Consider the following 72,089-nt stretch of genomic DNA (forward strand, 5'->3'; position numbering starts at 1 on the left):
ACTGTTTCCCACCTCCCAGTATTCACACCCTTGCACAGTTCTATCCCACAGTGTACTAGGGTTAGCCTGTATGACCTGGAGAATACAGCAGAAATGATGTCACTCTCCAGATTAGGTTATAAAAGACTGCAACTTCTGTCTTGCTCTCTATCTCTTTCTTACTCAGAACTCACTTCGGGAGGCCAGCTTCCATGCCCTGTCAGTAGCTTTATGAAGAGGCCTACCCGGTGAGAAACTAAAGCCTCTTTGCCAATAGCCACATGAATGTGGTTGGAAGCCAGTGGGTTCTCCAGCCCTGTAAATGACTACAACCCCAGCTGACACCAGACTATACAATTTCATAAGAGATTCTGATCCAAAACCATTCAGCTAAGATTCCTGTGAGATAGTGTTTATTGTTTTAAGCAGCTAAGTTTCAGGGTAATTTGCTACACACAACAGATAGTTAATATTGCTAAATGAAAAACAAAAATATATGATAGGGAATTTGCCAAAATGGTAATAGTAATTATCAGTGACTGATTAGTCATGAGTAATTTTCATTTTTTTATTAGGTTTCCTGTATCTTTTCTGATTTTCTGTATTTATTATATATCACTTTTTTAAAAAGGGGGGAAAGGTTTTTGTTTTAACAGAAAGTACAATTTAAAATGGATTTTCTTGGGGCACCTGGGTGGCTCAGTCGGTTAAACATCTGCCTTTGGCTCAGGTCACGATCTCAGGAGTCCTGGGATTGAGCCCTGCATTGGGCTCCCTGCTCAGCGGGGAGCATGCTTCTCCCTCTCCCTCTGTTCTGTCTCTCTCTCAAATAAATAAATAAAATCTTTTAAAAAATAAATAAAATAAAATAAAATGGATTTTCTTTCATTTTATTACCATGTGTTTGCCACAGTGTTTTGCAGAGATGATGATTAGCACAGCTACAGAAAGAGGGACTGCAATTCCAAACGGTATAACTTGGCCAAGCATTTGAATCAAATACTAATCTGAGATTACCAACCCAGATAATTCTGGCCAGTAAAGGTATATACTACCACACCAATTAGTGCCCTGAAAAAGCCTTTTTAATTTGAACAGAATTTCATACTTAGAGAAAAGTTGTAGAAATAGTACAAAATTTTCTGTATACCATCATTCCTATATACCGACATGATCTAATTATGAACATTTTTACCTCATTTGCTTTCATCATTATCAGTAGATAGATAATGTGCATATCTCTTCATAGTACTTATCACTGTTGTAATCTTACATTTATTTGTATAATTATTTGATTAATTTTTATCATTCCAAATAGAATGAAATTTCTGTGACTTTTTTGTTTGCTACTTATCCTGGTGGTTAAAACTGGCTCATAGCAAATGTTCAATATTTTGTTTTATGAATGAAGAAATGAATAAATGATAGGAATGGAAGATGAAGAAAGAGTACATGCCTCAACTATTAAGGTTGTAAGAAAGTTATATGTGTTTTATTTGTGCCCATCAGCTGGGCAAGTCAGTAAAATTCAAGATTGAATGCTGATGTAAAAGCCAAAAGCTGTTTGTTGGAGGATCATAAGAAACAGAGCAAAGAACTGGGAATAAAAGAGTTGGGCTCAGAAACAGAATTTAAAGCAAGAGATTAAGTACATTTTCCCTTTGGAGTAGGTTATTTAAGTTCTGAGTATTGGTCAGATGGGCCAGATTATGCTGCCCTAACAAACTACTCCAATGCACAGGGTCTTAAACAAGAAATTTATTTCTAATTCACAATTCATGGTCAATACATGATCAATGATTCTTGGTACTCAGCTAAGAACTCTTTATCACCCTCCCTCCAGGACCCAGGCTAATGGAGTAACAACTATCAGGACCCCTGCTAGTAATCATGCCAGAAGAAAAGGGAGTTCTAGAAGGTCTCACCTCACTAATGAAATGCTCTGACTTAACAATGACATTTGTCATTGTCATTTCTGCTTTGAACTCATTGTCCACAAGTAGTCTCAAAGCCCACACAATCACAAGAGCACCAGGAGATATGATTCTACCACATGCCTGGCAGACAGAGAACTGGTAATATTTGGTGAATAGCACTCATGATTACTAGCTTTGATGTAGCTATTACATTTCCTGCTCAGCATTCTCTACAACAAATTGGTTTTATAGAGTAACAACAAATCATGAGAATTTTACAGAAATTCAACATAAAGTCATTGTTCATATTTATCCAAGCACAAGCATTTTCCCCTCTTCCCATCCTGCTCAACTTTCTTCCTTCTACTTCTTCAGTGAGACCCCTAATCATCCCAGAAAGATTTAATAACAAAAAGGAAGAATAGCTAATCATTTGTTCGAATCCTTTTTAGTATTTATTTATATTTATACATTCAACATAGTTAGAGTACACCTACTATTTACCAGTAGAACTTTCTCATTGTAAAACATTACTCAAAACAGCTTATAATTTCAACTCAGTTTCAATTTAAACAAGATAACGATGTGGTAAACCAAAAACACTAGTGTGAGGAATCCAAATTTCTAGTCATAACCCCTTGTTCCAGATACAATAGCTGAAAAAAATGGCTTTAATATTAATATTAGATTTCTGAGAGTAACTTCCATTGCCAAAGTCTAATTATGTTGGTCAAACCAAATCATACTAAACTAAATCTCTAACAAACAGATCAGTTTACAATATAATCCCGATATCTGTTGAATCATAGTTGCAAGACACAAAAGCATCATTCAGTACTCTTTGGCTGTTACTAGGCAGTAAACAGAAGTAAGAACCGGATCATATTTCATATAATTTAAATAATGTGAAACAGAGAACAGGAGTTTTACCATATACTCCAGAGCTTTTGTGAACTCTACTAAATCATCTGAATAATTCAGTTCTCCCCTATACTAGAGTTTCTTTAACTTCATTCTGTGTGCATGTATTTGCCCTCTTGCAAGTATGTGAGAGTGTGTATGTACACATGCGCACATGTGTAGTTACTTTACTTCTCACCAAAAGCTTTGAAGTAGACCAGAATAATGATGGCAGCTTTAGGAGTTTGGAAAATTAAACAGAGGAAAGAAGACTGATTACATGGAAAATCTCTTGGAAAATCCTAGAAAGAGGAAAATCAGCTTCTGTTATTTCATATTTCATATTTTATTCATATGTTATTTCATATTTTTCTCTGTCATTCATCCAGCACTTCCCCTGTGTGAGGCACTATTACGGGAACCAAACATACACAGTAAATGAAATAAGAAAGGTCTCTGTTCTCATGGAGTTTATATTCTGGCTGGTGGACACAGAGGGCAATTGGCACATATAAATAAATACAGGAATATCAGACCATGACAAACACTATGAAGAAAATAAAATAGAACAATAAATATGACCAAGAAGGACCATGATTAGGTGATGTTTTAGATATAGTGATCAGTGAAGGATTTGAGGGGTTTGAATTGAGGCCTAATGATGGGAGGGAGGCAGCTTTGCAATGTCTGAAGATCACTCTGACAGGAAGGAAGAGCTGGTGTAAACCTTGAAAGCAAGGATGAGCTGGGCATATTAAAGGAAATTCTGATGGAATCATATCCTGATGAAAAATGTGAATTCAAAGGATAAACAGAAAATCTTATAAGCTTCAGAATAAACGGGTATCTCATAGGAAAGATACTGGGGCTGACACAGAAGTTCTCATTTCCTACACAAATGTTAAGAGATAGTGGAGTGACACTGACGGCATTCTGAGGTAAAAGGATCACTCCTCTGTGAAGACAAAGGAAAGTCAGTTTCAGCACAGGAAGACCCAGAAAGCTTCTCTTCTATACCTTCTTTATTTAAAAAAAAAATTACTCAAAGAAGTAGACTGGTCAAATAATAATGAATCAGAACAAAAGCCTCAAGAAATAGAAAGATGTGGTATAAAAGGAAAAGCAGTGAGCCGTGAACCCAGTAAAACTTACTGTTGAGTATAAGTGATAAAGTACTTGTAATATTTAAAGCAATTGTTAAGGAAAGATTCTTAACTAGAACAGACCATGTTTAAACATTTTAATTTCAAACTGGAATTAAAAATACAGATTATTTCAACCAAACCTAGACATTGGGAAAAACAGAAAAGAAGAAATAAGTAAGGAAAGTTTTCCTTTACATCTTTACAGTTATGGGGAAGGTTTCAGATATGGTTTAAATTTTTATTTTGCTTGAGAAACATAGTTACAAAATGATTACTAAAATGTTGGCATATCCACTACTAGAATAGATTCAGGATATATAATTTTCAGACATCTAGAGAGGGGAAAGAAGGAATAAAGAAAGCATAATAAAAAGGGGAGGCTATGCATGTGTGGGAGCAGGGGTATATGGGAAATCTCTGTATCTTCCCTTTAATTTCACTGTAAACCTAAAATTGCTCTAAAAATATATAGTCTTAACTTTTTAATGGAAGAAAAAATAAATCTTTAAAAAAGAAAGCATAATATATGATTCCAAGTATATGACAATGTGGAAAAGGCAAACTATAGAGACAATAAAAAGATCAGTAGTTGTCGGGGGCTTGAGGTTGGCAGGGGGAGGAGCATGGAGAAGGGGGAGGGAAGAACAGATGGAGCATAGTAGATTTTTAGGTCAGCAAAACCATTCTGTAGGGTACTATAATGGAGAATACATGACATCATGCATTGGCCAAAACCTATAGAACTATACAAAACAGAGTGAACTCTAATGCAAACTATAGGCTTTAGTTAAAATAATGTATTGATATTCACTCATGAATTATAACAAATGTGCCACACTTGTATAAGGTGTTAAAACTGGGGAAACTATGGGGAGTGGAGAAGTGGAGGAGAATGGGTAAATGAGCTCTCTGTGCTTTCTGCTCAATTTTCCTATAAACCTAAGAATGCTCTAAAAAAGTAAAGTCTACTAATAAAGAAAGAAAGAAAGTGTGATAAATACAGGAAGAGTCGAGAGAAAAAATCAAGAAAGCACAAAACAAAAACACAAAACAAAAAGACTAAAATGCGATGGCAGAAACAAGACCAATCATACCAGCATTCAAGACAAATATGGATCAGTTAAAGGCCTGTATAATAGAAGCAACAAAGTCCAGCTATATGTTTATAAGAGACACCTAAGTCAAATGAGATAAATCCATTAACATAAGGGAATAAATTAGAATCTAACCAAACTAATGCAAGGAGAAAGAAAACAGAAGTGACTTCAAGAGAAAAAAAAATAACTGGATTGAAAGGACAGTTATTAATAAGAGTTACAACCCACCAAAGTAGCATAACAATCAAAAACATTTTTGCACCAAGTGACATTGCATTAAATTGAAAAGCTGGAAGAATGATGAAGTGTGATATATCCACCATCATATTTGGAGATTTTAACATACCTCTCCAGAATTTGAATAAGTTTAGAAAAAAAAAAAAGACACAAATAAGAATACAGATGACAGAAACAGTCCAGTTATCATTCTTGACCTCAAAGCTATATATGAAAATTTTCATCAGCAAACATACTTTTTTTAACTACTTATGTAACATTTATAAAAATGTACTATGTTTTAAGCCACAAAGATAATCACAGTAATTATGAAAGAAAAATAGTATAAAATCATAATGAAATGAAGTAGAAATAAACATAATAATAAAATCAGGATCATAAACCAGTAGAAAATATAGATATTCAAATGTATTATAAATCTAGAGAAATTAAAAGTGTTTGATACTGGCAATGACAAGACAGATCAATAGAAGAGACCAGAAAGTCAACACATAGATCAAAATAAAAATGGGAATAAAAAGCAGTATTTCAAATCAGTTGAGATAAAAGATTCATTAAATCATGTTTTACAATTTTTTATAGCCATCTCAGGGATATAACTGGATTATTTCCTCACCCTTTACTTCAAAATAAATTCTATAATCAGACCATCAGTTTAAACATCAAAAAATGAAATGACAAAAGAGGAAAAATATGGCAATTTAAAAAAATATTCTTAGGGTAGGGAGGGAGGTAAGATGGTGGAGTAGTAGGGACCCTATGCTTGCCTTGTCCCTTGAACACAGGTAGATAAATATCAAATTATTCTGAATACCCAAGAAATCAATCTGAGGACTGAGAGAACAAACTATACAACTAGAGGTAGAAAAATGGCCACATCATGGAAGGTAGGAGGTACCTTCCTTCCTCTGAAGGTAGGAATCAGTGGCATGATTTGAGGGAGAAAAGAATCATGGGTGCTTGGAGGGGAAGGAGTCCTGATCATGGAGACAGGAGAGAGAGAGAGAGCAGCGCATAAGGGATTGCACAAGAAAAACACTTCCCCAAAACCACTGACTGGGAAAATGAGAGGGGCTGATTATCCTGAGTTTTTTCAAGCAGAAGAGCTCAAAGATTGAAGTTTTAGAAGTCTACGCTGTGGCTGGCATGGAGCCTAGCAGGTGTAAAAGTGCTCTTGTGGAGGAGGCAGAGGCCTGGGAGTGGAGAGTGTGCTCTGAGGATGCCCTGGGTCATGCTGGGAGAAACAGTTCCCCTTCTTGAAGTGCACTTGGGAGAGCTGGTGGGCACTTATTGCAGAGACCCCTGCTGAGGGCAGCTAACCTAGACACTGGCTTTTTGCTGTGCTTTACTATGAACTCCAGCAGCAGCACATGTTTGTATGACTACCCTTCTGGGACAAACCAGAACCAGCCCCAGCATGGGGAGACCCTCCTCCAGAGGATCAGCCCAGTCCAAGCTGTGCCAGGTCCCCAAAATTTGGAGTTTTGAAACCCAGCCACATGCCTAAAATAAAACACAGGTGTGCTGCACTGCTGGTTGGGCAGATGGCCCAGACACAGACAGGGTGAAGGCAGGGATCTGAGGGACATCTGGGACACATGAGGGGAGACTGTTCACTCTTCTGTGAGGGCTTCTTGAATAGTGGCAGGCATGAATTCCCCTCTCTGGGGGAGAGAGCTGGCTGACGTTATTCTTACTCCCACCCATCAGCATGGTCAGACTTCAGTGAGCAGCAAGGCACCCCACACAGGAGGCTGGAGCACCAAGCCCTGCCCCCCTGCGCCCTGCAGGTCCTTCTATACTAGGGTGAGTGTGCCTGAGAGTCAGAGCAGCAGTGGGTCCCTCCCCCCAGAAGACCAGCACACACTCCCTCACTTGCACCAAGTCGAATGACCATGGAGTGCTGCGAAGCTTCAGCTCAAGTGGAAATAGGATCAGGCCTATTTTAACAAGCAGACCAGAGCACAACTATTTAAAATTCACCACACACTGGACAAGGTCCAAACACTCCCCACTGTAGGCAAGAAGAAACTCTGCAAAAGACTGACCTGAGGAAAAAAGCAACCAAAACACAACAGCAGGGTGCACACAGCATACACCAGAAACACTTCCTGAAGCACCAGGCTCTGGACAGTATATGACCTCTTCTTAATAAAACCATTTACTCTCAGGAGCAGGAAACATAACAGGCTTTCCTAACACAAAGAAGAAGACAGAGGCCTAGATAAAATGCCAAGACAGAGGCTTTCTTTCATCCCAAAAGAAAGAATAAGAAAAGGTCATGGCCAGGGATCTAATTGAAACAGATATAAGTAAATGCCTGATCCAGAATTTAAAACAACAATCACAAAGATACTAGCAGGGCTTGAGAAAAGCATAGAAAGCACGAGGGAGCCCCTTACCACAGAGATAAAAGACCTAAAAACTAGTCAGATCAAAATAAAAAATGCTATAATGAAGATGTGAAACTAACTGGATGTAATGACCACAAGGATAGAATAATCAGAGGAATGAGTAAGTGATATAGAAGATAAAATCAAGGAAAATAATGAAGCTGAAAAGAAGAGGGAAAGAAAATTATTGGATAGCAAATGTCGACTTAGGGAACTCAGCAACTCCATAAAGCATAATAACATTCATATCATAGGAGTCCCAGAAGAAGAAGAGAGGGAACTGGGGCAGAAGGTTTATTTGAGCAAATCATAGCTGAAAACTTCTCTAATCTGGAGAAGGAAAAAGACATCCAAGTCCAGGAGGCACAGAGAACTCCCATTAAAATCAACAAAAGCAGGCCAATGCCAAGACATATCTATAGTAAAATTTGCAAAATATAGAGATAAGGAAAAAATCCTAAAAGCAGCAGGGGAAAAGAAATACCTAACTTACAAGAGAAGACCAATAAGGTTAACAACAGACTTCTTCACAGAAACTTGGCAGACCAGAAGGGAGTGTCATGATATGCTCAACATGCTGAATGGGAAAAATATGCAACCAAGAACATTCTATTGAGCAAGGCTGTCATTCAGAATAGGAGAGATAGTGTTTCCCAGACAAACAAAAACTAAAGGAGTTCACAAACAGTAAACCAACCCTGCAAGAAATATTAAAGGGAACTGTTTAAGTGGAAAAGAAAGACCAAAAGTGACAAAGACTAGAAAGGAACAGAGAAAATCTTCAGAAGCAATGACTTAATAGGTATTACAATGGCACTAAATTCATATCTATCAATAATTATTCTGAATGTAAATGGACTAAAGGCTCCAATCAAAAGACATAGGTTATCAGAAAGGATAAAAAAAAAAAAAAAAAAAAAGACCAACCTATGCTCCTTACAAAAGATTCATTTTAGACCTAAAGATACTTCCAGATTAAAAGTGAGGGGGTGGAGAACCACTTATCATGCTAATGGACATCAAAAGAAAGCTGGAGTAGCCATTCTTATATCAGACACATTAGATTTTAAACCAAAGACTAACAAGAGATGAAGAAGGGCACTATCCAACAAGATCTAACAATTATAAATATTTATGCCCCCAACTTGGGAGCACCCAAATATATAAGTGAATTAATAAAAAACATAAGGAAACTCATTGATAATAACACAATAATAGTAGGGAACTTTAACATCCCATTTACAGAAATGGATTGATCATCTAAGCAGATCAACATGGATGGACCGGATGGACTTAACAGATATATTCAGAACATTTTATCTTAAAACAGCAAAATACACATTCTTTTCGAGTGCACATGGAACATTCTTCAGAATAGATCACATACTCGTCACAAATCAGGCCTCAACAAGTACAAAAAGATTGAGATCATACCATGCATATTTTCAGGCCACAACAGTATGAAACTTGAAGTCAACCACAAGAAAAAATTTGGAAAGACCACAAATACATGGAGGTTAAAGAATATCCTACTCAAGAATGAATGGGTTAACCAGGAACTTAAAGAATAAATTTAAAAAAAAATAGATGGAAGCAAATGAAAATGAGAACACAGTGATCCAAAACCTTTGGGATGCAGCAGAAGTAGTCATAAGAGGGAAGCATACAGCAATACAGGCCTACCCCAAGAAGCGAGAAAAATCTAAAATACACAACCTAACTTTACACCTAAAGGAACTAGTAAAGAAACAGCAAATAAAGCCTAAAGCCAGCAGAAGAAGGGAAATAATAAAAATTAGAGCAGAAATAAGTGATATAGAAACAAACCAACAAAAACAAAACCCAGTAGAACAAATCAATGAAACTAGGAGCTAGTTTTTTGAAAAAATTAATAAAATTGATAAACCCCTAGCCAGATTTATTGAAAAGAAAAGTGAAAGGACCCAAATAAATAAAATCATGAATGAGAAAGAAGAGATCACAACCAACACCCCAGAAATACAATTATAAGACAATATTATGAAAAATTATATGCCAACAACTTGGGCAATCTGGAAGAAATGGATAAATTCCTAGAAACATACAAACTACCAGAAGTGAAACAGGAAGAAATAGAAAATTTGAACAGACCCATAACCAGCAAAAAAAATTGAATCAGTAATCAAAAATCTCCCAACAAACAAAAGTCCAGGGCCAGATGTCTTCATAGGGGAATTCTACCAAACATTTAAAGAAGAGTTAATACCTATTCTTCTCTAACTATTCCAAAAATTAGAACAGGAAGGAAAACTTCCAAACTCATTCTATGAGGCCAGCATTACCTTGATTCTAAAACCAAAGACCCCACTAAAAAGAGGAATTATAGGCCAATATCCCTGATGAACATAGATGCAAAAATTCTAAACAAGATACTAGCAAATTGAATCCAACACTATATAAAAAGAATTATTCACCACAATCAAATGGGATTTATTCCTGGGCTGCAAGAGTAGTTCGATATTTGCAAATCAATCAACATGACATACCACATTAACAAAAGAAAGGATAAAAACCATATGATCCTCTTAATAGATGCAGAAAAAACATTTGACAAAGTACAGCATCCATTCTTGATAAAAACCCCCAACAAAGTAGGGATAGAGGGGAACATACCTCAACATCATAACAGCCATATAGGAAGACCCACAGAGAATATCATCCTCAATGGGGGAAAACTGAGAGCTTTTCTCCTAAGGTTAGGAGCAAGACAGGGGGGTCCATTCACACCAATGTTGTTCAACATACTACTAGAAGTCCTAGCCTCAGCAATCAGACAACAAAAAGAAATAAAAGGCATCCAAATCAGCAAGGGAGAAGTGAAACTTTCACTATCGGCAGAATACATGATACTCTATGTAGAAAACCTGAAAGACTCCACCAAAAAATTATTAGAACTGATACATGAATTTAGTAAAGTTGCAGGATACAAAACCAAGGTACAGAAATCTGTTGCACTTCTATACACCAATAATGAAGCAGCAAAAAAGAGAAATCAAGGAATCAATCCCATTTACAATTGCACAAAAAAACGTAAGATACCTAGGAATAAACCTAACCAAAGAGGGAAAAAAAATCTGTACTCTGAAAACTATAAGAACACTTATGAAAGAAATTGAAAAAGACACAAAGAAATTGAAAAACATCCCATGTTCATGGATTGGAAGAACAAATATTATTAAAATGGCTATGCTACCCAAAGCAATCTGCACATTCAGTGCAATCCCTACCAAAATACCATCAGCATTTTTCATAGAACTGGAACAAACAATCTTAAAATTTGTGTGGAACCAGAAAAGACCCCAAGTAGCCAAAGTAATGTTGAAAAAGAAAACCAAAGCTGGAGGCCTCACAATCCCGGACTTCAAGCTGTATTACAAAGCTGTAATCATCAAGATAGTATGGTACTGGAACAAAAACAGACATATAGATCAATGGAACAGAATAGAGAATCCAAGAGTGGACCCTCAACTCTATGGTAAACTAATCTTCAACAATGCAGTAAAGAATATCCAATAGAAAAAAGTCTCTTCAACAAATGGTGTTGGGAAAACTGGACAGCCACATGCAGAAGAATGAAACTGGACCACTTTCTTACACCATACACAAAAATAAATTCAAATGGATGAAAGACCTAAACATGAGACAAGAAACCATCAAAATCCTGGAGAACACAGGCAGCAACCTCTTTGTCCTCAGTCAGAGCAACTTCCTACTAGACACATCACCAGAAGAAAGGGAAACAGAAGCAAAAATGAACTATTGGCACTTCATCAAGATAAAAAGCTTCTGCACAGTGAAGGTAACAGTCAACAAAAGTAAAAGGTAACCTACGGAATGGGAGAAGGTATTTGCAAATGGCACACTTATAAAGGGTTAGTATCCAAAATCTATAAAGAACTTACCAAACACCCAAAAAAACAAATAATCCAATTAAGAAATAGGCAGAAGACATGAAGAGACATTTTTCCAAAGGAGACATCCAGATGGCTAACAGATACATTTAAAGATGCTCAACATCACTCATCATCAGGGAAATACAAATCAAAACTACAGTGAGATACCACCTCACAGCTGTCAGAATGGCTAAAATTAACACCTCAGGAAACAACAGATGTTGGTGAGAATGTGGAAAAAGGGGAACCCTCTTACACTGTTGGTGGAAGTGCAGCTACTCTGGAAAACAGTATGGATGTTCCTCAAAAAGTTAAAAATAGAACCACCCTATGACCCAGCAATTTCAGTACTAGGTATTTACCCAAAGGATACAAAATATCTGATTCAAAGGGACACATGCACCCCAGTGTATACAGCAGCATTATCAACAATAGCCAAAATATGGGAAAAGCCCATATGTCCATCAACTCATAAATGGATAAAGAAGTTTTGAGATATATATACACACACACATATAATGTAATAATATATAATATATAATATATATAATATATAATGTGATGTGGTATGTGTATATATATACATATATAATGTAATGTAACATATATAATATAAGGTAGTATTACTCAGCCATTAAAAAAGAATGAAATCTTGCCATCTGCAACAATGTCGATTGAGCTAGAGTGTATTATGCTAAGCAAAATAAGTCAGTCAGAGAAAAACAAATACTATATAATTTCACTCATTTGGAATTTAAGAAATGAAACAGATAAACATAGGGGAAAAAAGAGGGAGGTAAAACATAAAACAGAGTCTTAACTATTAGAGAACAAACTGAGGGTTGCTGGAGAGTAGGTGGGTGGAGGGAATGTTAATGGGTGATGGGTATTGAGGAGGGCACTAGTTGTGATAAGCACTGGGTGTGATATGCAAGTGATGAATCACTGAATTCTACTCCTGAAACCAACATGACACTCTAAGTTAACTAACTAGAATTTAAGTAAAAACTTGAAATATGAAAAAGAAATAATCTTAGAATGAGAAAGATCTTCCTAAGCAAAACATAAAACACAGAAGAGATAAAATTAATTGATAAAATTGATTTAAAACTATAAATTTCTATAGAAAAAATGCAATAAACAAATTAAACTAAAATTTTTAAATTGGAGGAAATATTTGTAACACTTATAATGGGAAGGAGTTAATATCCTTAATATGTGGAATGCTCTTAAAAATCTATGAGCATGGGGCGCCTGGGTGGCTCAGTCGTTAAGCGTCTGCCTTCAGCTCAGGTCATGATCCCAGGATCCTGGGATCGAGTCCCGCATCGGGCTCCCTGCTCCGCAGGAGGTCTGCTTCTCCCTCTGCCTCTCTCTCTCTCTCTCTCTCTCTGTCTCTCATGAATGAATAAATAAAATCTTTAAAAAAAAGAAAAAATGATGTATCCTCTGAAATTTGGTCAGATTTCAAATGATGACTAATATTTTAAAGCACATTAACATCAATTAGAATTTATTTTAGAAATGCAATAATGGGGCGCCTGGGTGGCTCAGTTGGTTAAGCGACTGCTTTCGGCTCAGGTCATGATCCTGGAGTCCCGAGATCGAGTCCTGCATTGGGCTCCCTGCTCAGCGGGGAGTCTGCTTCTCCCTCTGACCCTCCTCCCTCTCATGCTCTGTCTCTCATTCTCTCTCTTGCAAATAAATAAAATCTTAAAAAAAAAAGAAAAGAAATGCAATAATGGTTTCATGTTAGGAAATCCACAAATTTTATGACAAAAGTCACAATCAAACCATATATACTGAAAAAAGATTTTATGATTTAATATGCGTTACTGATTTCCTAAAATCTCAATAAATTAATGGGCACAAAGTAGTCTATCTTTGTGAGTGGCATTTATAGGAAACCAGGAAGAAATGTTATAATTAATAGAGAGACACAAAAATAATTTTCTTCCAAAGCACGAAAAAAACAAGGAGTTTCTCTATCACTCTGTGCCTGATAATTTAATTATCTGGAGTCTTTATAAATTTGTTTCTGTGTTGGTTATTATCTCTTACTCGTAGAGTCTTACCACTTGTGGGTCTCCTCCTGGTTATTTTACTTGAAAAAGTATTTGTACAAATAATTTGAGACTAAAATGATGTACTCTTCCTCCAAAGACAATTTTTAAAGCATTGCTTGTTCCAAGTACCTGGGGCACTAGCAATCTGGGTCACCTGAACCCAAGAAAGGGCTTGGAATTTTACTGGCCACTAAGAATGTTAAATCTGGGTCGAAATCTATGCAAGGACTAGATTCTGATTCTCTTTACTCCCAACAGGCCAATGTTCGAGAAGCCAGCCCCAACTGAAGAATGAGTTACAGGCATCTACCCCTGGTAGGCCCCATGGGGCTCCTGAAAACACAGCTGTCTCATCCTGATCAGGAAACACTCTCTGGGCAAGAGTGGACTTGAACACTTGGCTCAAATTCTGGGTTCTTTTCCTCTAATTCCTTACCATCTTCTTAGCTGTTTGAAGCTTTTAAGATGTTTTTTACATTTTACACAAATTTTGTTATTTGGCTCCCAAAAACAGGATTGATCTAAATGACTTAGTCTGAAATTCCTAGAAGCAGAAGTCTTTTTTTTTTTTTTTAATTCTATGGTCAGAGCTTTTTATTGACTTTAAGGATTCATTCTATTAGGTTCTCTTGGTTCATTCTATTAGGAACAGCAGTCACTAGTCATTTTTCTTCTTTTCCCTAGTATTATTGATACATACAGACCTTTCCTGGCTTATGATGGAGTTACATCCCAATAAACCCCTTGTAAATTGAAAACAATCTTAAATCAAAATGCATTTAATACACCTAACCTACTGAACATCATAGTTTAACCTAGCCTACCTTAGTAGCTTAGAACACTTACATTAGCCTACAGTGGGGCAAAATCATCGGACACAAAGCCTATTTTATAATAAAGTGTTGAATATGTCATGTAATATATTGAATTCTGCACTGAAAGTGAAAACAGAACGGTTGTGAGTCTATCAGGTGTTTACCCTCGTGATCCCTGACTGACTGGGAGCTGCGGCTCGCTGCCACTGCCCAGCATCATGATATCGTACTACACATTGCTAGACCAGGGAAAAGATCAAAATTCTAAATTTGAAGTACAGTTTCTACTAAATGCATATTGCCTTTGCACCATGGCAAAGTAGAAAAATCATAGGTCAGACCCTTGGTCTATAATTGACATATGCCATAAGTTTAAGGTAAACAGCATAATGACTTGACTTACACATATTATGAAATGATTATTGCAAGAAGTTTAGTTAACATCCATTGTCTCATATAGATACAAAAAAAAAAAGCTTTTTTCCTTGTACTGAGAACTCTCAGATCTGCTTTCAATTATACCATACAGCAATGTTAACTATAGTTATCATGTTGTACACTGCATCACCAGGACTTATAACTGGAATTTTGTACCTTTGACTACCTTCACCCAGTTCCCCCATGCCCCAGCCCCCACCTCTGATAACCACAAATCTGACCTCTTTTTCTATGAGTTTGGCTTTGTTTGTTTTTTAGATTCCACATATAAGTGAGAACATAGAGTTATTTGTCTTTCTCTGCCCAATTATTCCACTTAGTATAACACCTTCAAGGTCCACAGAAGCAGAAGTCTTATTATTTTATTCTTCAAGATTTTTATCAAAGTTCTGACCAATAAAATAAAGCAAGAAAAAGATTGTAAAAATAAAAAATATTGCAAGTGAAAATATTATTATTTTTGTCTGAAAACAAAAAAAACTATTAAACACAAAATCATATAGGTACAAGGTACAAGAAAATTATATTTTTTTAAGATTTTATTTATTTATTTGATAGAGAGAGACACAGCAAGAGAGGGAACACAAGCAGGGTGAGTGGGAGAGGGAGAAGCAGGCTTCCCGCTGAGCAGGGAGCCCGATGCAGGGCTCGATCCCAGGACCCTGGGATCATGACCTGAGCCGAAGGCAGATGCTTAATGACTGAGCCACCCAGGCGCCCCAAGAAAAATATTTTTGGATCACTTGTTCTTCTGTTGAAAATGAACAGAAAATATAAGGATAAACCTAAAATGAGAAAACACAAAATATAAATGTTAATGGTGTTTTTTATGTGTCAGCTTGACTACATTAATATCCCTAGTATTGAATCAAACACTAATCTAGGTGTTACTTTGGAGGCATTTGTAAGCATGACTAAAAGTCCATATTCAGTTGACTTTTAAATAAAGGAGATTATTTTAGGTAATCTGAATGGGCCTCTTTCGATCCTTTTAAGGCCTTAAAAGCAGAACTGAGTCTTCCCAGAAGAAGGCACTCTAACTGCGGACAGCCGTTTCAGCCCAGAACCCAGAGTTCCAGCCTGCCCTTCTTGATGGCCTGACAGATTTGGACTGGACTAGCTAGGCTTCACAATTGTATAAGCCAATTTTTTGCAACAAATCTTTTAATATATACTCCCTACTGGTTCTACTACTCTGGTTGAACCCTGACTGATAAAATAGGTAATAAATGTAACAAGAATTTGTGTGGGGCCTTTATGAAGAAAAATTTTAAATGTTGCTAAAGAACATAAAAGTAGATAAAGTAGATAAGAGACTTCACAGACTTCACTGCAATTCAAAATATTCCAAAAAATTAATGCAATTAAAAATAAAATCCTAACAAGACCTTTTTTGGAGAATTTGACACATTTCCTCTAAATAAAAAAGAATAATCACAGTGGTGGGAGAGAAATGAACCTACCAAATAGTAAAACATGCCATAAAGCTATAATGATCTTTAAAGTGTGAAGTTACCAGAGAAAGAAGCAAATAGATGAAAGAAACAGAATAGGAGCCCAGAAATAAACATATATATAAATAGGAATTTAGTACACAAAAAGTATGATATTCAAATCAGTATAGGAAAGATGGTTATACCAGTTACCTTTTACTGAGAAACAAACCACCCAAAAATGCAATAGATTAAAATAAGAACCATTTACTTAATTCACAGTTTGGTGGTTTGGCAGTTTGTGCTAGAATAAGCTGGGTAGTTCTTTAGGTCTAGGCCAGGCTTGGCTGATCTTGGCTGAGCTTGCTCTTGGGTCTATGGTCAGCTGACGGGCCAGTGAAGATGACTGGTTTTGAAAGGTCTCATTCATGTATCTTATGATTCACTGAGAGTAACAGGGGAGACCAGGCCACATGTCTCTTATCATCCAGCAAGCTAAACTGGGCTGCTTTATATAACATCAGAGTTCTGAGACTAGCAAACAAGTAAGCCTCAATACACAAGCATATTTCAAGTCTCTGCTTGCATTATGTTTACCACTGTCTCATTGGCCAAAGCTAGTCATATGTCTAAGCTCAGAGTCAGCAGAGAAGGGCACTACCAAAGGGCTTAGATATGAGGAGGAGTGAGCCAATTGGGGCCATTACTTCATTCACTATAATGAAATATTCAATAAATGATGCTGGGAAATTGAATCATTTGGGGAGAAAATAGGTTAGATTCTTTTATTGCATCCAAATAAATTCCAGATACATTAAAAATTAAATGTAAAAACTGCCATATTTTAATAACAAAGGTTGGCAAATGACAATATAGAGAATACATAGAGAATATATTTGCAACATATATGGCAATAATTAGCAAAGAGATTTTAGAAAAAAATAAGAAAAAGATAAACACTTCTGTTAAAGCAGTGGGGGGGAATGTAGATATACAATTCACAAAAGAAATATAAATGGACTTCAATTGAAAGAAATATGCCTAACATCAGTAATAATCAAATATAAATGAAAACAAAACTGAGGTATCAATTTTTGCCAATGATTTTGACAAAATTTAATGTCAAAATTTAATGTCAAGTGCTAAAGACTGTTTGGAAATAGATACACTCACATAATGTTCGTTAGAACATAAATTGGCAGGAAATCCAAAAAAATAAGCATAATCTAACTTCACCTTAAACAATGAATAAATAAATTTGGTATTATGTGTGTAGATGTATATAAACACCTAAGCAAGTATATAGAAAGGGCTGGAACAATAAATACCTTACTGCTTTCAGTGGTTACATCTGAAATAGGTATAAAACCTAGTTCAATGATGATAAATGGAGACTTTCATATTTTACTCCAAATGTCTCCTATTACCTCAATTCTTTACATTGAGAATGTATGATAAATCATTTAATGGATACCTTTTTTAAATTATTACAGGACTGTAGGGTGAAATGAGCCAATATTTTAGTCAGTGGTTATATATAACTACATTTTTATATTGTAACTACCCAAATAGGATTATACAAGCCAAATAAACATCAACCTGTCCTTTTGGCACAATCAAAACCAAAAATTGTCCCTCCTCTCCAGATTCTGAAAGTCAGTCAACAAGGCTTTGTGAGATAAGTTGAATAGACTTGAAATTAGGTGGGAAATATCTCCTATACGGCTTATTCAGATAAAAGTATGGGTTTTATGTAGTATAATTCTTACAACCTGTCTTGACTGACATGATGTTAAGGTAAACAGAGACCCAACCTCAAAAAATTCTAAGAGATTAAAATAAGAGAGCATCGTAGAGCAGTGCAAAGAACTGGCTTTGGTGTTGGATAGTTCTAGGTTCAAATCCAGACTCCTCTACTTTTTTTGAGCCTCAAGTTACCTCATCTGTAAAATAAGGTTATTTAAGACCTAACTGAAACCTATTGACTAATATGTCTCAAAATTTACACTTAACATTTTCCCCTACAACTTCCTATATGGCTTTAGGGAGAAGGCTAGAAGTCTGAGAAAAATTAGAGCTCCATCAGAAATGAAACCAAAAGAGGGGCTTGGAATTCAAGAAAAGCCATTTCGGTTTCCTTATAAACAGGTATTAATACTAACAACTCACTGTTTACTACTGAGCATGAGTGGAAGAGATCCTGACAGAGGGACTCACGGCTGTGCTCTGTGGTCCTGGTTTGTAACCACTAGGCAACTGAGGTGTTTTGGCCTCAGAAATACTAATCCCAGTTCAAGTGAAATTAGGGCCAAAGACTTCAGATCCACAGCAGCTACACCATGTGTTAAAGGATTCTTAATAGGTACATAACATCTTTCACAGGCCTTTAGGAACATAATGAGGTGAGTCACTAAACGAGAGAGATGAGAGAGAATCTAAGAGGAGAAAGGAACTGAAGTTTATGAAGGACCTATGGCAAGGGGGCAGTAAGAAGTAGTTAAAGTGGTCACAGATTTGTGACTTAAAGGAGTACAAGCCAAAAATCATGAAGAAAAAAATAAGATTTCAGGAAAGTGAGTAAGAATAAACTTTTTAAATTAATAAATTTTAGAAAGCAATGGATTCACCTCATTTAGCATCCAACTAAAAGGGCAATGTATTAAAGAGAGACAGTTTGACTTTTTTGTGATTTTTATTAGCCCCTGGAATCCTACTGTAAACTCCTTAAAAATGTAACCTTGGGAATAAAGAAGAGTATCACTTCAAGGTATTTCAGTAAATTGCACATAATTTCTCCTCATAAGGACAAGGGACCTGGGAAACTTGTGTTCTGAGCTCTGGAGGTAGAGTGTGTTGCCAAGGAGACAAAGTGTCATCAGGGATAAGTCCTTCATAATCAGCCTCCATACATGTTTCTTGGGATGAGGAGCTGCACTGCCAGCACCATCAATTTTAGGGAGGCAATCGGGGATATAAATCACTCCTGTTGAGGATTCTCCATAGCAAATTTGTAAGCTGTCTAGTCCCTCTTATATACACGTCATCCACAGCAGCACTGCTGAGGGGAAATATTTTGCCATCTCCTGGTCTCCACCTGGAGGGATTTTTCCCAAGCCTCTCTCTAGCATTTCTTTTCTCTGCCATTGGTAAATTTGTTAAATATATCTGATCTACAGCTGAGCTCCACTCTTTTCCTTCTCTCAGATGTAGACTACTCTTCTGATCTTCCCTGACTTTCTACTTATCAGTACTTCCCTGCCTTAGTACTTACCCTAAGTACTTGGTATTTAATACTTCTCCAGGCAGAGACATCAGCCCTGTCCAGACTTCCAGGATCCAGGTGGGTAAATCAGGCTAATCTTCATGTTCAGTTAGGAGAAATATTTGGCTCCCTATTATTCATATCCTCGAACCTGACTTTTATTCGAAGTAGGATTTTTTTAGATTTTACACATTTTTTTAAAATTTATGATATTATTGGGAAACTGGGTGGAGAAGATGGATGCCCTCAATGGAAGCCCTTCAGAAACTCTAAGAAAGGTGCTCAAATATGATGAATTTATTTTAACTGTAGCCCAAACACCATATGATTCAAAGAGTCTTAACCTGATGTCTTTGGGTAGGCCCCAAGAGGTCCATTGACTCCTTGAAAATTTATAGAAATCTTTGCATGTAAGTGCACTTTTCTGTCCCTAAGAAAGGTTAAGAAACATCCACCTAATTAAAGGAAGGATAATAACAGCTAACAATTAGTGCTTGATTTGTAAAAATATAATTGTTTAAGCAGCTTGGATAGATTTGAAGAAACACTAGAATCAGCAGAGAAAAATGAAATTATAAAAAGTATAAAAAGAGTTTAATAATTGCAGACTATAGAATTGAAATATATATATATAAAGAGAGACAGGGAGAGAGACTTTTTACCTTTGAGTTTCAGAAGAAAAGGAGTTAGGATTGAAGAAAGACATACATCCTCAGATTTAAATGGCTCTCTGAGTACAGAATAGGATAAATAAAAGTAAACCCACACTTAGAAAAATGGTAGTGAAACTGCAGTACATCATAGATAGAGAAAACCTTAAAAGTAATAAAAACAAATAATGAAAGACAGATTACCTGCAAAGCTATGACATTTAGTTCCCAACAAAAACATTACTAATATCTTCGAAGTCCTAAAATTCTAGATCCAGCTAAGCTCTCATTGAAGAATTATAGTGCAATAATAAAAATTTTCAGAAAAACAAAGTTGAAAAAATTTATCATTTACAGATCTTTATGGAAAGAATTGAAAGATGAAGAAAATTGGGCCAAGAAGGAAGGAATAAGCTGAAGGAAAAGTGAGCCACGTCATTGGTAAACATAAGGTAAATGTACTAAGTATATTCTTTAAAAAATAAATAAATAAATAAACAAAAACAACATTAAGGGAGGGTTACAAATGAGGTAGACCTAAAATACTGGGGGAAAAAACTATTAAAAAATGGAATGGGGAAAGCAGAATTAAAACATTATAACTTTTCAAGAAATGTAAAGATATCACTTTGGTCTTTGTTAAGTCAATCATGCATGTTAAAATTTTAAAGGTTACCACAAAAATAGAAATAAAATGTATAATATCAAAACTGTATTAGGGAGAAGAAGGAATAAAGAGAAGTAAGGAAGGAGAAATAAAAAGCAGCCAGAAAAAGGGAATGGTAAAATAAAGACACACAGGAGGTAGAACAAATAAAATCAGACGCATTAATAATCATAATAAGTATGAATGGGTAAGTTTGATAGTTCAAAGTAGGATACTTTTTTTATCAAATTTTTCAAATCAGCTATGAGCTAAAAGAGACACATTGATAACATATGATACAGAAAGGTGAAAATAAATTAAGGAAAAGGTACACTATGGCTTCTCTAAGAAATCACCAAGGGCTAAAGACTGCAGATGATTCTGGTGCTTAGGACATGCAGAGAGGACAAGGATATGGACAGGAACTGGTCTTGGACACCAAGCTGGGCCATCTGGTCAAAGACATGATGAAGTTCCTGGAGCAGATCTCTTTCTTTTCCTTCCTTGACTTCCTTCTTGGGCCATTTATTGAGAATGAGATATTAAAGATGGCAGTCTTTCAGAGACATAAAAGGGGTCATTGGGAACCATAATGACTCATTGATCTAGATGTCAAATGCTCCAAGGAAGTAGTAACTGCCATTCATGGTGTCATCAGCTAGACAAAGCATCCATTATCTGAGGGAAGACTACTGGGGAAACAAATCAGCAAACCCTATTCTCTCCTTGCAAGGTGGTTGGACACGGTGACTCTGTGTTTGTGCATCTGATCCCTTCTTTTCATAGTGGCAATGTTTCTGTTCCTCCACCCAACAGGTTGCTGCTGATCAATGGTATTTTGCTGCCACCCTGGGTAACTTGGCTAAAGCCACCTTTAATGCCATCTCTCACTCTGACCTCTGGAAGATTAGTCTTCTGACCAGGAGTTCCCTGATTATCTTAAAGAAGAACACTTAGTGGGGCACCTGGGTGGCTCAGTCGGTTAAGTATCTGCCTTCGGCTTAGGTCATGATCCCAGGGTCCTGGGATCGAGCCCCACATCAGGCTCCCTGCTCAGCGGGAAGCCTCCTTCTCCCTCTCCCTCTGTCTGCCGCTCTGCCTACTTGTGTTCTCTCTACCTCTGTTAAATAAATAAATAAAAATCTTTAAAAAAAAAAAAAGAACACTTAGTGTCATTGCAGAGAACTCAGAATTCTGCTGCGACCAAGCCCATGGTTTTTATACCAGCAAAATAAAGTGAATTAAATCTAAGGGGGAAAAACTAGATATACCAGGCAAGTGTTAAACAACATAGACTTTTGGACAAAAAAAGTCTATGTTTCCTTTCCTTCGTAGGAAAGGAAAGATCAATAAAAAGGAGAATTGCACCAGGAGATATAACAATCCCAAACCTGTGTTAATCTAAGTTTTAGCTTCAATTTTTTCAAAGCAAAAATTGACAGAATTACGAAGAGAAATTGACAAATCTATGCTCTCATAGAAATGAGCTCAGCAACAGATAATATAAGAGGCCAATAAAGTCTATGATATATTAAGAACTGAAAAACATTAAACTAGCAACTCCCAAATAATCCCTTACACACTAATAATAATACACTAAATTCTCTCCCTGCCATATGAAGAATTGTCCTGAGAGAGAACTGAAAACCCACCAGACTTCACAAGGACTAGCCAAATGAGGCCAGTTTCCCCTTGTGCCTAAGAAAAACTCAGGACCAGAAACACTGTTGGGGGTTAAGGAAACAACCCTAAAAGGAAAGCTGAGAGCCCAGCTCGACACCAGAGAGAAAGAACAGTGACCACAGCACTTAAGAAGGGGGTTTTCAAGCTACGTTTCCACAGACTCCAGGGAATTCAGCTTCTAAACTCACTGGAGCAGGCTGCTCACAGGTAAAGGTCACCGGTCTCAGGTTGACCAGTTGTATGTGGTAGAAGTTGGACTAGGCCATAGTGCGTGATTTGGACACTCAAGCCAAACTGACTGGTCATCTGAATAGAACAGACACTTCTGGGAATGGAGAGTTTAGAAGTTCTATAGTTCAGAGTGAAGGTAGCCTTCCCATTTCTTTTCCCTAACCAGGCTTACAGGGAACAGCAGCCTTTCACAAGGTGAAGAGTTTAGTTCTTAACACACCATGGCCTCCCTCTTTCCTGGTTCAGCCCCAACCAACCTCCTAAAATACCTCACTTTATAGCCAGGAAGAGGCCAACAGGCTTTTAGAACAGTTTCTAAACAGATACTGAAATTAATAACTCAACTGGGTTCATTCTGCTGTCAAAGATCCCAAGGATATGGGGAGGTACAATAGGTTTTCAGACAGAAGGTAGGTAGGAATAAAGTTTGGAGGCCCTACTCCCACACACACAAGCTGTGTGTCTCCAAACACAGGTTACAGGAAATGAGGGCAGAGAGAGATTAAATGTCTGGTTTAGTCAGTGAGCTGCATAGCCAAGATTAGAACTCCAGGCTCCCTGAGCCACTTCCTCTGTGTCACACTGTTGCCTTATTTCCTGTTTTCCACCCTGGTTAATCATTACATGAAATTTGAAAACCAGTCATCAGGCTAAAGAATGTAAAGTCTTTAGATGATTAAGGATGTTGTTGATAAAGAGCCAAGAGAATGCTATCTCCATGTAAAATATTTTCCCATATGTAAAGTAAATAGATGTGAACTCCAGCTATTAGGGTTAATATCCTGCTTCACTTTGCACTTGGCTATTGGTTTCATCAAAATTAGACATGTTAAGAGTGAGGCATGCTGAAGTTTCTCTTGTTCATTTTTGGTTTTAGTTTTTCAACAAAACTTAACTTGAAATAGCAAGAAATGAGTCGATCCAATTAATAAACCAATCTAGAACCCATATAATTTTGCCAGAGTCTTAAAATACATATTTATTGATCATTTTGATTACAAGTAATAGAAATAATATACCTTTTGTAAGAACTAAGTAAGGCATTTAATTCTTCCTGTAAAGGGATAAACTAAAGACATTTGTGAAAGCAGATGGCTTGTTCTGCTATATTCATTCGTTATGTGTTCATTACTGCTATTTGTTCATTTTTATACTTTACACCAGAGATTGGTAAACTTTTTCTATAAAGGGAGAGATAGTAAATATTTTCAGCTTTATGAGCCATACAACCTTGGTTGCAATTATTCACCTCTGCCACTGTAACAAGAAAGCAGCCATGGATGGTATGTAAACAAATGAGCATGACTAGATTCGGCCCCAGGCTGTAGTCTGCCAGTTCTCTACTCTCTAATACAAACCATATTGTGTGGCAGGACAGGGTAGCTTGCCAAGTGAAGTATATCGTCTAAACCGGTTGACTGACATTTTTTTTTCTTTTTTTTTTTTAAAGATTCATTTATTTGACAGAGAGAGACAGCGAGAGAGGGAACACAAGCAGGCAGAATGGGAGAGGGAGAAGCAGGCTTCCTGCCGAGCAGGGAGCCCGATGCGGGGCTCGATCCCAGGACCCTGGGACCATGACCAGAGCTGAAGGCAGATGCTTAACGACTGAGCCACCCAGGCGCCCCTTGACTGACATTTTTGTATGCAATTAAACTTACTTAATCTCTTTATAACTTATTTATACATCTTATTTCACCGAGGGAATAAGCTTTTTTGATGATGGAGACAATAATTTATTAATTTACTCTTCTCCCTGAACCTCACACAGATGACGTTTCCCAGAGGAAAGAGCATGGGCTTCACTGTCAAACTGATCCGAATTCAATTCCGGGTCCTGCCATTGATCAGCTGCGTCACACTGGATGGGTTATGGACTCTCGGTCTCTATTTCTTCATCTGTGAAACTGGGGATAACACCTACTTCATATTGACGGATGCAATGACATGTAATGGAAATAATATACCGTCTGTAAGAATGAAGGCATTGAATTCTTCCTGTAAAGGGCTGAAGATATATTCATGATAGCAGATGGCTTGTTCTATGTAAAGCACATAGTAACTGACTGAGTCTGACTCCAGGTCAAAATCCTATGTGTGATCTTTTGGGCCTGACTACGGGCCATTAACAAGGCTCTGCCTGGCACTCTTCATGGGGCAAAGCTGTCCTCCCCACACCAGAACAAGATAGTTTACAAATAGGGCATGTGTATTTAAAACAGGATATACTCATTTTCTACACTCACTTAAAAAACCAAACTTTTCTTTATAAATGACTCCTATAAAATAGGAGGCAGTGGCCTCACACTACATCAAAAACTAATGATGTAATGTATGGTGATTAACATAACAATAAAAATTTTAAAATAAAAGGAGGCAGTAGCCTCATCACAGGGAAAATTCAAAGACTCAATCAATGCACAGCCTTACATTTTCCTCCTCATGGCTCTTTTGAGGATGATGCTTGAGAAAGAATACCGGTATCGGGTCACGGCCGGGGGGGGGGGGGGGGGCGATTGGGGGGGTGGCAGTACCAGCAGCCCTGGCTCCCTTCAGCTTAAGATATTTTACCACAGATGGTGCTGGGAATTGTTCCCACTTACATCCACACAAGCCACTTGTTTGCATCCTAAGATGATGTCATGGCTACAGCTTCTCATTTTTTGTGTGAATTCCTTATTCAACATGAGCTTGAAGGGCTAATACAGACTTAAAACCAACTTATTTGGGGTGTAGCTGTTTACCAATCCAGTGATAGAGAAAGACTCAGTCTATGGTAATTACTGTGGTTTATAGGATGTCTCAAGTGTATTGCACAGAATTTACAACCCCAGTATTACAAGGTAGGAAGCAAGCAATGGGTGATGAAGGCAACATTCCAGGTTCTATTTGTTTGCTGCTTATTCAGATGAAAAGGCATAATGTAGCTAGTATTTCTTCTGACTAGAATGGAAACAAATGATGTGCCTTTCAATATCCAAAGCACTGGAAGTGTGTTACTTTGGTGAAGACAATGATGAGCTAAACCCTAAAGGTCACAGAGCCAAGATAAGAGGTCACATTGCCAAGAAGCAAAAGAGAAGACATTAAAAGGATTGATCAATGAGAACACTCTGCTGTGGTTTCATTTTTCTCCTGGACGTTATAGAAGAGATAAAGTGAAATCTGAGAAAACAGAATCTCCTGGTGCCTGTGGGAGAGGATACAACATGCTATATAACACCAAAGAGACACAATCATATTGCAATTTGTGAGCAGTCACGGGAAGAAAACTTGTTTTGGTTCTGCCAAGATTACAGAGCACATGAGAAGTGAGAAAAAGACTAAGAGTTAGCAATGAACACCTAAGGAAAAAAAAACTTCTGAAGGATTTCTTCCTTATAGATCATTAATTTGGGGATCACACTCACTGTAGCTGAATTCCTTGAACACATTTATTCACAAACTACTCAGAATGCTTCCAGGCCACCATCCCTACCAAACAAGCCATCAGCAGTGACTGAGAAAGAAGCTAATTCCATATTAGCCAGAGTGGTGGGTAATTAGCAAGGTAAATCAGCTTGAGGAAAGATGTACAATGCATTCTACATCAAATATAAATGATTTTTAGAATATCCACGTGCTGTTTCCTTTTGCTAGCTCTAAGTTGAGAGCTTCCAATCTGTATCTAAATATTGCTTCTGTCAGAAATCAGCTCACTGATACCAACACCCATGAGTTATTGAACACCTTGGCACTTATATTCATCTCGTTTTATCTCCATGCCAATTGCTCCATGTCCATTTACAAAATGAGGAAAGTGAAGCTCTGAGAGATTTGGAAAGTGACTGAAGACGAAGAAGTAGTAATTTGTGGAGCCAGGATTTGAGCCCCAGGCTGTTGATACAAAGTTTATGCACTTTCAACTCTGTCATAAGCCACTGGAATGTGTCTCAGTATTGTTTTATGGTCACAGAGTGATGCTGACTTCTGACAGGACACATGCAACAGGTAAGTGCCTATCAGCTACACGTCGACTCCTACTCAAAAGAGATTTCAGTCTTAAGTTATAAAAATTGCACAAGAAATACCTAAATAGACTGCATTTGTGAAATGCATAAAACTTGGAAAGAATGGAAACTGAGGAATTGGTTTTCTCGTGCTGGTCTTTCATTAGCAGAATCAGGACAATAACTTGATTTCCTTGCCAGTCATCTTCCATCCCTTCCTCCTCCTCTGGCCATAGAAAAGTCTCCAGCTCAGGTTGATCAGCTGCCTTCACAGATTCTTTTCCAAGTTTCTGCTAGACCTTAGTTTCCCCTGGAATTTTCTCCACCCATGTCTGGGGCAGAACTTCCATTCCTAAAGGGCTCAGGAGCAGCAATCTTTTTTGTTTTTGTATGTTCAATTAGCCAACATATAGTACATAATTAGTTTTTGATGTAGTGTTCAACGATTTATTAGTCGCATATAACACCCAGTGCTCATCAAATCACGTGCCCTCCTTAATACCCATCACCCGGTTACCCCATCCCCCACCCCCCTCCCTTCTATAACCCTCAGTTTTCCCTCCCTTCCCCTATGGTCCTCTGCGCTATTCCTTATGTTCCACATATGAGTGAAACCATATGATAATTGGTTGACTTATTTCACTTAGCATAATACCCTCCAGTTCCATCCATACCCATGCAAATTGTAGGTATTCATCCTTTCTGATGGCTGAGTAATAGTCCATTGTGTGTGTATATATATATACACACCACATCTTCTTTATCCATTCATCTGTTGAAGGGCATCGTGGCTCCTTCCACAATTTGGCTATTGTGGACATTGCTGCTATGAACATTGGTGTGCATATGGCCCTTCTTTTCACTACATCTGCATCTTTGGGGTAAATACCTAGTAGTGCAATTGCTGGGTCATAGGGTAGTTCTACTTTTAACATCTTAAGAAACCTCCATACTGTTTTCCAGAGTGGCTGCACCAGCTTGCATTCCCACCAACAGTGTAAGAGGGTTTCCCTTTCTCTACATCCTCGCCAACATCTATTGTTTCCTGTCTCAGGAGGAGCAATCTTAACTGAAAGAGACAACTGAACCTCCAATATCATAGCACTTTATGTAAAACACAAAAAGCATAATTGTCTGTACCCATAAGGAGGGTCAAGAGCCCACAGACCTCCTTCCTGGGAGGACCTCAGCTCTCACCTCTGCTCCACTTCCTTCACTTGCTCCTTCCTATCCCACTTGGACCTGGATCCTGCTTCTCTTGTTCAACTATTTACATTCTCAAACTTGTTAAGATGTGGAAAGAAAACAATGTCAGAGTTTATGTGGCAGACTTCAAGCCCCACCCTAGCCCCAGCTTTCTGTTTTTGTCTAGAAAACAAGTAACTCAGCCTACAGGTACTGACAAAACCTAAAGAAAGGTCATCCATTCCCTTTGTTGCTCTCTCCACTCTGCAGAGTTATTTAAAATTCTGCTTTCACTGATCTGTGCACTTTTGTTAGATAGGTGTTTACACAGACTAAGAACATAGAAACTGTCTTCCCAGCTCAGTGTGTCAAAAGACCAAAGTCATCTTCTCTTTCAGCCGCCACTATCCCTGCTCTCTTCAACTGGTACACAATCGGGTGAAAGGCTATGATTCAGAGCTCTCCTCCACCACACACATTATAGGGCTGAGCTTAGGGCTCTGTGGACAGCCTGCCTGTCCCCCAGTGGACAGCCATGTGACCTTGTAGGAGCTGTGGAACTCCTCTAGGCCTCAGTGGCCCCACAAGTCCAATAGTGATATTAATAGTCCCCCTCTCACAGAAGCATTGTGACAATGAGATTAAAGACTCCATGTGAGCTGCTTAGCTCAGTACTTGGCATTGTGTGTGCTCAATAAATGACTGCTGCTCTCATTATTCCCAAAGGGCCTTTTTCTAAAGTCTATGCTTGTAAGAGGCCTGGGAGTCACGATGCTCAGATTTTAATAAGTGCTCAATAATAACTGACCCCTTCTAGAAAGAGTTTGAGCATGAGCTTGTTCCCAGTGCAATGATACTTTCTACTGCTGGCTCTTGCAGGGACCCCCCAGAGATATGCTCTCCTCAAGGGCCAGCCTCACACATAGATGAATGTCTTTAGTTCTATCAAGAGCACCCAACCCTGCAAAAGTCGGTCGTCCACCTATTTTGACCCCTGAAATCCATATATGAGGGCAAAGTCCTTCATCCCTTAATTGGAGATAATGCTTAAATTCTAAAATTTCCCTTTCTGTACATGACTTATGCCCTAGCATTCTGAACACAGATGATCCTTTCTTTCCTCCTAAAAGTAGTCTCAAGACCATCATAGCAAATTAAGAAGTTGAAGCCCAAGCCCAAGGGCGGGGGCAGGGAGGGCGTGATAAATTCTTTGCTGTCATTCTTATCTGTCTGAATATTTAGACAATGATGATAGTATCTCTCTTCCCTGTTGTCACTTCTAAGTGTAAGTATGGTGGGAAAAGTTCCTTCTCTTCCCCTTGTCAGGGTTAACCCCATATGAACATAAACAAGGAGAATCAGCTGTGTCTGGTCTGAGAAAGCTCAAAGAGAGACTGATAATTCCATGCAGATGGTGCAAGGAGGAAAATATTGTTTTGGTAAAAGACCCAAGATATTCTCCAGGCCAACCCTGAAGGTCTCAGTTAATGAACCATTATTGATCAAAGCAGAGACTAAATGCAGAAAGAGCATGAGGCTGACAGGATGGAGTGAGCAGGCCAGGGCAGGCAAGGCAGGGTAGGGTGACCAGGGACAGAGAAAATAAGGACAAGAGGAAAAGGGAGGGAGAGACTGCTGAGACCCAATGAACTCTGCACCATTAGATTGTCATATAATCCCAACCCATGTAAGAATGCTAGATTTACATGTATTTCAAGCTCTCCTCTGTGAAACTTTTAACAGCATACCTTGCTGAGGTCTGAAGAAGCTCCTCAAAAAAGTAGCTCAACTACAGAACCTTCATTTCCCCACAAAAGCCAAGAGAGTTGGAGACTAGGGGATGAACAGTTTAGAGAGTTTTAGGAACCAGGGGCACCTCGGTGCCTCAGTTGGTTAAAGTGTCCGACTCTTGATTTGGCTCAGATCATGATCTTAGGGTCATGAGATGGAGCCCCACATTGGGCTATGTGCTGGGCATGGAGCCTGCTTAAGATTCTCTCTCTTCTTCCGCCCCTCCCCTCCCACTCGTTCTCTCTCTCTCAAAAAAAGAGTTTTAGGAACCAGGACAATTGAAGGAAATATTACGTATTTTTTGTAATAGCTTTTAATGAGGGTTTCACCTAGTAGTATGACACTAGACACCACCTGGACAGGGACAATGAGGCTTAAATTTTTCAAGAAGATATTGTTCTTTGCCATATATACTGTGTAGTTGTTCCATGTATCAACTTTTTCTTTTTTTTTTTTTCTTTTTTTTGCTGTGAAGAAGTGGACCCTGCATTGATAAAGGAATGTCCAGTGTTAAAAGACAGGAAAAAGTAGTAATTGTGAAGCATTCATAGGTAGAGTGCAAATTTAATTACCAGACCCCGGAAGAGTACAACCTCTAATTGTAGCTACTTCCTTTTTTTCCTTTACTTCTGCCTCCTTGCCCTGCCCTTCACTGATTTTTTTTCCCATAGTAAAGATCACAAGAAACAGCTGCTCTGGAATTAGAAACCCTCTATCCTACTAATTAGATCTACTGATCTTGCTACTGGCTAAGAATAACACAAGGGATATCAAGGTTTATCTTTTAATAAAAAGTACACTTAAATTCATTGTTTCTTTGGATTTTAATAATATTCCTTGAGATGACTTTTATTTGATAAACCATACTGGGAATCACTGATAGAGTATATATTTGTTGGATATTTTTCTAAATTTTTTCTTCTGAAGGAATTTTTTTTCAGAGGAACCTTGTTACAGTTCTACAATCCCTCAACCACAATTCCAAAACCCAAAAAGCTCTGAAAATGGAAAGCATTTCATAACACAGTTGGCAGCAAAAACTGATCTGACCTGAACTCATTTGAAGTCAAAACCTGACCTGAACTGGCATAAGCCTATTTACAGTTTTCATTTATCCCACAGTGTATTGTAACTGTAAATACACTTTTCTGCAGAACTATTAATGGGCTTTATTACACAGTGCTGCCCTAGACCCCATTTTACATGCTATATGGTACATTACTATTCTAAAATCTGAAAAAATCTGAATTCTGATACACATTTGGCCTAATAAGCTTCAGATAAGAATTCATGGTTCCATAAATATTTGTTAAATAATTAAACAAATGAACTAAGGACTTTATGAGTACCATGTTTTACTATCTAACCCCCGGCTAGCTTTTGAGCAACGGCTCTGATTCCCTTTGTCATCTCATTAGACGTTCATCTACAGAGAGAGGAGCTCTGAGTCTTTGGCATTGCCAACAGCTTCCAGGTTTCTCTTGTTATATACAGTGATAAATGGAGGTTGAGCCCTGGGCATCCACTGGATCATTATACCACATCATCCATTTAACCACTCACTCCTCTGTTCATCCACCAAATATTTATTAAGCGTTACCACCAGGCACTATGTTAGTATAAGAAATACAAAAATGAATGACACATACTCTCTACACTCTAAAAACTCTTATTTGTATACAGAGAACAGATTGGTGGTTGCCAGAGGTGGGTATGGGGGGCCAAAATGGGTGAAGGGAATCAAAGGTACAAACTTCCAGCTATAAAATAAGTCAGGGGATGTAATGTGCTGCATGGTGACTATAGTTAATAATACTGTATTCCATATTTGAAAGTTGCTAAAAAAGTAGATCTTAAAAAAGTTCTCATAACAAAAAAATTTTTGTAACTATATATGATGATAAATATTAAGTAGACTTCCTGTGATCTTTCACAATGTATACAAATATTGAATCATTATGTTAAACATCTAAAGAATTATGTTACATGTCAATTATGCCTCAATAAAAAATAAATTTTTAAAGTGAAACTAAAAATTACCAAAAAATGAAAATAAAAACCCTATTTATAATATCAATATTATGAAGCAGTATGTTAGAAATCTAAAATTATCTTCTCCTGTATAAAATAGTCACTCATGCTTTCTAACACACATTTATTAAATTCTACACTATGTCAGGCATTAAGGATACAAAAGTGAACAGACCTTGCTAAGGGGGCACTAACTCTAGTGGGAAAGGAAAATGTATCCTTTTGCAGACATCCTTACATAGTGGAGAGAAAATTCCTATCTTTGCCTTAGAAAGTCAAAAAGCTTTCCCAAAGATGGTGATATTTGGGCCAGAGTGGTTGCTTATTTAGGGAGATGCATAGAGCAATAGGATTCTAGAGAGAAGTCACAGCATGGGCAAAGGCACAGAGGCTCGAACTAGTTTGGCGTGTAGGGCTAGAATCCACTTGGAGTGGCTGCCGTTCAAGATGCACGTGGAAACAGAACATAATGCAAGTTGAGGAGAGCCAGATCATGAAAGGACTATGTTCTAAGCTGAGGAGTGTACACCTTTTCCTCTGGGCAGTGAGGAACACTTGAACACCTTTTTTTTTTCTTTTTTTAAGTAGGCTCCATGCTCAGCTTGAACTCATGACCCTGAGATCAAGAGTCCAACGTTTAACTAACTGAGCCACCCAGGCATGCCCTGAAGGATTTTAATGCAGCTGAGGGACATGATCAGATTTACACATGAGGAAAATTCCTCCGATGGGGAATAGTTTGGAGGAGAACAAAGATAGTGAATGTGTTTCCAGCAAGATGCCCTTAGAATAAGCAACTGAGGAATATTTGTGTCTTGCACAGCTGGCCCTAAGGGAAAGTTATGAGGCCCTAAATGAACTCATGAAGAAAGAAGAGGATTTTCATCACTCCTCTGCCACCCTACTTTCCTATGTCTCACTTCCCTGTGGAGGCCCTCAGTGACTTTGATGTTCAGACTTTGGCCAATCTTCTTCAAAAAAAATGGTGTTGCATTTCTTTTAAAATGAAGGACAGTGTAATAACAAATACTTTTCCCTTAAAATATTTTTTGCAGCAAGGAAAGAGTAGATAATTTACACAACAAAACATCATTTTCTCCTTCCTTTTTCCTGAGTACCTGTTCTACATTTTACATCCTCTGAAAGGTCAGAGGCATCCCTAGAACAAAGTAGTAACAATAAACTATTCACATGCAGCCCCTGGGGTCAGCATGGTGTGGCATACATTTTTTGTGAATTCTGGTTTAATTAATAAAATCTAAATAAAAGCAACATAGCAACGAATCAAACAATTGCCTATCAGTTCTTTTATACATGTATGGAACAAATGAGCGTTATTAATTCTTAGGTAGAGCTCAGAAGCACTGAGGGGAAGGAAATATGTACTTGCGTCCTTTGATAGGAGAGTATTTAACAATGACTAATCTTATCTCTTGATCTGAAAACACTCTCTTTAGCCAGTTATTGGCTTCAGAAGGATGGGATGTGATTGACAGGGCCTTTCACACCACTTAGTGTGGTTATAGTCATATGGACATCTTAATTAACAAGGTAAAGATAGTGCTACGGTTTGATCTGACATGCTTATCTGAATTGTCTCCTTGTCTGTGCACCATTTGATTCCATTAAAATTAAGTTAGAATGTTGCCTTCTTTTGGCAGCCTCTTTTAAAATTTAGATACCTAGGAATGAGTCCTATATGAAGCTTCATCCAGAGTGGTTAAGTGGCTTAGAGTTACACAGCCAGCTTGGAAAAGACCAGAATCTAATCTTTGATTTCTGATTTGCTATTTATCCACAAATTTCCTATTTCCTGATTATAACCTCATGAAGAAACCTGACTAGGAAGATGCTTCAACACCTGAAGTTACACAAAATTGCTCAAATAAGAAAATATTTCTTGAATATAAATAATTGAATGCTAAGCACTACCTGATATGGGCCTCACTCTATGGGCCTTAAAACACAACTACAAAATGTCAGTGGCATGGATATAATTCCTCACCTGAGCTCTAGCTGGAAACCACTCAAATGAATAACCCATGCAATTCACCAAGCCTCAGTCTCCTTATTTGTAAAAACAAAACGAAACAAAAAAAAGATGGAATAATCTCTTCCCTGTCAATTTTTCAGGATGATTGCAATTTTTCAGGAGGACCAGGTGCTGGTGCACCAATTCTGGCCCATGAGTCAAATCTAGCCCACCACCTGATTTTGCAAATAAAGTTTTATTGGAACACAACCACATTCATTTATGTATGTATTGTCCATGGCTGCTTTCATGAAAAGTTAAGACCATATGGTCCACAGAGCATAAAATATTGACTATCTGGTGCTATAAAGAAAAAGTTTGCCAACCTCTGGTTTAGATGATTGTTATATATGTGTAGAAATTTGCAATATAGCATATATATTTTATATTTGGTGCAGAAATAGACCCGGGGCAGAGGGTTCATCCTACTAGAAGATGGGACACCTAAAGCACCAACCTTGGATTGACCTAGCCATGTGGTAAACACTCAGGAATATAGTAGGGTGAGCACCCTGCATTTGATGAGTCTCTTATACCACTTACACCAGCTGAGTCTCCAAAGGCAGCCAAAAGGGACCAAGAATGCATCAAATATAAATAAATTAAAATTTAAAATAAACTTGGAAATGGTAAGATATAGAATCTGACAAGATTTTCCCGCAATAGGCTATATATCCTCTGGGAATTAAGGGACCAAAAAATGCAAATATTTTAGACTGAACATGCTGCTAAGTTTTCACTGAAAAGTTCTCCATATGCATCTATGCAATGGACAGATCAAATGCATCTATGCAATTTTTTAAATTGAGATATAATAAAGTACACAACTTTTAAGTACATGCTTCAATCAATTCTTATCTATGTATGTAACTGAGTAACAGATACTTAGATCAAGGTATTGAACATTTTCAACACCCCAGAAAACTCCTTCGAGCCCCCATTCAGTTGATAAGCCCCTAAAGAAACCATATATTCTGGTATCTGTCATCATAAATCAGTTAAGCCTGGCTTTTGAACGTCCTATCAATAGAATCAGACATTATATACACTTTTGTGCCTGGCTTCCTTTGCTGGGAACAAACCTCATGAATTCAGGATCGGTCCTCTCTTGGCTGTGAAGTCAGTCAAAACAACACAAGAAAAGAACAGAAATTAGGGCAGCTGATCCACACTGCCTACTTAGATCTGGCATGTTAGCTAAAGGTAGAATCTCACTATTGAAAGCTGCACCGCAGTTTTCAAAAGGTAAATATCGTCCTGCTCCCTAACAGCTAAAAGCCATAGGGGGAAGACTCTTCTCTGTAGTCTAAGCAGGCAAGGCTTGCCTCAGCCTTGCCTGCTTAGACTAAAACCTGCACCCTCAGCAGTCTGCCTTCTAAGATCCCCACATATTTGCCAAAGGCCCATGCCTCAGCGTAAACTCTGGTGCCTGCACCCCTGCATCTAGAGAAACATGATCACCTGTATCAGTAGCCTCTTGATGGTGGACAAAGCTGCCAAGTTTCAGCAACCCATCGTGGTGAAAATCAAACCGGTTCAGCACTTACTACAGAATCACCAATGCTAAAGGCACACACCAAGCTAGAAAACTCCATCTTCACACAATAGTTTGTTCTCACAAACTGCACTTCTTGTTACTGTCCTAAGACTCAGCCCACTGACACAGAGATGGTTGGATCTGTGAGGTGGTCTGATAACTGAGACTTCTCTTCCATCCTGAGTTCTGAACCAGTTGAGAAATAAGACAAAAGAGTCAGCTGATGGAGAGCCAAAATATTCCATGTTTTACTGATAAAGCCTAGGTCAATAGACATAGATTACATCTGCAAGCAAACAGACTTCCTAACACCAAACCCTAGAATGAGAATCTCACCAGTCCAATCACAGATAAAACTACATCACCTCAAGCCTATTCTGACAGCATGGAAAAGCTGAGGAGAATGTTGGCTCGCAGGCAGTTCTCCCCTGAGGAAGGGGGAGAGGAAGGAGCTGGGTTACATGTGCTCAATTTCTCCTTCCAAACTCACCAAGCAGATTAAATCATTCATCCTCCCTGGGGAGACACAAATGAGTGAAGCTTCCTCCATATGGAAGGAAATATCAGAAAAGTAAGAATCCTTCAACAGAAACATAAACTATCAATAAACTATTAGCTAACACATTACTTGTTAAAAGTTAGAAATATTTTTTTAAAGATTTTATTTATTTATTTGACAGAGAGAGACACAGTGAGAGAGGGAACACAAGCAGGGGGAGTGGGAGAGGGAGAAGCAGGCTTCCCACCGAGCAGGGAGCCAGATGTGGGGCTGGATCCTAGGACCCTGGGATCATGACCTGAGCCGAAGGCGGACGCTTAACGACTGAGCCACCCAGGCACCCCAACAGTTAGAAATATTAAACCATACTTAACATACTTAAAACATGGAGTAAATATTAATCAGAATATGTTGTTAACTGATCTTGAAAACCCTTGAAAACTCTCATTCTCTCTCTCTCAAATAAATAAAAATCTTTAAAAAAAAAAATATATATATATATATCTGTTTTAGTCAAGTCTTATTCCCCCACCATGCTCATATAATATTAAAACATTATATCTCATTACCAATAAAGGCACTGAAAGTGGCTCTATGCCTCTGGTCAAATAAACTCTATAGGCTTCCTCATGGCTGTTGTCTTCCTCATGTATCTTCAATTCTATGAATGCTCAAAGTCGGTGAAGCACCTCTCTAGCTAGCTTCAGGAGTTATTGCTGGATCCTAGGACATTTACCAAATTATCATGACACCTTTCTGGTGCTCTACACACCATTGTTTCACAAATGACATTTGGTTTAATTCATCAAAGAGTTTCTGGGAGATAGAAAATAACAGTGTTTCAGAACCTTAAAACTCTAATAATGCCAGCCCATCCTGGTCCAACCCTGGCTTGACTCGAACAAATAGTGTGTTTCAGGAAAGGCATTTAACTTATCTTTCCCTCAGTTTTTTTTTTTTTTTTCTTTAATCTGCAATAGGCAGGTGATACCAACTTCATTAGGGCTCTTGTAAGCACTAAATGGGACACTACACATTCATTGCACAGAAGGGTATCAAGCCCATAGTGATAGCTAACTATTCTGCCTATAAAAGACATTCATGCATCCTCACCCATATGGGCAGTTTTAATTTATTCACTTTAGAGGTTTCCAAGTCCTTGTTATGATTCAGCCTTTGTTAATGGTAACCCTGTGATATAATGCTATTAATCATAATATAGTCAGCTCTCAATTATTCATGTTCCTGGACAGGAGCATTGGTCTGAGTTAAACACACACACGTATTCTCAGACACACATACAATCACACACGCAGATTCACACATGTCCGTCTTCCTTACGGGAGAGCCACAGACTGAATGTTTGAATCCCCTCAAAATTCATATGTTGAAACCTAACTCCCAGTGTAATGGTATTTGGCATTGGAACCTTTGGGAGGTGACTGGGTCATGAAGTACAGCCCTCATGAATGAAATTAGTGCTCTTATAAAAGAGGCCCCAGAGAGCTCCCTGCCCCCCTCTGTCATGTTAGAACACAGGGAGCTCTCACCAGACACCGAATCTACTGGTGCTTTGATCTTGAACTTCCCAGCCTCCAAAACTGTGAGAAATAAGTTTCTGTTGTTTATAAACCACCCAATGTATGACATTGTTATAGCAGCCCAAATGGACTAAGACAGAGAGGTATCATGGTAAAGCCTGAGGCTACCCTATACTTTAGCCATGCATCTCTAACTGGCTCGTATAATCCCCTCAGTTTTATTTAAACTGAAAACACTGTGGAAACTGGGAAATCTTTTCCCTTCTAAGTCTTTAAACATAGTGTTGGAACCCTTCAATCTGAGATGGTACAGATGCAGTCAGTCTACATAATGTTGGGGACATAAAGTAGATTTCCTAATCCTATATTTACTTCCATTCTTCTGATTCATTATAGTATATTTATATTACTTTTACTGCTCTTTGTCTACAATGTTTCAAAAAATAAAATATACCTGTTCTTGCTTTGAATCAAAGAGATATAATAAATTTTCCGTAATAGCTGCAATTTCTAAAATACTTTTGAGTATATATAATAAGGAACAATTAAATTATAGTAAATGTGCAAATAACAACAATGTTTTCCCAACATCAATTTAGGTATCTAATGCGTTAGAAAATAAGAGGTTTGCTAGTAGTCCAAATTAACAGCTAGTTGCTCAGTTCCAATGCCATCTTTTTTATTATTATAATTCAGGGGAAAAACCTTTTATTTGTAACGCTTTCTCTTTGATCAATACTTATTGCTCTTTCCCTTATTTTCATCTGGTAAATTATTCTTGCCAGCATCATTTGATCTGTGTTCAGAGCACAGACTTCATAATAGCAAAAAATATATTCCAGATAAGAACCTATTAATATTGTATCTGAGAATAAGGACAATTTCTTCCTCTATACTTCTTTTGCATTGCCCAGAATTGCTGAAAACTTTCGATGAAATCTAAAGGTTTTAACTCTCTGCTCCTTAGAATTATTTCAAAAATAAGGCTTAAGTCTGCAGGCTACAAAAACATTTCTTTACATCTTTCATGACTGGTGGAATTATAAGACACCCCATTCTTAACTGGGAGGTTGGCAATAGTCTTGGTGGAGTGGCATTATCTTGATCATCTGACAAATATAGCGGTTTGCTACTCTCAAGGATCTAACAACCCAAGAAAATTAAAGTAACCAAACACATGGATATATAAGAATCATCAAGGAGGGGCACCTGGGTGGCTCAGCCATTAAGTGTCTGCCTTCAGCTCAGGTCATGATCTCAGGGTCCTGGGATCAAGCCCCGCGTCGGGCTCCCTGCTCGGTGGGAAGCCTGCTTCTCCCTCTCCCACTCCCCCTGCTTGTGTTCCTGCTCTCACTAACTCTCTCTCTGTCAAATAAATAAATAAAATCTTTTAAAAAAAAAAAGAATCATCAAGGAAAAGAAAACTTATAGTCATCATACTGTTTATGACACTGAACTTGAATAATATATTTTTAGGTACCATCAAGTTGAAGGATAAAGCTTTGACATTAAACAGTTAAATATCCATTAAGACACTGCCTCATTCCTGGGGCACCTGGGTAGCTCAGTCGTTAAGCATCTGCCTTCGGCTCAGGTCATGGTCCCAGGGTCCTGGGAGAACTTATCAAACTCAACACCCAAAAAAACACCCAGTTAAGAAATGGGCAGAAGACATGAACAGACATCTTTCCAAAGAAGACATCCAGATGGCTAACAGACACATGAAAAGATGCTCAACATCACTCATCATCAGGGAAATACAAATCAAAACTACTATGATACCACCTCATACCTCTCAGAATGACTAAAATTAACAACACGGGAAGTAACAGATGTTGGCAAGGATGTGGAGAAATGGGAACCCTCTTACACTGTTGATGGGAATGCAAACTGATGCAGTCACTCTGGAAAAGAGTATGGAGGCTCCTCAAAAAGTTAAAAACATAACTACCCTATGATCTAGCAATTGCACTACTAGGTATTTACCCAAAGGATACAAAAATACTGATTCAAAGGGGCACATGCACCCCAATGTTTATAGCAGCAATGTCCACAATAGCCAAATTATGGAAAGAGTCCAAATGTCCATCAGCTCATGAATGGATAAAGGGGCTATATATATATACACAATGGAATATTATTCAGCCATCAAAAAGAATAAAATCTTGCCGATGACATGGGTAGAGCTAGACTGTATTACGCTAAGCAAAACAAGTCAGTCAGAGAAAGATAAATGTCATATGATTTCACTCGCCTGTGGAATTTAAGAAACAAAACAGATGAACATGGGGGGGGGGAAGAGAGAGAGGCAAATCATAAAAGAGACTCTTAAATACAGAGAACAAACTGAGGGTTGCTAGAGGGGAGGTGGGGGGGGGAAGGGTTAAATGGGTGATGGTATTAGGGAGGGCACTTGTTGTGATGAGCACTGGGTGTTATATGGAAGTAATGAATGATTAAATTCCACTCCTGAAATTAATATTACACTATACATTAACTAACTGGAATTTAAATAACTTGAAACATTAAAAAAAAAGCTAAATATTAAGGTAAAAAAAAAAGATTACTCTGAATAAATTGATGGTTTCCGGAGGGAAAGGGGATAGGGAGACGAACCAAATCAGTGAAGGGGGGTGGGAGGTACAAGCTTCCAGCTATGGAATGAATAAGTCACAGGGATTAAAGGTACAACATAGGGAATATAGCCAATGGTATTGTAATAGTGTTGTATGGTGACACATGGTAGCGACACTTGTGGCTAATATAGCATAACATACAACATACTGAATTACTATGTTGTATACCTGAAACTAATATAACATTGTGTGTCAACTATACTTCAATTTAAAAAAAGATTACTCTGCTATATAAAGAATGAATTATAGGGGCAAGAGTAAAAAAACACGAGAGCAGGTAGTAGGTTGTTGCAAAAATCTAAGCAGGAGTTTCTGGTGTACAGATATGAAATATATTTTGAAGACAAAACTAATAGAACCTGATGATAGGTTGACTATGGGGAATGAGAGAGAGAGAGAGAGAAAAAAAGGATTCCTTCCTTGATTTGGAGCCAGAGTAACTGGAAGAAAGTGGTGCCATCTTCTGAAAAGGGGTAGAGTGGGGGGAAATCAGAGTTTTTTTATAGGACCTATTAAGTTTGAAATGCCTCTTATTTATCCAAGTGGACATGTTAAGTCGGCAGTTGGGTATCCATGTCTAAAGCTCAGTGAAGAATTCAGGACAAAAAGTATTAGTATGTGAATGTTAGCATATTAATGAGTTTTAAAACCATGAGCTTTCTTGAGAGTATGTATATAGAGAAGAGATGAGAGAATTAGCTCAAGATCGCTAGGTTTTATTAGGTTTACTAACTTCCCCAAAGAATTTCTAGTAATTCCTGATTTATAACATGCACTTCATATCTGAAAGCCACAGAGCATGCCATTTGTCATTTGACATTAGAGATATTTCTTGATCCAATAATATAATATACAGTATATAAGTTAGTTATAATTGCAATGCCTCAGTGTTTTTGGCATTCACATTTAAATAATTTTATAATTTCACATTAGTTGAGAAAAAGTAAGACTCATAGCTGAAAGTTTGTTTCTCTTAGCTTTCTCTTTACAAGTCAGTCAGTTTATCATCTGTCAAATACATTGTCTTTGTCTTTTAATATAGCTATATTTACATTTTGTGATCAAGTCTCCTCGCCAGATGCTAGCACTTCTCACCTTCTCTCTCTCTTGAATAAATAAACAAAATCTTTAAAAAATAAATAAATACCTAGGAAAAATTTAACCAAGGAAGTGAAAGCCTGTACAGTGGAAATTATAAGACATTAATAAAAGAAATCAAAGAAGACACAAATAAATAGAAAGATATTCCATGCTCGTGGATGAGAAGAATTAGTATTGTTAAAATATCCATACTGCAAAGCAATCTACAGATTCAATGAAATTCCTATCAAAATTTCAATGGCATTTCTCACAGAAGTAGAACAAATAATCCTAGCATTTGTAGGAAACCACAAGGGATCCTGAAAAGCCAAAATGGAGGCATCATGTTCCCTGATTTCAAACTATATTACAAAGCTATAGTAATCAAAAGAGTATGGTATTGGCATTAAAAACAGACATACAGATCAATGGAACAGAATAGAAAGCCAAGAAATAAACCTACATATTATGGTCAATTAATTTATGACCAAGAAGCCAATAATATTCAATGGGGAAAGAAGTCTCTTCAATAAATGGTGTTGCAAAAATTGAACATACACAAGCAAAAGAAAGAACCTATGCACATCTTACACTATCCACAAAAAATTAACTTAAAAGAATTAATGACTTGAATGTACGACCTGACCATAAACTTCTACAAGAAATAAGGGGTAAACTCTTTGACATCGGTTTTGGTAATGATTTCTTGGATTTGCAAAAAAAAAAATTTTTATTTTTCTTTACTTCTTTGCAATTAATACTTTTAAGTATTTACAAATTTTCTGCATGTAAGAGCATGAATGTTTTTATAATGAGAGAAGAAAATATTTCAGAAGACAATATTTTTAAAGCTATTCTCAAGTCTGTGGAGGTAAAAGAGATTTTGCTAAGATTCTGGGAATCTCTTGCAAAGAGGTTGGTAGACTACAGATTCTGGGAACCTCTTGCAAAGAGGATGGTAGACTACATTATTTTGCATGTAGTCTACCATCCTGGTTGAAAGCCTTTCAGCTGTTCATTCATCTTATTAAATCAGGGTCTAGAAGGGAAATACCCTTACGTTTTCCCCAATATGGAGCAAACTTTAGATAATCAACAATCAACAGATAAGAGAATTAAAATGCCCAAGAAAAAATATACAAGAAATACTTGGTAGGGGTGCCTGGGTGGCTCAGTCGTTGAGCGTCTGCCTTCGGCTCAGGTCATGATCCCAGGGTCCTGGGATCGAGCCCCGCATCGGGGTCCCTGCTCAGCGGGAAGCCTGCTTCTCCCTCTCCCGCTCCCCCTGCTTGTGTTCCCTCTTTCGCTGTGTCTCTCTCTGTCAAATAAATAAATAAAATCTTAAAAAAAAAAAAAGAAATACTTGGTAGGGGAGCCTGGGTGGCTCAGTCATTAAACGTCTGCCTTCGGCTCAGGTCATGATCCCAGGGCCTGGGATCGAGCCCCGCATCGGGCTCCCTGCTCGGCGGGAGCCTGCTTCTCCCCCTCCCACTCCCCCTGCTTGTGTTCCTGCTCTCACTATCTCTCTCTGTCAAATAAATAAATAAAATCTTTAAAAAAAAAAAAGAAATACTTGGTAAACAAAAAGACACAGTGTTCAAAGCCCCTCATCTCATCTCATTCTTTTATAGTCTATTCGTCTCAGTCTAGGACACAATTGAAAGGACTTGATGTGAATAGAAAATAATAACTTCTCATCCCTTAAATATATATACTAAGAGGGGTGGAGGATGGAGTCATAGCTGGTTAATGATAAAGTACTTGGTTATGCTAACATCTAAGGTTGAGATAAAATAAATTTCTCCCAGAGTTATCCCAGATTCTACCATGCAGTATTTCCAAGTTATGTCTATAAGTGCATTTAATGAGAACATTTTAACTCGAGTCAGCACAACTTTCCCTAGGAGAATGGAAATAGTTAAGCAATCCTCTCTTTCCCTGACAGAAACAGATGTCCAGACATCCATAGATTTGTGCCAAGCAGTTGGAAGACCCAGCCAAGCTTGGAAATGAGGAAAGAAATGTAGAAATCACAACTCTTGGAATCAGACATTCAGGGTTTGAATGGGCTTGAAATAAGGAGCAATAAGGGGGGCGGAGCAAGATGGCGGAGGAGTAGGAGACCTGGATTTCCTCTCCTCTCAGGAATTCAGCTGGATAGGGATCAAACCATTCTGAACACCTACAAACATAACAGGAGATTGAAGAAAAGAATAGCAACAACTCTCTCATCAGAAAAGCGACTACTTTCTGGAAGGCAGGACGTGCGGAGAAATGAATCCCAGGCGATATTTGGGAGGATAGACAGTGGGGGAGGGGCCTCCGGCAGCCGCTTCTGGCAAGTGATAGAACCACGGAGCACAAAATCGGAACTTTTTAAAAGTCTGCTCTGCTGAGGGACGTCACTCTGGTGGCTAAGCGGGGGGTAGAACCCTCCGGGACAGTGTGGTCTCAGGACCCTCGGGGTCACAGAAAGACCGCGGGTGCCTGAGTGTGGCAGAGCTCCCAGGTAAAGGAGCAGGGAAGCCGGCTGCAGAGGCGGAGCCCAGGCCCGGGCTCTCAGCTCGGGGTCGCCATAAACCGTGATCCGCGGCAGTCGGGCCACTGCTCTTCCAGCAGCGACCCAACAAGCGGCAGATCCGGGGAGACTCACCTTCCTCCCCCGGGAGGAGCCGCGCGGGAGTGCGCCGCAGGGATCTGCTGGGTTTGGAGACTCCACCCCGGGTGGCGTGCCAGAGGTAGAAACGTGTGGTCACAGGCCGGGTGAACATGGAGTGCGGCCGGAGACCGGGGAGATGGGAGTGACTGACGGCTTTTCTCTAGGGGCTCACTGAGGAGCGGGCCCCGAGTTCTCGGCTCCTCCGGGGCAGAGATTGGGAGGCCGCCATTTTCACTCTCTGCCTCCAAAGCTGTAAAATTTTTTATAATTTTCATCTTTAAAGTCATATTCCATCCCTTCATCATATCAACCCTTATTTTTGTACATATATGTTTTTCTTTCTTTAAAATTTTGGGAGGCACTTTCTTCTAACAGACCAAAATACACCCAAAATCTAGTGTGTGGCACTGATCTATATACCAGCCTGATCATATTTGATCACATTCTGGTTTTTTGTTGTTGTTGTTGTTTTGTTCTGTTTGTTTTTGTTTGTTTTTATCTTTATCTTTTTCTTTTACTTTTTTTTTCTTTTTCTTTTTTCTCTCTTTCCCTTTCTTTTCCCACTGCTTCAGGTCTTTTCTGATTTGTTTAGAGTATATTTTCTGGGGACGTTGTTACTCTGCTAGCATTTTATTCTCTCATTAATCTGTTCTCGTCTGCACAAAATGACAAGACGGAAAAAATCACCTCAACAAAAAGAACAAGAGGTAGTACCGACTGCCGGGGACCTACTCAATACTGACATTAGTACGATGTCAGATCTAGATTTCAGAATCATCACTTTAAAGATACTAGCTGGGCTTGAAAAAAATATGGAAGTTATTAGAGAAGCCCTTTCTGGAGAAGTAAAAGAACTAAAATCTAACCAAGTAGAAATCAAAAAGGCTATTAATGAGGTGCAATCAAATATAGGGGTGCTAACTGCTAGGATAAATGAGGCAGAAGAGAGAATCAGTGATATAGAAGACCAAATGATAGAAAATAAAGAAGCTGAGAAAAAGAGAGATAAACAACTACTGGATCACGAGGGCAGAATTCGAGAGATAAGCGATACCATAAGATGAAACAACATTAGAATAATTGGGATCCCAGAAGAAGAAGAAAGAGAGAGAGGGGCAGAAGGTATAATGGAGCAAATTATAGCAAAGAACTTCCCTAATTTGGGGAAGGAAACAGGCATCAAAATCCAGGAAGCACAGAGAACCCCTCTCAAAATCAATAAAAATAAGTCAACACCCCGACATCTAATAGTAAAACTTACGAGTCTCATAGACAAAGAGAAAATCCTGAAAGCAGCTCGGGACAAGAGATATGTAACCTACAAGGGTAGAAACATTAGATTGGCAACAGACCTAACCACAGAGACCTGGCAGGCCAGAAAGGACTGGCAGGATATATTCAGAGCACTAAATGAGAAAAATATGCAGCCAAGAATACTATATCCAGCTAGGCTGTCATTGAAAATAGAAGGAGAGATAAAAAGCTTCCAGGACAAACAAAAACTAAAGGAATTTGCAAACACAAAACCAGCCCTACAAGAAATCCTGAAAGGGGTCCTCTAGGCAAAGAGAGACCCTAAAAGCAACATAGACCAGAAAGGAACACAGACAATATACGGTAACAGTCACCTTACAGGCAATACAATGGCACTAAATTCCTATCTTTCAATAGTTACCCTGAATGGAAATGGGCTAAATGCCCCAATCAAAAGACACAGGCTATCAGACTGGATTAAAAAACAAGACCCATCGATATGCTGTCTGCAAGAGACTCATTTTAGAACCAAAGACACCCCCAGATTGAAAGTGAGGGGGTGGAAAACCATTTACCATGCTAATGGACACCAAAAGAAAGTTGGGGTGGCAATCCTTATATCAGATAAATTAGATTTTAAACCAAAGACTGTAATAAGAGATGAGGAAGGATATTATACCCTACTTAAAGGGTCTAACCAACAAGAAGATCTAACAATTGTAAATATCTATGCCCCTAACATGGGAGCAGCGAATTATATAAGGCAATTAATAACAAAAGCAAAGAAACACACGGACAACAATACAATAATAGTGGGGGACTTTAACACCCCCCTCACTGAAATGGACAGATCATCTAAGCAAAAGATTAACAAGGAAATAAAGACTTTAAATGACACACTGGACCAAATGGACTTCACAGACATATTCAGAACATTCCATCCCAAAGCAACGGAATACACATTCTTCTCTAGTCCCCATGGAACATTCTCCAGAATAGATCACATCCTAGGTCATAAATCAGGTCTCAACTGGTACCAAAAGATTGGGATCATTCCCTGCCTATTTTCAGACCACAATGCTTTGAAACTAGAACTCAATCACAAGAGGAAAGTCAGAAAGAACTCAAATACATGGAGGCTAAAGAGCATCCTACTGAAGAATGAATGGGTCAACCAGGAAATTAAAGAAGAATTAAAAAAATACATGGAAACCAATGAAAATGAAAACACAACTATTCAAAATCTTTGGGATGCAGCAAAGGCAGTCCTAAGAGGAAAGTATATAGCAATACAAGCCTTTCTCAAGAAACAAGAAAGGTCTGAAGTACACAACCTAACCCTACACCTAAAGGAGCTGGAGAAAGAACAGCAAATAGAGCCTAAACCCAGCAGGAGAAGAGAAATAATAAAGATCAGAGCAGAAATCAATGAAATAGAAACTAAAAGAACAGTAGAACAGATCAACGAAACTAGGAGCTGGTTCTTTGAAAGAATTAACGAGATTGATAAACCCCTGGCCAGACTTATCAAAAAGAAAAGAGAAATGACCCAAATCAACAAAATCATGAAAGAGGAGAGATCACAACCAACACCAAAGAAATACAAACAATTATAAGAACATATTATGAGCAATATATGCCAGCAAATTACATAACCTGGAAGAAATGGATGCATTCCTAGAGATGTATCAACTACCAAAACTGAACCAGGAAGAAATAGAAAACCTGAACAGACCTATAACCACTAAGGAAATTGAAGCAGTCATCAAAAATCTCCCAACAAACAAAAGCCCAGGGCCAGATGGCTTCCCAGGGGAATTCTACCAAACATTTCAAGAAGAATTAATACCTATTCTTCTGAAACTGTTCCAAAAAACAGAAATGGAAGGAAAACTTCCAAACTCATTTTATGAGGCCAGCATTACCTTGATCCCAAAACCAAACAAAGACCCCATCAAAAAAGAGAATTACAGACCAATATCCCTGATGAACATGGATGCAAAAATTCTCACCAAAATACTAGCCAATAGGATCCAACAGTACATTAAAAGGATTATTCACCACGACCAAGTGGGATTTATCCCTGGGCTGCAAGGTTGGTTCAACATCCGCGAATCAATCAATGTGATACAATACATTAACAAAAGAAAGAACAAGAATCATATGATCCTCTCAATAGATGCAGAAAAAGCTTTTGACAAAGTACAGCATCCTTTCTTGATCAAAACTCTTCAGAGTATAGGCATAGAGGGTACATACCTCAATATCATAAAAGCCATCTATGAAAAACCCACAGTGAATATCATTCTCAATGGGGGAAAACTGAGAGCTTTCCCCCTAAGGTCAGGAACGTGGCAGGGATGCCCACTATCACCACTGCTATTCAACATAGTATTGGAAGTCCTAGCAATCAGACAATAAAAAGAAATAAAAGGCATCCAAATTGGAAGTCCTAGCAATCAGACAATAAAAAGAAATAAAAGGCATCCAAATTGGCAAAGAAGAAGTCAAACTCTCACTCTTTGCAGATGATATGATACTTTATGTGGAAAACCCCAAAGACTCCACCCCAAAACTGCTAGAACTCATACAGGAATTCAGTAAAGTGGCAGGATATAAAATCAATGCACAGAAGTCAGTGGCATTCCTATACACCAACAACAAGACAGAAGAAAGAGAAATTAAGGAGTCGATCCCATTTACAATCGCACCCAAAACCATAAGATGCCTAGGAATAAATCTAACCAAAGAGACAAAGGATCTGTACTCAGAAAACTATAAAATACTCATGAAAGAAATTGAGGAAGACACAAAGAAATGGAAAAATGTTCCATGCTCATGGATTGGAAGAACAAATATTGTGAAGATGTCAATGCTACCTAGAGCAATCTACACATTCAATGCAATCCCCAGCAAAATACCATCCACTTTTTTCAAAGAAATGGAACAAATAATCCTAAAATTTGTACAGAACCAGAAAAGACCTCGCATAGCCAGAGGAATGTTGAAAAAGAAAAGCAAAGCTGGTGGCATCACAATTCCGGACTTCCAGCTCTATTACAAAGCTGCCATCATCAAGACAGTATGGTACTGGCACAAAAACAGACACATAGATCAATGGAACAGAATAGAGAGCCCAGAAATGGACCCTCAACTCTATGGTCAACTCATCTTTGACAAAGCAGGAAAGAATGTCCAATGGAAAAAAGACAGTCTCTTCAACAAATGGTGTTGGGAAAATTGGATAGCCACATGCAGAAGAATGAAACTGGACCATTTTCTTACACCACACACAAAAATAGACTCCAAATGGTTGAAAGACCTCAATGTGAGACAGGAGTCCATCAAAATCCTAAAGGAGAACACAGGCAGCAACCTATTTGACCTCAGCCGAAGCAACTTCTTCCTAGAAACATCGCCAAAGGCAAGGGAAGCAAGGGCAAAAATGAACTATTGGGACTTCATCAAGATAAAGAGCTTTTGCAAAGCAAACAGTCAACAAAACCAAAAGACAACCGACAGAATGGGAGAAGATATTTGCAAATGACATATCAGATAAAGGGCTAGTATCCAAAATCTATAAAGAACTCATCAAACTCAACACCCAAAGAACAAAGAATCCAATCAAGAAATGGGCAGAAGACATGAACAGACATTTTTCCAAAGAAGACATCCAAATGGCCAACAGACAAATGAAAAAGTGCTCAATATCGCTCAGCATCAGGGAAATCCAAATCAAAACCTCAATGAGATACCACCTCACACCAGTCAGAATGGCTAAAATTAACAAGTCAGGAAATGACAGATGTTGGCGGGGATGCGGAGAAAGGGGAACCCTCCTACACTGTTGGTGGAATGCAAGCTGGTGCAGCCACTCTGGAAAACAGTATGGAGGTTCCTCAAAAAGTTGAAAATAGAGCTACCGTATGACCCAGCAATTGCACTACTGGGTATTTACCCCAAAGATACAAAAGTAGGGATCTGAAAGGGTACGTGCACCCCGATGTTTATAGCAGCAATGTCCACAATAGCCAAACTGTGGAAAGAGCCAAGATGTCCATCGACAGATGAATGGATAAAGAAGAAGTGGTATATATATACAATGGAATATTATGCAGCCATCAAAAGGAATGAGATCTTGCCATTTGCAACGACGTGGATGGAACTGGAGGGTATTATGTTGAGCGAAATAAGTCAATCAGAGAAAGACATGTATCATATGACCTCACTGATATGAGGAATTCTTAATCGCAGGAAACAAACTGAGGGTTGCTGGAGTGGGGGGTGGGGTGTGAGGGATGGGGTGACTGGGTGATAGACACTGGGGAGGGTATGTGCTCTGGTAAGCACTGTGAATTGTGCAAGACTATTGAATCTCAGATCTGTACCTCTGAAACAAATAATGCAATATATGTTAAGAAAAAAAAAAGAAGAAGAAGGTAGCAGGAGGGGAAGAATGAAGGGGGGGAAATCGGAGGGGTAGATGAACCATGAGAGACAATGGACTCTGAAAAACAAACTGAGGGTTCTAGAGGGGAGGAGGGTGGGAGGATGGGTTAGCCTGGTGATGGGTATTAAAGAGGTCACATTCTGCATGGAGCACTGGGTGTTATGCACAAACAATGAATCATGGAACACTACATCTAAAACTAATGATGTAATGTATGGGGATTAACATACGAATAAAAAAAAAGGAGCAATAAGAGTTGACTAGCTTTATCAAGGATGTACATGGCTCTGGAAAATTTGAGCAATAACTTATGTTAATAGGAAATTGGATGTGCCTTCTCTTGATTTGACAGCCAGTGGTCACCAGTCCTGCTCCACTTGAGTTTAGAATGTGTATATTCCTACAGGCTAGTTCCTCTACCATTAGCATTCTGATTGTACTTGAACAGAAGTCTGACACTGTCACAAGTTCTTTGGGTAAATGTTCAAAACCTTGGTTTTCTCTTCATCTTAGAGATGGTATCACTCAGATTATATCCCCAGAGCTATTTATCCAACAACTCTGAGGAGTTGCAAAACCAAACCAAACGTTCATATGAATTGTAAGGTAGGCTTAGTGGGGAAGGGGTCAAATCTAGTCAAGAATATGTGAACTTCCCCAGACACCCCAAAGGGAAATTTCGATCAGTATTTAGAGCAGTTGTTGCAAAAATAGTTTTTCCCATCACATTCACTTACATGTTAAATGCTAGTGGTTAATAGTGACCCAATGAATTTTACTTTCTGCTGCTAAAAGCTCTTTCAACTCTATAGGTTTCCAGCAGTTAGGCTGGGAATTAAATATGTTTCAATGAAACCAAATAGTATCAACAAAATTTAAATTAATTTAATTCAAAATGTGGCCCAGAGGGGCTCCTGGGTGGCTCTCATGGTTAGGTGTCTGCCTTCAGCTCAGGTTGTGATCTCCAGGTCCTAGGATCAAGCCCCATGTCAGGCTCCCAGCTTGGCGGGGAGTCTGCTTCTTCCTCTCCCTCTGCCTCTCTCCCTGCTTGTGCTCTCTCTGCCTCTCTCTCTCTCAAATGAATAAATAAAATCTTTTTTTAAAATGTGACGCAGAGAAAGGATTCCTCTAGTATTACCTAAGGTCTGTCGCAAGTTATAGATAACCATTTCTAGAATATCCTTTCCTATAAAGCAGCCACACTCAAACAGAGATACTACTAGAAGATGTGTTAAGTTATATTCTTATAACTTAATAAAGTATGGCAATCCTATGAAATCTAAGATAACTAGAACCTATTAAATACATGGATCTACTTACCAATTTATTCATTTCTATCTTGAACTGAATTATCCCAGAATATAATATTTCTCAGAGTATGGAGGGTTCTTTTAATTTATTTATTTTTTAAATATGGCAATAAAAAACATAGAATTTACCATCTTAACACTTAAGTGTTCAGTCATGTTATTCACATTGTTGTGTAATAGTTCTCTAGAACTTTTTCATCTTGCAACACTGAAACTCAATAGCCATTAAACAATTCCCCATTTCTCCCTCCCATTATGCCCTGACAACCACCATTCTAGTTTCTATTTCTTTGAATTTCACTACATTATATAGCTCATATAAATGGAACTATAAAGTATTTGTCTTTTTGTAACTGTCTTATTTCATGTAGCATAATGTCCTCAAGTTTCATTCATGGTACAGAATATGTCAGAATTTCCCTTTTTTAAGGCCAAATAATATTGAATTGTATGTATATATACCATATTTTCTTTTTTCATTGATCCTTTGAAGGACTTTTAGGTTGTTTCCATATCTTGGCTATTGCGAATAGCACCACAGTGAACATGGGAGTGCTAATCTCTTTTTAAGATCCTGACTTTAATTATTTTGGATAAATACCCAGAAGCGGTATTTGGTATTTCTATTTTTAACTTCTTGAGGGTCTCCCATACTGTCTTCCATAGGGTATGGGTTTTTTAATACACTTTCCTCCAATCACCCCTCTGAAAAAACTTAGATACTACAATATATTTGCCATTCAGTGAAAGAGAAAAATAAGAGGAATTAGACCCATCTTTGAAAGGAAATATGATAAGAGAACCAAGAAATTAATCTAGCATAGAGATCCTCAAATTCCCAGAGATCCTGATTCATGTTACTCATGATGCTGATGCACAGCCAGGTTGGGGAACCATTGACTTAGGGTATAACAAAGGCATTTGTCACAGCAGACAGTGACACAGCTATAACGGGCAAAGATCAGATAAGGCAGAGGTTAGACAAGGCCAGGTCAGGCATAGGTCAGACCAGGTCAAGCAGGACAGAGCTTGGTTCCGCAGTAGGTGCTGGCTCCTTCCTGACAAAAAGGCAAGTGTCAGGGCAAGCAGAGCAGCAAAACAGCTACAGAGGGTCAGATCTAAATGGTCAGCAAGTGCTGATAGAAGAGTCCAGCACCCTGGATAGCTCCTTATTGGCAAAACTGATACAAGCAAGCCTGAGATCTTTTTTTTTTTCTCAGAAACCCAAGTTTATGAAATAGGTTCTACCCCCCGCCACCCCCACCCCCCCACAGAGGCCTGTTTGCTGGTAGAAGAATCTCACACATATGCCAGCTATAGTTCTTGTATGCTTATTCCCACCACCACTACCCCAGCTTTTGATCACTATCAAATGGAAAGGACTCAGGATTCCAGTAGGGTGGCCATGCCCCCTGGAGATTAAAGAGGTTAGTTTGGATGGAAAAGTAAACTTGAAATTTATCTTCCCAGGGTTGTATCTTTCCTAGTTGAACACCAGATCCTGCCAGATTGTGCCTCCAATGACTTTTTTTTTAAGATTTTATTTATCTGAGAGAGTGCATGTGTGTGTGCACACGCGCATGTGTGCAAGTGGGGGGAGGGGCAGAGGGAGCAAATCTCAAGCAGACTCCTCACTGAGCAGGGAGTCCGTCAGGGCTCCATCCCAGGACCCTGAGATCATGACCTGAGCCAAAGACGGACACTTAACTGACTGAGCCACCCAGGCACTCCCCTCCAATGACTTTTAACAGTCAGTAATATTGAAAACACCTGCTAACTGAAAGACTATTATGGATAAATTTAATTATAATGATTGATCATGTCCAATGACACCTTCATTTCAGAGGCAGGCCTCTGAAATCAACTAAATGAAAGAGATCATGTATTGAAAAGACTTAATGAAATATAAAGGCTATTTTCACTATACTTTCACACACACACACACACACACACACACATATTACTGTTCTAGAGAGGCACTGACATAGAAGTCCAAGAAGAAACAATGGTTTTCTAAACAAATGTGTTATCTCAGGATCCAAAGCCTTAAATACAAATGCATTGTAGAACAGAGATATTCACAGTGACAGTTCAAATGCGACCTTTGATGTCATCTTTGTTCTTCTAATGCAACCTGCAACCAGCAGGCTATGTGATACAAATTGGATGCCGAGTCCTCGAATCAGATCATTAGTACTATGCACTGACAAACCTGGGAGCTCTCATGAAATCTTTCTAGCTACATGGAATTTAGCTTGGAGACAGTGAATTGATCTCTTTAAGGATGCTTAATTTAAATACGATGGTAATTTGCTAAGATAGTTACAATGTTAAAAGTCCTTGAAAACACGTGAGAGAAAATGTATTTATGGGACCTCTAACAAAACATGTAGTGAAGAAACAGACCCATAAGAAGCAGCATGTTCCCTTGTACTCTTCATATTCTTCCCCTTCCATTATCCCCTTAAAGCAAAAGCCCAGAAGATCCAATCAGCCCTGGGTTTGGCCCTAAGTGGAACAACCTTAAATAAAGAGTGAAAATCATAATCTTTTGCCTCTGGATCTTTTTCTCTTTCCATTGATACTTGAATCACCATCACCTGGTGTGGAAATGGGTGTTGATACTAGAAGATATATAAAACCATCCCCACCCTGCCTAAAACACGCACTGGTATATGTGCCAGAGATGAGAGTAGAGACACTGTTAGTTGTCAAGGAGAACTAGGTATTTCTGCTGCCCATGTTGTTGCAGGGAAGGGGAGGAAAGGACTTGGGTTTTCTGTAAAGGATTGATTTGGAAAGATTCGTCTTTTATCATCATAGCTGATTCATATATTCTATTATAGATATCAACATTCTCTGGTTTACTAATTTGAACAGCATCAGGCCCTTTGGTTTATTGCTGAGATACAGCATTCTAACCCAATTTTATAATGAATAACTTTCAATTATCTCCACTTCTTAATTACTACTTGATTACAAGAGGTTTATTTTTAAATTTTCTGTAAGGTTGCAAACCTGTTTCCAAGGTGGCTATACTGAATTTGATCACCATATCCAACCCCTTGGGCTGGTTTTATGTGAAAATCATTATCTCACAGCAGTGCTTCTCAAAGAGCGGTTCTCAAACACCTGCATCAGAATCACCCATGATGCTCATTACACACGCAGACTCCTGGCTGCTGCACCAAATATAGAAATCAGTGTTTCTGAGGGTGGAGTCTAAGAAGCTACATGTTTAGAAAGGCTCCCAGGTGATATGTGTACAGAGTTATGTTTGAGACCCACAGGACGGACAGGTTGGAATTAACTTGTGCCACTTCTCATTTCACCACTTGACTCATTCAATAGTACTAAATAAAAAAAAATTTTAATTATACTTAAAGTTACACTTGTCTTGGTTTTTCATTTATTTGCTCAACAAATATTCATTGCACAAACATTATGAACGAGGCACTTGATTGGGCTCTGGAGAAATACCAGTGCACAGAAGACAGAAATGTTCCCCAGAAGTGTGGGGCTAATTCTATCAGGGAAGACAATCAACAAATAATTTCATAAGTAATTGCTCAATTACAATTTTGATAGGCACTAATAAGGAGAAAGAAAAGATACTAATACTAAGGCAAACTGACTCAGCCTGTGAGTTCAGGGAGGTTGCCTCTGGGAAGGGACACTCAACCAAGGATATGAAGACTGGATGGGGAAGAGCATTCCAGGTGGAGGCAAGCTGTGCCAAGGCTCTAAGGAAGGATGAACTATGGTGAAGAATAAAAGCAGTAAGAAGGCAGCTGCTAGAGTAGCCAACGGCCAGATCATTCCAGCCTTCTGAGTCCTGTTGAAGATTTTGGATTTTATCCAGAAAACAGTAAGAATCCATTGGCGAGTTTTAAATACACATGCTTTTTCAGTGAGTTCTGCAGCTGTGTAAACAAAGGAATGAACAGGGGCAGTCAGAATACAATGAAGGCCCAGGCAGGGTTTTGCCCAATGACAATGGCTCAGAAATAGAACCTATGTCGTAGAAATCAAGTTTACAAGTGAAGATGCTCAAGTTATGTCTGATGTAGGCAGTGCCCTAGAACATTGTAAGGACCTTAAAATCTCGACAACCTAATTTTACTAATTTTAAAATAGCTCTCACAACTCCTTTATATTCAGTGGCAGTCATTCATGAGAACAAAACCAAAAATGTCAATGGACATCCCAAATTCCATCCCATGCCATGGGACTTTGTGTGGTTTGTGGCTACAACCTTTTGCCTCTCAAAGAAGTTAGATTTGGTTGGGGGCACCTCTCTGGCTGGGAGCGCCACCCCTATTAACATGCAAACTGTAATCATGGTGGAGCTGAAGAGCACAGCATTTGGATTCTGAAACCTATTATTCTACAAAGTAAATACAGGTTTAAGTCAAAAGGCAATGTGTTATTTTAAAAGAGTCATCAACCACTATTTTAGTCAAAAACACATAGTGAGTTAAAGTAACTAGAAAGAAGCTTCAAAGGAAGCAGAGTGAAATCATTTTGGAACTTCTACTCTATAATAGGTCAGCCCTCCTTTTTATCCTGGTCTATAATAAACAACAAAGCCCTTTATTTCCACCTTCAGCACATTGATAATGTGGCTTGAAACTTTGATTTGGATTACATGCTATAGTCATTATACCTTGAAAACATGGTCAACTATCAGTGAGATTCCCTACTGATAGAAAAGTACTTAGAACAACCAAATTTCAAAAACAAACTTCAATTATTTGAATACCATTAAATCAAACTCTGTGAGGCTTACATTTAATATGATTATAATCAAAAAGTTTACTAAACAAATTTCTAACATAAGCAAGATTGGAAGAAGAACGTGTTAAAAATATTAAAACGCAAGAGTTCAAGAATAATCACCATAAAAATAATATGCTATTCGTGAGGGTCACCTATTTAATACAACAGGGCCAATGTGATCTCTAATAAAGTTCCTGAATATTTGAGAAAATGTAGCAAGTTTTTTCTTTTAGCCATAGTTAGATAATTAATATTCTCACTAATTAAATATGTGTTAAGATATAATCAATTATATGTTACTATGTAATTATTTACATACTAATTAAATTCATATATATAGAACTTGCTATGTATACTACAAATTACCAGTTCTTGAAAAATTGGACAACAAAAATACTACTTCTAGAAAACTGTCTAAACATAATTGAATCTTCTTTTTCTTGTTTATGTTTTAAATTTAAATACAGTAAAATTTTTGATGTTCAGTTCTATGAGCTATAACAGATGCAGAGATTCTTATAACCACCATCACACACAGGATACAGAACAACTCCAACATTCCAAAGAATACCTTCATGCTGACCCTTTGTGTGCAGACCCTCTCCCCACCTCTAACACCTGGTGACCACTGATCTGTTCTACACATCTATAGTCTTGCCTTTTTCAGAATATCATATAAATGGATTCATACAGTATATAATCTTTTGTATCTGACTTCTTTCACCTAGCACAATTCCTTTGAGATTCACCTATCTTGGTACATCTTCCAATGATTCCCTAAGTACTAGTTGATAGCCTTCATGCCATTGATAGGAACGACATTTATATATAAAGTTACAAACATGTAGAAAGTATAGGAGATACGGTATAGTTAGTTCTGTAAAACAAATTAGTTGTTCTTTTTTTTTAAAGATTTTTATTTATTTCTTAGAGAGAGAGCACGAGTGGATGAGCGGGGCAGAGGGAGAGGGAGAAGCAGACTCCCTGCTGAGCAGGGAGCCGGATTCGGGACTCGATCCCAGGACTCCAAGATCATGACCTGAGCCAAAGGCAGACACTTAACGGACTGAGCCACCCAGGCACCCAAATTAGTTGTTCTTTAAGTGAGTAAGATCTCCATATCAGCTAGCTTGTTTGTCATTTGTTTACTTCTAATAAAAGTAACATGTAAAAAAGCAAAGGTAGTTATTTCACTGCATATCACTCCTCTCCTCAAGGATTTTCAAGGCTTTGCTATTGCCTATCACTTAAGTACAAATTCCTCCTCAACCAAAGTACTCTCAGAGCGTGTTTTCAATCTTATCTCCACCAACTCCCCCAAATAACCCACTTTCCAGCCAGACTGGGCTATTCATTTGTCCCTGATGCACTTCTCACTTTGCAACATTGTGCCTACTCATTCTTCAAGGACCAGTTCAAATGCCACTTTCAACATGCAGTCTTTCTTAATTCCTCTCTTTCTTTCCTCAAAGTTGCCCCAAAGTGGATTTAATCTCCAGTTCACATAGCATGTTTGGATACCTTTCTTATGGCATTATTTACACCCTCCCTTGAGGTAAAGGAATCTACGTATCTGTCTGATCCCCTCCTTCTTCCTTCCTCTCTGCTCTCCCCTTCCCCCACTGCATTTTGTGCCATCAGGGAAAGGTGTGACTTTCTCATCTTTGTGCAACATACAGCCCCCAGCATAGCATCTTCAACTATCATTAAAGTGACACTAAAGGATCCTATTACAAACAAATGTCTGGCCCTAGAAGACACAGGAGAGAAAAGAGTAGATATCTAAAAACAGACTGAAAAAGAAAAAAAAAAGGGTACTCGGCGACTATAATGCCACTGGGATATTTTTTACAGTATATTCCTGATATAACCATATGACAGCATTTTACGAACAAAACTTTTAAACTGGGGCGCCTGGGTGGCTCAGTCATTAAGCGTCTGCCTTCGGCCCAGGTCATGATCCCAAGGTCCTGGGATCGAGCCCCGCACTGGGCTCCCTGCTCCACCGGGAGCCTGCTTCTCCCGCTCCCGCTCCCCCTGCTTGTGTTCCCTCTCTCGCTGTGTCTCTCTCTGTCAAATAAATAAATAAAAATCTTAAAAAAAAACACAACTTTTAAACTTGTAAAAATTTGTAGTCTACTGGTGTTTTATCTTCTATTAAATAGGAGCCCTATATATTTAAGACTCCTAGCCTCCTTATAAGTCACACATGCCATCTTACTGAGACAAAACAGCTCTCCTCATTGTAGTGACTCACAGAAGCTGGTTCACCTGAGGTTCAGAAAAATTGGCTACACTTTAGCATCTAAAACATCACTTAGGAGTTGGTTGCCTATAACACAGTGAGTCATGGTTCCATGTGTGATTGTTCTGCCTCCCTCAAGCAGTTTATAAAGACTGTATAGGCAGGGATCACATCTTAGGCTCCTTTTTCTTTTTAAGTTTTTATTTAAATTCCAGTTAGCTAACGTACAGTGTAATATTCGTTTCAGGGTACAATGTAGTGATTCAGCACTGCCATAAAACACCCAATGCTCATCCCAAGTGCCCTCCTTAATTCACACCCCCACTTCCCCTCTGGTAACAGTTTGTTTTCTTGCATGATGTCCACTGAAAATCCCCCTGTCCCAACCTCCTCCTACTATTCCCAACACTCACACATGCACACTTCATAGAAGAGAAAACTGGATGTAAAAACCCACCCTAACTCTTAAAATATTTGGGCATTTGAAGGACAATCCCAGCCATTTCCCTATTTCCTAAAGGTACACTCAGCCCAGCAAGGGTGCTACATCCTTCCTCCAGCTCCTCTTCTCTAGCAGGGTTTAAAATGCTCAGCAAGTAACAGCTTGGCATTTGTGGAGGAAGGCAACAGTCATGATATCAACAACTGCCAGAGAGAAGAGAACAAGGTTCTAACTCCAGTTCTACCACTAACTGGATATATGACCTTGTGGAAGGCTCCAGACTGCCCTGGGCTTGGGTTTCCTCACCTGTAAGCCAACAGGTCGTGTTAGATTAGTAGAGCTCTGCCTCACTCAAGTTCTGATATCTTCTGGTTCTAACCTTGGAGCACTCTTACATGTCTAAGGGGCAGACAGACTTTCATATCCGGCCTTGCTCTTCATCCCCATCTTCCCAAAGACTAGACTCTGAGCTTTCTTTTCTCTTCTCTAGCCTTTGCTTGAAATAGAATAGTGGCACTCTATTCTGATGGCCCCACAGAGCAATCTTCAGTGTAAATAATAGGATGGAAAGGAAAGTTCTTTTTCTTTTTATCCTATTTTTAATGATTTCCAAGTTAGAAAACTGATGACAGCATGAAAACCTCATCAATATTGCAGACACATAGTTCTCAGTAGCTGCAGATTTCAGTGTTCACAAACCTTCAATATCTCAGCTGTTAATAGACAATAAAAATTATTAGACCTTGAATTTATATTCAACAGTCCCTCTGAGATATCTGGGGCTCTACATGAATAATTTTTCTCTCTAGTACTCAAATCTCTCCCTGGGGATTAATGAGACTCTTGGGAAGATTCATTAACTCCTGCAGGTGCCTCTGGGGGGCTGTTTAGCCTGCTGCCATGCTCATGCCCCAGTGAGGGAGCTTCTCATTCCTTCCCGGCCATTACCTGTGAGAGAGAGAGAGCTTCTGGCCTCCTAAAGAGTGGTGGGGGGCACTCAAATGGCCAGAGATGACAAAAGCCTCCTTACCTCCATACTTCACAAGCTCCAGACCCCACCTACCCAAGGAGTAGGCCCTACATTTTGATATACACTGAGGTTTGACCTTGGCCACGTCACTTACTCTCCCCAGGCTGAGAATCTTTGAATAAATTTATAAGCTCAACCAAAAGTGTACATGATCAGGGTGTTAAGAAGAAAGCTATCTACTAAATATCCCTGCCCCCTCCTTCTGGGGACCTTTCAAAGGCCCATCCTCGGTAGTTATAGGACAAAATGCCGTATCTTCAATCATCTACAGTCCTTTAAAATGATGAAAGAAAGAGTTCTGATGACATAGAAACCTTCAAAAGAGAAGTTTAACTATTTCAGTAAAGGAAGTTGTGCTCTGTGCCAAGTGTTTTCAATATACTATCTAGTTTAGTTCTCATAATAACTACCACAATACTATGAGGAATTACTATTATCCCCAGTTTTAGAGATAAGGAACATCTCTAAAAGTAATAATGATAATAAGAATAATAGCTTGTTTATTAAGTATTTTAATGCATTAAATCACTTAGTCTTGATGACAGAACTCTGAGGTGGGGGGGGTTTCTATTCTTATACCCATTTTACAGATGAGAAAAACTAAGCACAGAGAAGCTAAGTAATTTGTTGACGATCACACAGCTAGCGAGTCATCCCAGCAGTTTGGTTCCAGGACCTGTACTCTGAACCACTAAGCTCCACTGACCAGTGAGGCAGGGAAAGAAAAAGTAGAACTGCCAGATTTAGCAAATAAAAATATAAGACACCCAGTTAAATATGGATTTCAGGTAAATAATGAATAATGAATAATAATTTTAGATAAAAGATAAAAGTATCTTCTATGTAGTACTTGGGACATATACTAAAAAAATTATTCATTGCTTATTAAAATTTCAAATTTAATTGAAGAGCCTGCATTAAACTGGCAACCCTGTGGGAAGGGATGCTTAAGATGTGAACCTCAGCCTATTCCCAGAGAACTTTCTCATATCTGCTACCATATTTAACCCATGTTTCTAAGGTCTAAATTTTGTCCCAGTCTCAGTCTTGGTGCTGGCTTTGGTCAACCATTGAAATTAAAAAGCAAGCAAGCTTGACCCTACATTGACAACAGAAAATAGAGAGTAAGGCACTATGATTTTCAGTCCTTCTTAAAAATTCATTCAAATTCTGTGCCTGGTTCATAAGAAAAAATTAAATAGAGACCTAGGAAGGCATTACAAAAAAATTAAAGGATAAGAATGGGTCATTTATTTTTATAATCAAGAATTCCATTTTTTCATAAATACTCTTATAAGAAAAATCAGCAATGTTTTCTAAGTGTTTAAAGAGCCCAGTTATAAATAGGGTTGAGGGTAGAGGTAAAGAGAAAATGCAGGCAGACAATAGACAATCATTAGCAAGAGGATTCAGAACTTCCTATTCCCCCTGTAATTTATGGGCCATAGCCCCACCTTGAGCCAGGAAGATGATATTTATGTTTCTACTGATAGGACATGTTTTAATATTTACTTAAAACACACTCAGACTCTGGGCAATGACAGTAAAATATAGAATTTTTTTTTTTTAAGTCATCTGCTTAGAACACTTTTGATGTCTTCTCTTTTGGCATTACATGGTGTGTGTTCTTCATGAGTCAGGTAAGTTTGTCTGTGTTTCTACATGGCTTGACTTCACATGGGTGAATCAGAAAAAAAAAAAAACAGCATCTTTATCACATTTCCTATTTACTGACAATCATCCCAAACATAGCTGCCCTTTATACAACTATAAAAGCTTTCCTCTCCCCTCTTAGGACAAAACATTTTAGAGAAAGAAGAGAATCTTGGCAGAATCCTGGTGTTCAAGATAAGGATAATGATGTACAGGTTTAACCTATTATAGGGAGAGAAGCATTTTACCCAGAGGACCAATGATTTGACCCACAGTCAGATATGCCAGTTGAGTAGAATTCACTTAGGGAAACTAACCCTGGAAATGGATTCAGATCATGGCCCCCCCACTAAACAGCTTTGTGATCTTATATGTCACTTTCTCTCTAAGCCTCAAGTCTTCTCGTCTCTAAAATAAACACAGTAATAGTGGCTACCTCACAGGGTTGTGAGGAATTAATGAGCTAGCCTATATAAAGGGCTTAGCACAGGGCCTGGCAGCCTTTATAAACACCCAATGAGGGCGCCTGGGTGGCTCAGTTGGTTAAGCGACTGCCTTCGGCTCAGGTCATGATCCTGGAGTCCCTGGATCGAGTCCCGCATCGGGCTCCCTGCTCAGCAGGGAGTCTGCTTCTCCCTCTAACCCTCCCCCCTCTCATGTACTCTCTCTCTCTCTCATTCTCTCTCTCTCAAATAAATCTTTAAAAAAAAAAAAAACACCCAATGAGTGTTACCAGTACTGTTAATATTATTGTCATTTGACGCCAAACAATACACCTCTCACTAGCCCTCTCACTAGCTTCCCACTAGAAAAAGCTACTTCTGCCCACGGGTCATATCCCTTTTGACAGTTCACCGCATTCTCAGGGTGACCAGGATTGTTGGCAGATATAGCTACCGTATAACTGAATCCATGATACATAAATATGTCTATAATTAGACTTTCATGTTGTTAAGAAATAAGTTCTCAAGCCACAATTTGTACATTTCTTTTAAAAATCTGATGATTTGCATAGATATTTATACATTTAAACTCTGTAGACTAATTACCAAAAGAAACTGATTGTTTTTTAAAGAAAAAGTTATTTCCTTCCTAAGGCTGTTTGTTAAGTATTTAGAAAATAAGATTAATTTTGAAAGGTATTTTCATCTCTTTGTCACTTAGTTGAATACTGCTACTTTTTCACACTAGTTAAGTTAGACTTAAAATTAGATTTTAAAAGCAAAAACAATTCTCTGCCTTTAACAACACTATTCAAAATGCAAATTACATTGCAGATGAAAAGAATTGAAATTTTTGTAGCTTAAAAATAAGTGGAATTCCAGAGTCAATATCATATAATTAGGTGTCCATCTGGCCAACCTCACGATTGCCAAATTTCTTCTTTCAATTGTTTATGTTTAACAAGAATTTAAACAGCACCCTCTTGTGGCCTAAAAAGCCATCGGCAATCCAGAGTTTGGTCAACTTCTTACCTGTCATTTTATTCACTGCACATTCACTTAATAAATTATGTATTGTCTATCTGCTATAGTAGTGGAGAAGGAGAGCATAAACAGGGGTCTGGGATGGATGTTGTTGCCTTTGGTGTGATTTATGTGGATGTAGTCAGCTTTAAAGTTTCAAACTGGAACTCTGGCTTAGCGTGCATGCTGCTTCTAATTTAAGGGCTGTATCTCTCTAAAATGAAAGGTTGAGCTTTGGCCAGTGCAGCTCATTAAGTGAATGGTTGCCTATATTGAACCGGTTGAGCTACAAGGTGCTCAGAAATCCTGATACCAAATTTACCTACTTTCAGCTGAAAAGTATCAATGAAAATCCCCCTGAAGACATTTTCTGGTAAACATTGTCATAGTCCCTGAAACTTCGTATTAACCAGCTGTTCATTCCAAAAATAGTTGGGAGCTGTCTTTATGTACCAGGCACTGTGCACTAGCAGATACCACAGTAAACAGAACAGACACGCCCCATAATGCCCACAGCCTAGTGGGAAGAGAAGCATTAAGCAATCACACTGTAACATGTCATACATGGCAGTCACTGTCCGTGAAAAGGACAGGAGACTTAATGGAACCAGGTACATCAGGGAAGGCAGCTTTCTGAGAAATGACTGAGTAGGAATTTGCCAGATAAAGGGAGGGTGGGAAACTATTTCAAGTAGGAAAAATGACATACAAAAAAAAAAAAAAAAAAGCATATGCCAAACTTGAGAACAGGAAAGTGCTTGACTCTTGAGGAACTGGAAGCGCATAATGGGGCTGGAGAAAGTGGCAGGAGAGGGTAGAGGCGTAGTGTTAGACAGAAGCCAGTCAGGGCCCTACAGAAGCCAGTGCAGGGCCCTACAGACCATGTGTGGGTTTTGAGCAGTATCCTCACTGGGATATGCATTGGGAATCTATGAAATGTTTCAAGTTTCAAGTTTGTGACTAACACACTATAATCTGTTTTTTTGTTTTTTGTTTTTTAGGGTCCTGCTGGCTGCATGTAAAGATGGGATTGGAGGGAAGCAAGAGTGGAAGTGAGGATACTCCTCAAAATACAACTGCAGCTGTCAAGCAAGTACTGCTGGCTGGAGCCTGGTTGGGGTCTGAGGAGATGGCAGGAGGGATTTTAGGAATATATTAGAAGATTGCATTGACAGGATTTGGTGATGAAATAAGAGTAAGAGGTGGGGGAAAGGAAGGTTTAAAGATGACCCCCAACAAGGCAAAGACAGTGAATGATCTACACCTATATGCAAAAATCTGGATGCATCTCACAAATGATGTTGAATTGAAGAACCAGAGAAACAGTCAAACTGAAGAATACCTGCCTGAAGCTTCTACCGCCTCCTCCCTCTGAAACTGCTGGGACCTATTTTGTGTCATCTTACGACCCAAAGGTTGTCTCCCTTCCAAAGTCCCACTAAGAGAACCAACATGGAAAAATCAAAGCCTAAGGTTTGAATAGTAAGAGACAACCAACCAATAAAGACATTTACATTTAAACACCTTGGATGTTTGAGAAACTGCTTAAGCTCTGAGCAGGACACAAATGGGACGTGCCTTTTTTAGTATTATTTTTAATGTAACATAATCTGAACATTTTGGTCTACAGATCAAGGGAAGTGGAAAAAAGAGAATTCATACATTTTTCTGTAAAGATGGAAATGCTTAGTGTGAGTATATGATGAAAGACCCTCCATGCCAAACGAAACCATGAGAAAAATATTACTTCGAATTTCCGCTTATTTTGTCCCCATTGTATCATAAATTTTTCAGCTGCTGGTATTGAAATCAAAATAGATTTTCTGGCCCCAAAGCAGAAAGCTTCTAGTCAGGAAAACAAACGCCAGCCTTTTAAATTATCTGAGAGCTAGAATTAGTTTGAGTAAGTAGCCTAAATCTCTCAGCTGAAGAAAACATAATTGAATGTGGGAGATCATCTCAGGACATTAACTGAGAATTTCCCATAGAAGTATCTGACAAGAAGTGGGGAGAAAACAAAATTTCCAGTTGAAACAGGAAACAAAATATGAAGAGAACAAAGATTGCATGTGAGCTTTGGTGGCTTAGTTTGGTCATTCATTTCAAAGGCGGATGGGAGGAAAGTGTTTAAGCAAAATTGTTTTATTGTTCTGACAGTTCCCACACTGAATCAGAAATCTTTATCACCTCAATTCTATAAAGGAGAAAAATCACCTTTATTAGGACAGGAAAGAAATGTTCTTCCATCTGCTTTAGATGAGGTATTAAGTTGATCATTTTTAGATTTGGGTACATTTGTCTCATTCTTCATATTGGTCTTCAAGAAAAAAAAAAAGAAAGAAAGAAAAAGAAAACCAAGACTACAAATCCTCAAAGAGAAGATAGGAAGATTTCACAAGCCAGAGAGACTAACCATATCACGACTCCATTTTACTTATAACATTGAACATCATAAGCTTGAATCTCTTGTGCACTTGCTGGTTTTAAGCAGAACCCCAGGAAAGCAGATGTGAGGTAAAGTGGACACTGAGAGGAGCCTGACTAATGTCCCTTCTGGACTGCAACCCCCATGCCCTCAGCAGCTGGGAGTGCTGGTCCCTCAGGGCTCTCATTTGAGTCCCTCTCTGCAGATCATTCTCAGCTGAGAAAAGCCAGCTCACTCAAGGTCATGCTCTCTTCCTGGGGCAGCCTGCACCCAGTGACTGGTCAAGGTGGCATATAAAAGTCCAACCCCTACCCCTGAAATTTAGAAACATTCAATAAGGCTTCAGTTTCAGTGCTCCCCATGGGGTCAACTGGGACCTTCGTCAAGATTCCATTACAGTTCAACTTCTTCCTTGGCACAGTCCTGCTACCTTTCCTTCTCATCTACAGGTGTAAAGCTTGAGAGTACTCCCTGATCAACTTTCTACCTGCTGAACTCAGAGCCAGCTTCCCAGGGAACACAACTACAACTTTGGAATTACCAAACTGGTGTTTCTATTTATTTGTTTGTTATCCTACATATAGGAGTGAGGGATGGGAGGTTCTTAAGCCTGACTCCTAATCATCTTTCATCTTTCTTTACTTCAGAGAATTTGAAGGATTGGGATTACAGGAGGTTCCATTTAGGGAAACATTCAGAATCAATTTCATTTAATTACAAACCAAGGCAATTCTCAGTCTATAAATTAATCTCTACAAAAACAAGGAATTGAGTCATACAGTACTGCCCTCCTTCCTGCAATTCTCTCTTCCTCTGGCCACCAGGACATGAAATTTTCTGTTTCACCTCCTACCTCTATGACCAGTCAATCTCATGTGACTTATTCTCATTTATTAATGAATTGTAACTTACCCAAAAGTATGCAGAAATCAGTGAAAACATGAATTGTGATACACAACTATTAAAATGTCTCCTTTCTCAACATTTCCACAATGGTAAAGATAAAAGAATATCTGAGTAAAGTATTCACTTAGTTAACAACTATACATTGAACACCTCCTATGTACCATAGATGGTTTAGAGTTTGGGAAAGAAAAATGAGTAAGAGCTATCCGTGCCCTTAAGAAATTTAACAACTAGTACAGAGTCTCAACTCTAACAAAACCAACACCTCTTTTTTAAAATAAATATTTTGTCATGCCACCATTATGATTCTGATATAAAATTCATAGGTAACTTACCTACAATTCAAAAAACCAATATAATGCCCTAATTGTAACATAAATTATAAAATATAATTGTAATTTATTTTATAATTGTAAAATATAAACAAAAAGAAAGCAAGTTGTAATTTTTTAAACTGTGGTTTGATATGTAGCTGCTACAAAAATAATCAGATGCTCTGCCTTACATAGTAGCACCCTCCAATCGTTGTGACAACCAAAAACTTCCCCAAAATTTCTAAAATGCTACCAGGAGTGGTCCTGCCTTCATCAAAAAATACTAGTTTAATCATTTAAGAGAAGAGAAAGAAATTATTTCTATGTATTTGAAAGATGGCATCTAATTCTAATATTTCAAAACTAATGCATGGAGCTTATGCATCTTTATTCTAAATAGAATAAGACTAGCCAGGCTCAACATTTTCAGATAACATCTTGTTATGGGCTGAATGTATCCCTGAAAAATTCAAATGTTGCAGCCCTGCACCTTAGAATGTGACTGTATTTGGAGCTTGTGCCTTTAAAGAGGTGACTCAGTTAGAGTGAGGTCATTATGGTTGGCCCTAATCCAATATAACCAGTGTCTTTATGAGAAGAGAAGAGCAGGACACAGAAAACACAGGCAGAAGGACAACCACATGAGGAAATAATGAAAAGGCAGCCAAGTGCAAGCCAAGGAGAGGGCCTCAGGAGAAAACCCAGTAGGCACCTGATCTTGGACTTCAGCCTCTAGAACTGTGAGAAAATACATTTCTGTTGTTTAAGCCACTCAGTCTGTGGCATTTTGTTGTGGCAGCCGAACAAACTAATACACACACCTACATGGGAGTTGAGATGAGAGATATTCCTGCCCTTAAGGCCTAGATCTCCTGCCCAGAATTGGCAAAAGTCCAAAGGAAAAAGAAGGAAAGGATTGAGAAGGAGCTCTTGAATGGAAGTCGAGGAGTAGGAGGGCTGAATAGCTTTTGTGTTTAAGGAATTGCATCGTCTGCTTATTTAATTTAGCATTGTGTTCGACATTTGGAAAGAAAGACATAATCCTCAAAGAGAAGTCTATTAACAATAATTTCTATGTCAAAGTAGTAAAAAGAGCTATTGTGAGCAAAAATCCAATTCTCAATTGCATTTTCAAAATGTATGTAAAAATACACAAGGGAAATTATGGAAGTAAATATCTAGTATTTGCAGGTTAGCAAAAGTTTGCTCCAACAAAATGAGGACAAAATGAAATACACTTATTGTATAATTTAATAAGGATCCATCTGTAAAGGCTTGTTTCTCATTTCTGCATTCTGTTCTAGCACATGTTCATTTTATGCATTCGTGTGATGTTATTCAGACCAGTGGACTGCCATTGCATTCTGTGTATTTTCACCATCACTGCGGATTCACAATAGATCTGAGTTTAACAATGAAAAGATTTCTTTCTTACAATCAACTTTCCTATAAATGCTCACTCCTTGTTTCAGTGTTATTGACATGGCAGCATTGTCTTCCCTAGGGTGTAAAAAGTCCATATCAGCCACATACCAATGGAAGGTGTGGAGAAGTAAAGGAAATAGATGGGACTAATCCCTTCTTACAGTGGAAATGAAATATGAGCAAGAATATAAATGCTACATGAACTGAAAGAAGAAAATGTTTGCTACATTGCACTCTTTTTTTCTTCACTGCACTATTTTTTTTTACAGAAGCAATTAAATATTTATTAAGACTTTATGTTCTAGACTCTGCTAAATACTGCAAAAATAACTATGATGTGTAAAAGGACCACTGCCTCCAAGAAATTATCATCTACCTGGAAAAGACACCACTAGAATATAAGAAGCAATTGTTTAGAGAGCAATTAAGTGCTAAACTCTAAGATACTGATCACAGATCTTCCCTGACTGGGACAGCAGAGGCAAGATCAATCCTCAAGCACCAATAGCCAGGTCATTCATTCAACAAGGAACACATGACAGAAGCACACCCAGCTTCATACTTAGACCAGCTTCATGTTTACCCAGCATTAAGATGATACCTGTTGAAGTAAATTACATCATCAGCAAGCACAGAGGCATCAATCATTGCTCCAGTGTTATCTTGGCTTTGCTAACAATATTTGTGTCAGCATTTCCAATGACCATTGAGTAATATTAAATATGGAGGGCAAGGATGGTAGATTTGAGGCAGCATCCACAAGAAAGAACCCTAAACCCTGAGTGGAGGCAATAAGTAAATACCTTCTTAGCTTAGTTTCTGGTTCCCACAGATGGAACTAATAATATGTTTAAAACCCAGACAGTGAGGGAACAACCCTGTGGTCTGAGAAGCAAGTAAAGATAAGATAGCAAGAGATCACATTTGATAGAAAAAAATGCTATTTTCATATGACACTTCACATGAACCATTCAAAAGGAGGGGTGCCTGCGTGGCTCAGTCAGTTGAGCATCCGACTCTTGATCTCAGGTCATGATCTCATGGGTCATGAGATCGAGCCCCATGTTGGACTCCCCAGTCAGCGGGGAGTCTGCTTGAGATTCTCTCTCTTTCTCTTCCCTTCCCCTTGCTCGTGCACTGTCTCTTTAAAATAAATAATCTAAAACAAAAAGGAGACAATTTTCAATCACTTTTTCCTTATAACTTAAAAAAATAATAATAAGATAGCAAGAAAGGAAGAAGTCTCCAAGAGACTCTTGCTGAGCATTAGTGGATTTCATTTACTTGTGTAATTGGAGTTTTCCAAGACTTTGCCAGGTTTTGCATACTGATGGGTCATATCAAGTTGTAGTTCAGGTTAAACTGCTTTGTATCCCTACCTTTACAATCCAGGACTTTAGCCACCTGGAAAGTTCCCCTGAAGTATCTCTGAGAGCGCTAGGGCATGGCTTCTGTGTACACAAACAGGCCTCTCAAGTTCTTCCATTTCGGCTGCCCTCACCAACACTGGTCGCCTTACCCAACAGCAACCTCAGTGCTAGTCCCTCCACGAAAGCTGTACTGTCTCCTGACATTCCCAAAGAGAGGAAACCCTGAAGATTCTAAAGCCTAGGGATGTCACTGCACCAAAAATCATGTTATGTTCCTCCAGGTAATAGGCAGAGTGTTCTTTTTCCCTCTCTGGGGTTCACTTTTTGAATTGGGAAAAAGCACAGTGCTGCCAGTACCCCTGGGTCTCAGAGAGTCCCTCTTGCAGCCCCTCTCCTCAACTGGCTCAGAAAGGAGTCTACCGAAGAGGCCTGCAGAAACATAGAATAATATCATTAGCTGGTACTTCCAAAGCCATAATATGTGTCATGCACTGCTTGAAGTTGCTTACACAGCTTAACTCCAAACACCCGAGAGGCACTTACTACTAACATCCCCACTCTACAAATAAAGTATAGGAGATCAAGCACCTTGTTCAAGGTTGTCACCAGCCATTAAGTGCTAGAACTGGGACCTGACCCCAGGCCTTCTGTCTGTAGAATCTGTGCTCTGAAAGGCTACTGCTTGATGAATATCAAGCTGTCCTTGGCATTCCTAACTTTCCCTCACCACAGATACCATTCTCCTCCAGCCAAATCCCCAGTGAGAATAAATTGCTTAGGTGCTGGCTCAAGCTGAGACCCATGCCACACTATTATTTTCCAAAGTTTATTTTTCCCACCACAATTCAAAAGCAGTTCTCTCAAGCCCCAAATGTCATGCATTTGGTCACTGACATTAATAGCCTGAGCTGCTATTTCCTAGCTGCTCTTTTAGCATTGGTAAGTTACCATAGAAGGACAGAAAAATCTGGAGTAGGAGCCAATACCCAGAAATTACGAACTCTATCAAGGCTCTAATGTGGGAAATAATAGGAGGCAGTGGGGAACTAGAGAGGCAATAATAAGGCACAAATAAAAAGGAAGTTGGAGGAATGACAAAACACATAACCTCAACTTAGTTTCTACCTTCGGACACTAAACCACTGGTTATTGTGATGCTACAATCAAACCTTGTTTCTGTAATTATAACTCAAATCCCTAGGCATTAAAGGAAAACAAGTTTACCTAGTTCCTATCTTTGCCTACCTAGTTCCCCAAAATGCATCTTTTCCTCCCCACGCCCATCCCAATAAACACTTAAGTGAGAGTTTACAATTTCACATGTGATAATTTGTGAGCACTGGTCTCAAATGGATCTCAGGTGCAGCTAATATAAATGATAAAATCTCAAGGGCTTGACAGCTAGAGGTGTAATCTGTAAATAAACTGGTTTTAATAGCAATTCATTCTGTGACAGACACGATATGATGACTTCTCTGAAAGCATCCCACAGAATAGAAGAGCTTGTATTTGCACAGAATACCATGGAAACTGACGATTACATCCCTATAGAACCATTTTTTTAAAAAACAATCTAATCAAGATTTGGGAGAATCAGAACTTTCCTGAGTCTGGTAAATTGGAGTGCTTGCTCCTGGCTTGTGCCGTAGGGCCCAAGAAGCAAACGCTGGGCAATGTCTCAGGGTGGTGGCTGCAGGAGGAGGTGAGAAAGATCCCCTTGGTGTGGGGTGGAGAGAGAGAAGTAAAAGATAAGGATCTATGTAACCATCCCACATCCTCTATAGCAATCAAGGCATTGAGTGGAATTCAACTGATGGCCAAGCAGCAGCATTTCTCTCTCTTTCTGCAAAGAGCAGGTCATCCTTTCATGACCTCTGTTTCCCTCTGATGGCTTTTATTTCCTTCCCTGCAAACGCTTCTACCTCTAGTTGCTACAAAGCAAGCTTGACACGAAGTCTACCCCTTGAACTCATTCCATTAGCAGTGGGACTCCTGGAATGAAATCAGAAAACAGTTTTGTTTTCCCACTTGACCATTCAAATCTACTCTTTGGGGAAAGCTCTTCCACTTACATTTGGATAAAAACTCTTATAGTCACTCTCAAATTACAAAAGGTCTTCCAGCAAAGTCAAGTCATTAAAAATTATTCTGAATTCAATGATGAATACGTCCAGGCTGGCACAGTAAGTTAAAATTTCAATCTTCATTAGAAGTTAAAGTCTTGCATCCTGCCATGGAAAAGTGGGGCTTGTTGCTTCTCTCTCCTTTCTGGACCCCCACTACCACATGTGAGCACCCACTTACTTGGGTGTCTCTGGGTCCCCAGGACCTGAATTCTCCAAAAATCCTTTTAACTCCTCCGACACTTTTATGCCTTCCATGCGAGTGATTGATGAAGAGCTGCAAGACTGTTTTTTGACCACCTAAATCATAATTCACTCAAACAATTCATTAAAATATCTTTGGCTTTTTGATTTAATTATAATTCATGGGATGTCTGCTATTTGCAGAGCACTGTGCTAAAGATACTGCATGAGACACATTCCCTGCCATTCAGAAATGTTCTGTCTAGTTCAGATGAGAGAACATGTACACAAATAACTAGACCACAAGGTCGTGTATACTATGACCCTATGGTCATGAGAACAGTAAATGCTACTGGAAATTAGCAACAGAAACTATCTTTTCCAACATGGACTATCAGAGAAGACTTTAGGAGGAAGTGGAATGTGAATTTGAAACTTGAAGGTCATATGATAATAATAGCTCAATATGGTGTTTTATACACGTATTACTACTTAAACCCTATAACAACCTTACAAAATAGGTACTATTATTATCTGCAGTTACATATGAGAAAACTAAAGCCTAGTGATATCAAGTAATTTGTCCAAGTTCACATAGCTGGGAAGTGAAGGCTCAGGGATTCAAACCAACACTGTCTACTTCAGAACCTTGGGGAGAACTTTCCAAAATGGGAGGTGGAGGTGGAGAATAACATAGATAAGGGAACAAAGTTACAAAAGGTAAAGGGTGGTCAAAGTATGGGCTAATATGACATCCCATTCTCACAGGAGAGAATAATCTCAGAAGGAGATACTGGAAGATGACAGAAGTATTAGATGGAGCAGTGGACTCAATTACCTCCAAATCTAAGTAGCCTTTAAGAAGAAACTCTAACAGAAGAGCATGCCTGGCAGCTACTAGTCCCTTTCGT

This window comes from Neomonachus schauinslandi, chromosome 2 (assembly GCF_002201575.2).
Source record: "Neomonachus schauinslandi chromosome 2, ASM220157v2, whole genome shotgun sequence".
NCBI classification, from domain to species: domain Eukaryota; kingdom Metazoa; phylum Chordata; class Mammalia; order Carnivora; family Phocidae; genus Neomonachus; species Neomonachus schauinslandi.